The sequence below is a fragment of the Phoenix dactylifera genome, unplaced genomic scaffold, assembly GCF_009389715.1.
Source record: "Phoenix dactylifera cultivar Barhee BC4 unplaced genomic scaffold, palm_55x_up_171113_PBpolish2nd_filt_p 000345F, whole genome shotgun sequence".
Lineage (NCBI taxonomy): Eukaryota > Viridiplantae > Streptophyta > Magnoliopsida > Arecales > Arecaceae > Phoenix > Phoenix dactylifera.
Window position 1 is genome coordinate 292,520 of NW_024067804.1, and position 71,321 is coordinate 363,840.

At 41.9% G+C, this 71,321-nt stretch overlaps 4 protein-coding genes across 12 annotated transcripts; 3 read left to right on the forward strand and 1 right to left on the reverse strand.

The window, feature by feature from the left end:
• Positions 1-13,540: 13,540 nt before the first annotated feature.
• On the forward strand, positions 13,541-26,484 carry LOC103698588 (uncharacterized protein At4g15970-like). The gene is made up of 4 exons (XM_039118392.1): positions 13,541-13,799; positions 13,899-13,951; positions 25,138-25,506; positions 25,932-26,484. The coding sequence occupies exons 1-4, from the start codon at positions 13,541-13,543 to the stop codon at positions 26,445-26,447; spliced, it is 1,197 nt and encodes a 398-aa protein (XP_038974320.1). The 3' UTR covers positions 26,448-26,484.
• Positions 26,485-40,822: 14,338 nt separating this feature from the next.
• On the reverse strand, positions 40,823-43,922 carry LOC103708143 (stress response protein NST1-like). 5 transcript variants are annotated; one of them, XR_005508030.1, is made up of 6 exons: positions 43,653-43,922; positions 42,317-42,735; positions 42,134-42,226; positions 41,796-41,904; positions 41,285-41,706; positions 40,823-41,140 (listed from the first exon to the last, which is right to left on the reverse strand). XR_005508030.1 is itself a non-coding variant. In XM_039118411.1 (6 exons), coding segments are annotated over exons 3-6 (537 nt in total). In that variant the 5' UTR covers positions 42,146-42,226; positions 42,317-42,735; positions 43,653-43,922; the 3' UTR covers positions 40,823-41,139. The 5 variants fall into 5 exon arrangements, 3 of the variants coding, with proteins under 3 accessions (XP_038974339.1, XP_038974337.1, XP_038974338.1); XR_005508031.1 differs by having other exon boundaries at positions 41,800-41,904; positions 42,119-42,226; XM_039118411.1 differs by having other exon boundaries at positions 41,800-41,904; positions 42,137-42,226.
• Positions 43,923-52,543: 8,621 nt separating this feature from the next.
• LOC120105700 (thionin-like protein 2) lies at positions 52,544-53,118 on the forward strand. The gene is made up of 2 exons (XM_039118391.1): positions 52,544-52,828; positions 52,928-53,118. The coding sequence occupies exons 1-2, from the start codon at positions 52,573-52,575 to the stop codon at positions 52,996-52,998; spliced, it is 327 nt and encodes a 108-aa protein (XP_038974319.1). The 5' UTR covers positions 52,544-52,572; the 3' UTR covers positions 52,999-53,118.
• Positions 53,119-59,129: 6,011 nt separating this feature from the next.
• Positions 59,130-70,054, forward strand: LOC103695692 (UPF0235 protein At5g63440-like). 5 transcript variants are annotated; one of them, XR_602283.4, is made up of 8 exons: positions 59,130-59,367; positions 61,294-61,408; positions 62,188-62,341; positions 63,632-63,725; positions 68,781-68,869; positions 69,008-69,076; positions 69,477-69,606; positions 69,687-70,054. XR_602283.4 is itself a non-coding variant. In XM_008777081.4 (8 exons), the coding sequence occupies exons 1-7, from the start codon at positions 59,253-59,255 to the stop codon at positions 69,534-69,536; spliced, it is 696 nt and encodes a 231-aa protein (XP_008775303.1). In that variant the 5' UTR covers positions 59,130-59,252; the 3' UTR covers positions 69,537-69,584; positions 69,687-70,054. The 5 variants fall into 5 exon arrangements, 4 of the variants coding, with proteins under 4 accessions (XP_008775303.1, XP_026656418.1, XP_026656420.1 ...); XM_008777081.4 differs by having other exon boundaries at positions 69,477-69,584; XM_026800617.2 differs by having other exon boundaries at positions 69,477-70,054.
• The last annotated feature ends 1,267 nt before the right edge of the window (positions 70,055-71,321 follow it).

Consider the following 71,321-nt stretch of genomic DNA (forward strand, 5'->3'; position numbering starts at 1 on the left):
GTACACTTGGGGTCAACTCCATTGGGGTCGAGTCAAGCATTTCTGGGGTCGGCTCCATCTGGGGTCGGCTCAAAGAAAGTTGGGGTCGGCTCTCTCAGTAAATTCCAGAGACTTATTTTCTTGAGGCTTGAAGCTGGGGTCGACTCAAGGTTCTTTGGGGTCGGCTCCGTTCTTGGGGTCGGCTCCGTTCTTGGGGTCGACTCAAGCATACTTGGGGTCGACTCCACTACTGTTCATCCGTGCCATTTTCGCAGAGGTGTGCCTGATAGTTTCATGATGTGCCGGGGTTGACTCCACCTATGTTGGGGTCGACTCATTCCACACTTTGCTGCATCTTAAGGTTAGACTCATCCATACAATCAATGGAATATATTTCAAGCAATTTTGAATGTATGCCATGGTAGTGCTACATACTCTTAACAATGAGAATTACTATTTTGCCCTTAAGAGTACATTTCACTTGAAACTTTGCTGAATTAGAATTTAGAATTCTCTATTCCTTTTCTATTACAAATTTTATCTCATTATTAATCATTGAAAGGCATCTTGATCTCATTCTTCTAATGTATCGAGAGTGTCGAACTCAATAATGATGTATCATGTTAACTTGTAGTACCTAATTAGATATTTCCTCAATGGTTGTGTTAATCATCAAAATAACACTATCATCCGCACTTCTTTTGATTCCACAAGTTTTTGGCTTTTGACCCTTCCTAATGAGGTTGTCAACCATCGTTGACAATGCTTGTTCCAAACTTAATACACATGATGCAATTGTCCTGGAAGAATTATGTGTATCTCCTAACAATATATAGGTCGCAAGTAATCAGACTTACTAATTGGCATGTGTAACAAGGGCAAAAGTTAATGATAAGAAATATAAATTAATTACATCACCTCAAACTTGTTTCACATTCCAACTTTAGCATGTGCAGGGACTTCCCTCCATGACAACCAAGGACCATTGAAAAATTAGCACATGATAGCAACAGCTTTAAACTAAATACTTTAAATGCAACAAACACATAAATATTAGTGATGGAAGAAAGTGATATTTTCATACATTCCTCTTGTGCACCTAACAATCACTTTTCCATTTGCATCAACAAGGGCTTTAAGGGTTGGCTCTCGGCCATTGCTCTGTCTTGGATCAGCCCCAAGTTCATCATTCATCCGATCCTCATTCATTGTATCCTCATGATTTTGCACTGCACCATTCATCTCATCATTTATTTCTTCATCTGTATCCACCTCTTCATCCATGTCCTCATCAAGGATGTAGTTGTCATCATCATGACATTCCTCCACATGCTCAAGCAACCTAGGAGGTTGAGGAGGAACTTGAGTAGCAGCTCGAGATTGAGTAGCAGCAGCCAGTACTAAAGCTGCTTTTCCATTACCTATTGGTTTTCCTTTTCTCTTGGCCATAGCTACACAACAATAAAAAATTATAGTTATTTTTCAATATGAATGTCAACAAATTCAATCAAAGTAAAGAGCAATCAGTGGACCTGTTGCTTTCCCTTTGCTCTTTTCCATGTCTGCACAATTATAATTTATAAGTCTAAAATTAGTTATATTAGCATTCATAAATATGCATGTTGTATTTTAATCTTCCTCGGCCTCATGCTCCTCTTCCTCGGTTTGTTCATCTTCAAAATCTTCTTCTTCATCCTCAAAGTCCTCTTCCATTTAAATAGCCGTCAACTCAATTTCTGTTGCATCAATTTCTTCTGCATCTCTATTAACACCAACCAAAATGTCTGGATCATCAAGCTCATCTGTCATCGAGATTGGGGTAGAAATCCTGTGGTTCTCTTCTTGATAAATGTTATGGGGGAATTTAGCCACCATGCCCCACGTGACCGGCACGCGCGCCCAGGAAGACTACGGCAGTCCCTTGATCCAGCAATCCGACCCCGAGTCGGATATCTTCGGCTCCGCAGCCCGACCCCGAGTCGGCTGCCCCTTGATCCAGCAATCCGACCCCGAGTCGGATATCTTCGGCTCCGCAGCCCGACCCCGAGTCGGCTGCCCCTTGATCCAGCAATCCGACCCCGAGTCGGATATCTTCGGCTCCGCAGCCCGACCCCGAGTCGGCTGCCCCTTGATCCAGCAATCCGACCCCGAGTCGGATATCTTCGGCTCCGCAGCCCGACCCCGAGTCGGCTGCCCCCTGATCCAGTCATCCGACCCCGAGTCGGCAATCTCCCGACAACGACAGGCTATTCCCCTGAGGCACACCGCGGCCCCCTGCTCCACTACTCCCTGCAACGGTCGCATCCGGCGCTGCTCCACGATCCCCTGCAACAGCCATACAAAGCGGAGCCCCACTACGCCCTGTCATGGCCGTACCCAGCGCTGCCCCACGACGCCCTGTAACGGCCATGCCAGTGGCAACTCCATCGTGCCACACGATGACCAACCCCCCAGAAAGACCCCCCAGCCTGGTATATATGCGGCTGGGGGGGAGAAGGGGGAGGGTGGGCAAAGGTTTTCCAGAGTATTCTCTTATCCGCTACTACTATCTCTCCTTCTCCTTCAATCTCCTCTGACTTGATCGTCGGAGGGCCCCCACTACCCCAGTGGTGGTGCGAGGCTTGCTTGCAGGTTTTCCGGTGGAAGGTGGAGCGCAATCAACCCAACTCCAAGGGAACCCCGTTCACACCGCTGTGCCAATCGTTCTCGGTTTGGACGGGCGCGGGCGGTCGGCGCGCGGGCGGGCGTGGGCGCGCTGGCTGGCGCGCGGGCGGGCGCGGGCGGTCGGCCTGCTGGGCGCACGGGCACTGTAGCACTGTAGCATGCGAGGTTCTTGGCCAAGAACCTCGCTGCACTGTAGCAATGGCAGGATTGGGCTGTGGCTTGGCTTCGGCGGGGCGGTGCGCGCGGCGGGTTCGGCCAAGGTTGGGCATGCTTGGCCATGGCTTGGGCATGCATGGGCACATGTTTGGCTTGGCCGAGGTTGGGCGTGCTTGGCCGTATGAAGGTGCTTGGCCAAGGCTTTCCAAGCAAAGTAGTTGGCCTTGGCTTGACCCCCCGTTGGCCTCCTTGTGGTCCGATGGCCCTCTTTGGTTGGCATGGCTACTTTGGCCCTCAGTTGGTGTGCGACTGTTGCTCCTCTTGCGGCGTGGCTTGCGGGGGTCCTCAACAACCTTCCCACCGGAGCTGCGCGGGGTACGAGAGGCGGGCCCGGGCGCATTCCCAGACCCCCCAGTCCTCGAGGAACCCGCGCTCCAGTCGGTCCCCCTCTCGCCGCTCCTTGTCTCCCACCCACCGGTCGCGCTCCCTGGATCGGCGGGTGGACGATCTCTACCGACAACTCCAGGTCCTGAAGGGCCATTCCAAAGATCCCTTCGCCGACTTGGAGATCTCCTCCCAGCCGGCGCTTGCCTCGAGGATCCTGCGGACCCCGAATCCGCCGGGTTTCAAAATGCCGGCGATCGAGCCCTATGACGGGGCGGCGGACCCTCGGGATCACGTCGAGAGTTTCAGGACCCTCATGCTCCTCCACGGAGCATCAGATCCCCTTCTCTGCAAAGCTTTCCCGGCAACCCTCCGTGGCCCGGCGAGGGCGTGGTTCGCCGGGCTGGAGGCTGACTCGATCCGGTCCTTCGACCAGTTCACTCGCCTCTTCATCACTCACTTCGCCGTCAGTAGCCGGCGGCGACTGGTCTCCGACTCCCTCTTTGATGTCCAGCAAAACGAGGGAGAGGGCCTGCGGGATTATCTTACCCGCTTCAACAAGGCTACGCTGGAGGTCCGGAACCTGAGTCAGGAGGTGGCCCTTTCAGCCCTGAAGCGTGGCTTCCGGAAGGGCAGACTCACCTTCTCCCTGGATAAACGCCTGCCACGGAGCTTCCCGGAGCTGTTGTCCCGGGCGAACCAGCATGCGGACGCCGAGGAGGCGGCCGCCCACCGGAGCAAGGAGGCCGCCGAGATCCCTCCAAAGCTTGGGAAGAAAAGGCGAAAAGAGGCACGCCAGAGGAGGAGCCCGACGCCCCAGCGTCGGTGCAGAAGCCCGTCGCCGGCGAGGAACCACGGCGCCCCGCGCCCTCGTTCTCCGCCTCGACGTTTCAACCGGTACACCCCTCTCCTGACTCCCCGGGCCCAGATCCTTATGGAGATCAAGGGGCGGGAGGATCTCCCGGCTCCGAGACAGATACGGAAGATCCCTGGGAAGAGGCCCTCTCGGATGTACTGTGAGTACCACCGAGACCACGGCCACGACACGGAGGACTGCTTCCAGCTTCGGGACGAGATCGAGGCTCTCATCCGTCGGGGGCGTCTCGGTCGATATGTGAGCGACCGACGTCCCCCCGCGGACCCGCGTCCGGCCGACCCGGCTCCTCCGGAGCCTCGGGAGCAGAATCGACCCGTTGCGGGCGTGATCCATACTATCACTGGGGGCTGCTCTCGGCCTGTGAGGAACGCAGGGGGCTCGGCGGAAGCATCAGGGATGGCCGTCGTAAAGAGGCAGAGGGTCGGCAATGTAATCACCTTTTCTGATGAGGATGTGAAGGGGGTTCAGACTCCCCACGATGACGCCATGGTGATCTCCCTCACTATGGCAAACTATGATGTATTGATAGTGGAAGCTCAGCTGATATTTTGTTTTACGAGGCCCCCCGGTCGTTCCGATGCGGGTGGCTCCATTAAAGGCGGGCGCACCGAATCCGGAGCCGTTCCGGCTCTCGAGGCGTATCCTCCCACGATCTCCTAAGAGTCGTTCTCCTTAATTGCATTCTTCATGCAGGACACTCAGGGCAGCATGTATCCCGCGGCCCACATATCTCCGCTCGCGCCCAGGCCGCATCCGCCTCGAAGAGCGCGCGTATCGCGGCCGCTTAACTGACACTCCTTGCAAGCAGCAACTGGCGATCCGATTTCCCAGGTAACGCTTCAATTAGCATTTAATACCCTTCTGGTGTTCCCCAGGCGACGCTTGGAGAAGAGGAGAAACACGATCGTAGCTGGCCACGGAGAAATCTCGTCGAGCGGCAAGCGACAGGCGCGTGACCAACGAGCGGAATTTTCCGAGGCTCGGCCCTCGGATACCAGGCTAACCCGATGATCATCCCGGGAGCAGACTAGCCTGAAGCCCCGACCGGTCGCCTCGGCTTGCGCCAGCCTTGGCCGACCAACGAGCGGAATTTTCCGAGGCTCGGCCCTCGGATGCCAGGCTAACCCGATGATCATCCCGGGAGCAGACTAGCCTGAAGCCCCGACCGGTCGCCTCGGCTTGCGCCAGCCTTGGCCGACCAACGAGCGGAATTTTCCGAGGCTCGGCCCTCGGATGCCAGGCTAACCCGATGATCATCCTGGGAGCAGACTAGCCTGAAGCCCCGACCGGTCGCCTCGGCTTGCGCCAGTCTTGGCCGACCAACGAGCGGAATTTTCCGAGGCTCGGCCCTCGGATGCCAGGCTAACCCGATGATCATCCTGGGAGCAGACTAGCCTGAAGCCCCGACCGGTCGCCTCGGCTTGCGCCAGCCTTGGCCGACCAACGAGCGGAATTTTCCGAGGCTCGGCCCTCGGATGCCAGGCTAACCCGATGATCATTCCGGGAGCAGACTAGCCTGAAGCCCCGACCGGTCGCCTCGGCTTGCGCCAGCCTTGGCCGACCAACGAGCGGAATTTCCCGAGGCTCGGCCCTCGGATGCCAGGCTAACCCGATGATCATCCCGGGAGCAGACTAGCCTGAAGCCCCGACCGGTCGCCTCGGCTTGCGCCAGCCTTGGCCGACCAACGAGCGGAATTTCCCGAGGCTCGGCCCTCGGATGCCAGGCTAACCCGATGATCATCCCGGGAGCAGACTAGCCTGAAGCCCCGACCGGTCGCCTCGGCTTGCGCCAGCCTTGGCCGACCAACGAGCGGAATTTTCCGAGGCTCGGCCCTCGGATGCCAGGCTAACCCGATGATCATCCGAGGAGCAGACTAGCCTGAAGCCCCGACCGGTCGCCTCGGCTTGCGCCAGCCTTGGCCGACCAACGAGCGGAATTTCTCGAGGCTCGGCCCTCGGATGCCAGGCTAACCCGATGATCATCCTGGGAGCAGACTAGCCTGAAGCCCCGACCGGTCGCCTCGGCTTGCGCCAGCCTTGGCCGACCAACGAGCGGAATTTTCCGAGGCTCGGCCCTCGGATGCCAGGCTAACCCGATGATCATTCCGGGAGCAGACTAGCCTGAAGCCCCGACCGGTCGCCTCGGCTTGCGCCAGCCTTGGCCGACCAACGAGCGGAATTTCCCGAGGCTCGGCCCTCGGATGCCAGGCTAACCCGATGATCATCCCGGGAGCAGACTAGCCTGAAGCCCCGACCGGTCGCCTCGGCTTGCGCCAGCCTTGGCCGACCAACGAGCGGAATTTCCCGAGGCTCGGCCCTCGGATGCCAGGCTAACCCGATGATCATCCCGGGAGCAGACTAGCCTGAAGCCCCGACCGGTCGCCTCGGCTTGCGCCAGCCTTGGCCGACCAACGAGTGGAATTTCCCGAGGCTCGGCCCTCGGATGCCGCTAACCCGATGATCATCCCGGGAGCAGACTAGCCTGAAGCCCCGACCGGTCGCCTCGGCTTGCGCCAGCCTTGGCCGACCAACGAGCGGAATTTCCCGAGGCTCGGCCCTCGGATGCCAGGCTAACCCGATGATCATCCCGGGAGCCGACTAGCCTGAAGCCCCGACCGGTCGCCTCGGCTTGCGCCGGCCTTGGCCGACTGACGAGCGGAATTTCCTGAGGCCTAACCCTCGGATGCCTGGCCTAGCGCCGGAAGAATTTCCTGAGGCCTAACCCTCGGATGCCTGGCCTAGCGCCGGAAGAATTTTCTGAGGCCTAACCCTCGGATGCCTGGCCTAGCGCCGGAAGAATTTTCTGAGGCCTAACCCTCGGATGCCTGGCCTAGCGCCGGAAGAATTTTCTGAGGCCTAACCCTCGGATGCCTGGCCTAGCGCCGGAAGAATTTCCTGAGGCCTAACCCTCGGATGCCTGACCTAGCGCCGGAAGAATTTTCTGAGGCCTAACCCTCGGATGCCTGGCCTAGTGCCGGAAGAATTTCCTGAGGCCTAACCCTCGGATGCCTGGCCTAGCGCCGGAAGAACTTCAAGAGTTAGGAGTCGGCGAGACGCTACCAAAAGTTAAAAAGAGGAAGGACGAAAGTGAAATGAAGAAACACTCTATTTGCATTAACTTTCATTGTTTCAGGGCCGAGACCCATACAACTCGGCAAAACGCCAACATACAAAGAAAAGGACAAAGAAAGGTACAGAGGGTCAGCTTGGAGGAACCCCTGGGTCGGGAACGCCGGGCACGTCCGCAAGGGGTAGGGAGGCAGTTGGAGAATCAGCAGGCAATGGCGCCGGAGGGGAGTCGAGGAGGGAGACCCCACTCAGGTCAATCCCGGGGTATTTGGCCGACACCCTTGCCAAGCCTTCATCGAAGCCTAAGACAAAGGAGTCGGACCCCGCGTCCGACATGTCACGGACGAACTCATCGGACCGACGATAGGCCTGTACCGCCTCCGACATGTCACGGATGAACTCGGCGGACTGACGATAGGCCTGTACCGCCAGACGCCCGATTTCCGCGCTCTTCTCGGCCAGCGCCGCCTCTGCTCGCTCCGTAATCTGAGCTTTTGCCTCCATGACCTTCGCCACAATCCGGTCGTCCGCCTCGGAGGAGACCCTCAGCAGATCAGCCCGAGCCTCCTTGTGCTTCGCCTCGGCAGCAATGTGAGCAGCCTCGGCCTCCTCCAAGCGCGAACGAAGCTCCTGGTCGCTCGCGCGGGACTCCTCCAAGACCGACTCCAATTCGCCCAGCTTGGCTTCAAGAGACCGGGTTCGGTTGCGGGCGTTGTCGGCTGACTGCCGGGCCTTCTCCCACCTCTCCCGGAAGTCGGCAGCCTTCCGGGACTGCTTTTCGGCCCGCTCCTCCGCCTTCCTGATCTCGCTTTCGAGACCCGAGGCAACCTTGAGTTGCTCCTGAGCCTCCAACAGTTGCCTCTCGAGGGCGGCGAAGCTGAGTGCCCGCTCTTCGGCCACCTGGAGCCTCGTCTCGAGGTCCCTGGTCGTCCTCCCCGCCGCAGCCTGGCCTCCCTCCTCTACTGCTTTCAGTCAGCTCTCGGCCCTCGCCAGGAGCCTCGCCTGTTCCTCGTGGCTCTCCTCCAGACGAATCATGTACTGGGCGAGCTAAAAGATGGAAAAATGAGAGCGTCAAAGGAGGAGCGAGCGAACAGTCCGACGGCAACGACAGCAGCGCAAGGGAGAAACTCGAAGATGCCTGCGAAGAGAAAAGCGGACGGGGGAGGGCCCCCGGTTAAATAGGCGGAAAGGCGGGTGACGCCTCGGTGACGCCAGAGGATGCCTGGCTGCCGAAGGATCGCTCGCACCCCAAAGGCGAATCGACGCCATTAAGGAAGGATGTCCGCCGAAATCCGCAGACTGCCAGATCAGCGACAACCGCTATACGCCATAAAGGAGGCGGGGAGCTCGAAGCGCGCGCGCCTTTCCGAGGGATGGCGGCAATCTCGAAGCATCACTCCCTTCACCCGTTCCCCTCCTGGTTCCAGGCTCGGAAGTGGGGGGCTACTGTTACAGGGGAATTTAGCCACCATGCCCCACGTGACCGGCACGCGCGCCCAGGAAGACTACGACAGTCCCTTGATCCAGCAATCCGACCCCGAGTCGGATATCTTCGGCTCCGCAGCCCGACCCCGAGTCGGCTGCCCCTTGATCCAGCAATCCGACCCCGAGTCGGATATCTTCGGCTCCGCAGCCCGACCCCGAGTCGGCTGCCCCTTGATCCAGCAATCCGACCCCGAGTCGGATATCTTCGGCTCCGCAGCCCGACCCCGAGTCGGCTGCCCCCTGATCCAGTCATCCGACCCCGAGTCGGCAATCTCCCGACAACGACAGGCTATTCCCCTGAGGCACACCGCGGCCCCCTGCTCCACTACTCCCTGCAACGGTCGCATCCGGCGCTGCTCCACGATCCCCTGCAACAGCTGTACAAAGCGGAGCCCCACTACGCCCTGTCATGGCCGTACCCAGCGCTGCCCCACGACGCCCTGTAACGGCCATGCCAGTGGCAACTCCATCGTGCCACACGATGACCAACCCCCCAGAAAGACCCCCCAGCCTGGTATATATGCGGCTGGGGGGGAGAAGGGGGAGGGTGGGCAAAGTTTTTCCAGAGTATTCTCTTATCCGCTACTACTATCTCTCCTTCTCCTTCAATCTCCTCTGACTTGATCGTCGGAGGGCCCCCACTACCCCAGTGGTGGTGCGAGGCTTGCTTGCAGGTTTCCCGGTGGAAGGTGGAGCGCAATCAACCCAACTCCAAGGGAACCCCGTTCAAACCGCTGTGCCAATCGTTCTCGGTTTGGACCACCAGCAACAATAAAAATCAAGAAAATTTACTTCTATCCCACTGGGAGGGAACCAACCACATTTAATGAAAACCACTTTTTCTCCAACATGTCCTCTGTTTCGCTCTTATTTTTCTCCTCTGTTCTCCTCTATACTCTTCTTTTTCTTCCTATTTTCCTTCTGATATGTGCTATCTTCTAATGTTCTGACATGATACTAGAGTTGGGTTTGATCATGTCTATCTCTCCCATCCTAATCTTTTGATTCCCAACTTATTTGACTGAGTCCTATTGAACTTTGTGCTGTAACCTCTTTCTTGATTGAAGCAGCGATTCTATTGAAAGGGAGCTGTGTGGAAGATGGATGTTGATAGTAATATGCCAGTTTTTCCTTACGAACAAAAACATAAATGCCTGTTAGGGTAGTAGCATGATTGAGAAAACCCTTCTTTCAATTTAGATCAATAAAACAATTGTTTCTTGACCATGACGTGCAACTTCTTTTTTTTGGTTGAGTTGCTAATTTTGTCCTGTAAGTCTTGCCTTGTTCATCCACTTGTTCTGAAATAGTTTAGCTTTATTGGTGACATATACCCTTGCTGCAATCTATTATTTTGGTCAAAATTTTATACTATGGTGGAACGAGGAACTAATACAAAGATTGGAATCTCTATCTGAAATATTCTAGGAGCAGATGACTTCTGTAAAGTTACGTGAACCAAAAAATACCTCCAATGGGCAAAAGCAGTCATTTTTTTTGAGAGCAAATAGGAAGAATGAATATTTTATTAAAAAAAATTTCATCAATGAAAAAAAGCTGTACCACCCATAGGAACTGGGCCTAGTCCACTTAACTGGCCTAGATATAAGAGTTGGAGTAGGAGACGAAAAAAAAGGTAGAGCCCTGTTCGACTTGGAGTAGGAGACGAATGCCTTCTCCATCCTATATTTTTACAGAAGCTAGGAAACCTAGCCTTCATCGGCTATTTAAAGACCCGCACACCTCATTCGTCTCACCACCAATAGATTTTGCTAATCACCACCACTAGACTATCGCTGCTTCTTTCTTCTTCTCCTCTTGACTTCTAATGGTTATGGCTCACGGCACTCACTAAAGATTTCAGTTAAGCGCTCGCCGGAGCCTTAAATTCTGAGAGAAATTCTTAAAATTAATTGGATCTATAATTTGATTTCGCTTGTAAGATAAGTAATATAACTCCTTTTCTAGATTTATCGACAAAGTATAAGATTATTGTATTAATAAATTTTGAATCATCCTATTCATAATGCATAAATTTAATGAATGATATTTATTATTGAATATGTTTTATATTGAAATATTATGATGATGATGATGCATGGTCAGAAATATTAAACTTGATTGATTGATTTCCATATCGCATAATTTTTTGTATTTTTATTGAATTGAGATATGAACTGTGTGATTGTTTTGAACTCTCGGCTTTCTGTGTTAAAGACCCTATCAATGGGGGATAATATGTTGGCACTTGATTAGTCCCGAAGGTTATGTCGCAAGAAGATGTGTGATATACCACAAGTAGATACACGATTTTGAAGGACTTTGCCGCAAGATGATGCACGACAAACCACAAGAAGATATATGGTATCATAACCCTATTATAGAAAAAATATTGTCATAGCTCATGATTGACAAGATGAACTTTATGTTTTGAAATAATTTTGATTTATGAACAAAATTTAATTTTTAAAAAAATTGAATTTGGCATATGTAATGTTTTGATAATTTTGCATATCTAAATTTAGTTTTGAATTTATGAATTCTATATATTTATTTCAGTAAATAATTATTTAAATTATTATATGATTAGTTCGGTTAAAATATTCATTGTTTATTAGTCTGTCAGGCTTATTATTTTTCCATATTCTACTACTTTTAGAGATTCTGAGAACTAAAATTGCACGGGGTTATAATCGGGAGAGTAACTAAAGGTAAAATTTGATATCTTAAATTTAGATATGAATTTGACTAGAATTTGATATAAGATTTTTTGAATATTGTTGGTTCTATGAGATCTTAAATTTGATTTTCATTATTTAAATTAAAGTTTGAAATTAGTTATTAAATTTATTCTACTATTTGCTTTATGATATCATGTTGAGATGGCTTGCATGCTTGTAAAGAGAGTACACTATGAGTATGCGGCGGTTGTCGTGCCCCCGACTCGCAATTTTGGGTTGGGGGCATGACAAAAACAATGGTTGTGTTGTCGCTGCAACCCGGTCTAGTGGGTGGAGGGTTGCTAGTGGATCTGAATGATGGATGAAGAGGTGCTAATCTATGCTTAACAACCTGCACAAAGGGAAAAAAGAAGAGCTCGAAGGTCGTCGGAGATGATCCAGCCAGAAGCCCTCCGAGCCCTCTTTTATAGATAAGGAGTCTTTGTCTCATAGGGGTTGGACTCTTGATACCACTAATTTTTCGGCTTTCCAAATCCAGATTAAACCAGGAATTCGAATCCAAATGAAACAAGTTTGCCTTGATAGCACTTGTTAGCCCATGATTGGTAGATTATTGGTAGGTCAGATTTGGTGGTGGCAAAATGAAAATAGTCAAGTTTAGTCAGGTTATAAAATTGCCGCGGAATTATATAGAGCGAGATATATGTAGTAGCCTCATGTATTATGATGCAGCTGTGTAGTTTCTGGAGTTTGCAAGAAGGATGATTCATTAGAAAGGATATGGGACATATATATGAGATTTATAAACAGATTTTCAAAATGCAATAAAGAAACAAGTCATTGAGTATTACAGTCAACTGAGAGGATTTTGGGATGACTAAAGGTTCATCAGCCCTTGACTAGTGATTAGAGAAGGCAAAACGGGAGGAATTTAGAGTCACCAAATTCTTGTCGTGATTTGATCCCTGATCATGAGAATTTGAAAGGTCAGTTTATGACTAGTAGTGAACTGCCATCTTTGAGCGATGTTTATTCTTGACTTTTGCATGCATATCCGTTGTTGAAAATTTTACATTTCATATTTTAAAAAGATTCAACTTTTTAAATGAAATTTTAGTTCTTTTCTTTTTTAATTGATTCAAAAAGTTTTAAAATCTGATTCTAATAATCTCATATTGGATGTGCAGATGCAAGTACTCTTGCGTTGATATATGTCTAAGGCTAGTGCGTTGGTGACCAGATGTGTGTGCTCGGCTCGGCTCAGCTGGCCATGCACAGGTGTATGTATGCATGAATATATGTATCTATTTATGGTTTTGTTTTCTTTTGATGTGCATTGCCTGTGAAGATCCATCAGTCTCGATGTTTTAAAAAAATCTATAGCTATTTCTAACTCTTTAAAAACAATAATATGAAACTATAAATTCTAGCAATTTTTGATTAATAATTGCCAAGTTTTAGTGTTTTTTCTTCTCTTGGATTAATATTGTACTTAAAAAAGCTTTTTCTTTAAAATTTTTAAAGTCTTTGAAAAATACATATATATATATATATATCCATTCTATTAAAGAATAACCATATATTTATATTGATAAAAATATATCCTTCGATGTCTTTTGCATTCTAGTTCAAAAATAGGGGGTATCAAATTGAAAATCACGCAAAACTACTGTCTCATTATGCATAGACCTTGAGAAAATGTGTACTACTATAAAAGACCTTTATAGTAAATACCAATATTCCAACGATCAATTCAAGAATTGCCTAATGGGGCAAACGAGCATATTTAATTCTTATTAAGTTAAAATTTCAAAATTTCCAGTTTTTTCTTAATTGGAATAATGCATGGTCTCCCTTAGTTATAGAGATCGAATCAATCTTCTTGAGTTTTGAATGGCAACCTCTACATTAACAAATACAATATCTTTGCAAAATAATCAAATTATACGAAATCAAATCAGCAAATTGCTGTAATGGATACTCTCATCTACTATGGCATGCCAATATTTGTTTAGAATAGTATATTGCAGTGATTTGATCGATGATCGAGGCCATAAGTAGTACCCTAGCTATAAATTATCCGGATCCTCAGCATATTTACGTAAAAAAAATAATAAATATTCGGAAGATTGTTCCCCCACCCTCCACCAAGAAAACCCCTATAAATAGGGCTTTCAGCCATCTTTCTTTTTCCAGAGTTAAGGCTTCATCCTTCTGATTTCTCATATACTACTAGTTAGTATTCATGGAGTGCAAGGGTGTGAAGGCGATCTTGGCAATAGCAGCCATTCTGTTCTTGCTTGTTGGGCAAAGCTCGTTATCAAAGCGTTCAAAATGCTATGATGAATGTTACCCCAAATGCAGGTCGCAGGATAATCCAGTTTGGTTGTGTAAATACAAGTGCACTCTTGATTGTCTCATTCCTATCTCTGCTGCGAAGGTTGACTCCGGGTGTAGCCTTGCGTGTGCCAAGTCCTCCTGTGGCCAACATGATATTCGTCCAGGTGAGATCAACATTATATTATATGACCCACTTGTTCATTAATCATAGATTACATCAGCTATATCTCTGATAATATATTTTCTTTGATGCTTGATGATAGAGGGAATTGATATGGCGGCCTGCTTGTCTCAATGCTCAAAGAGCTGCACCAAAGTGAGGAAGTCTCTATGATGGACGTCTTCATACGTCATGGGAGATCTAGGAGTGATGAAAAGAATAGGCTCTTGGCTTTAACTTGTAATAACACGAAAATGATGTCCTCCAAGTTTGAATGATGTATGGCAGAATTTAATGCAGTTCTCTTTGTTACATTCAAGGCTTTGAGGTCTTCTCCATTTGTTTTAAAGAAGAAAGAAGAGAGAGGGAGAGAGTCAAAAACAAAAAAAATAATTAATTAGAAGATGATGCGGCAAGGTCGAGTCATGGATTGCATGCTAAGGAAGAGAGTAGTGGAGTATGATGGAGTAATTAGTTGGGATTGGAATAGACCAGTTACTTGAATTAAAGTATTTTGAATCTAAAATTAGAGTAACTAATCACATGATAACTAATGTAAAATCAAGTTTAATTTCATAACGTATGCATTTTAGATATTACGCGCAGATGCTGGCGGGCCTTTACGAGGCGACAACACTAACAGACTATTAAAGCCTTTATCGTGAAGGGCCATTGAGGTTTTTATATATAAACCTCTCCGGCAATAAGTATGCATGTATACATATGCCTTCATTCATGTGTGTGTGTGTATATATATATATATATATATATATATGCATACATAGATATATATATTATGTATGTCCACTCATAAGTATATACGTATGCATCTATGTATGTACATATATATAGATGTATGTATGTCTCTATGAATGTACTTGTATACATGTACGTGCGTACATACTTACATATGTCTATATTGTTGAAAAAAAAAACTTAAATGCGCACGCGGCCAAAATCTCGGGCCGCGTGCGCGTTTGAGAAAAAGGTAACGCCCAGCGGGCGTTACGCATTTGAAAACGGACGCGTTTGAAAACGCGTCCGCAAATGACCAAACGGCCCCTGTAAAAACCCCTATTTAAACCCCTTGATTTCATCTCTTTGTAAGCACGAAAAATTTCAGAAAAATAGTGGAAAAATTCTGGAAAAATTCTTCTCCCTCTTAGCCACTTCCAAATTTTATTTTTACATTTTTATTCAGTTTATTTAGTTCTTTTCATTCCGTTCTTTGCTGGATCTGCAAGTTCGATCGGGTTCGCTTTGACTTCTTCCGAGACGTGCCGAAGAAGAAGTTGTAGGGTCGTCGTATCTCCGAGAAGGATTGCCTGGTGACCCGTACGTGGGGGCAAATACTTCTTTGGGACAGCGTCTACGCGCTTCGACCTGCTTTCAATCAGGCTACTTTCTTCTACCTTTATTTTTAATTTAATATTAGTAGATTGGTAGGATTTGAAATTCTATGATATAAACTTATTAAATGCATAGATTTACTTTGTGCTAGAATAGATTTATTTTGTATTAAAATAGAATTATTTGGATACCGAATGATATGCATGTATATTATTTCTTTTAAGATTTTTTTATTAATTGAATTTATAGATTTATTTATTTAGTTAGGAGATATATTGCTAACAATCCAAAGAAGTATTTATTTTTGTTAGTAATATATAATTAATTAAATTCTTTATTACAATTGTGGCATATTAGATTTTAATTGCAATAATTGTTTTTGCTAGCACATCATCAATAATAAATTATTCTAAAGAGTTAATAATTTGGTTAACCTCCAAGAGGTTTATTATACCTCCATTTGGACTTCTCAAGGAGTAATTTCTAGATCCTATTCAAACGGGAAATTCGGAAATTGGTTGATACATAATAGTTAATCTATTGAATTGACTTATTAGATCTCAATAAATTATTCTAATAAAGGAATAAATATTTTAATTCGCTGAATTGACATTTTAGATCTTAATTACAATAATTGATTTGCCATAAAATTAGTAATCAATTATTTCAATAAGGCAATAATTCAAATCTAACATATAATTCATTAAATTGATATTTTAGATCTCAATTAAAATAATTGATTTGCTACTACTAAATTAGTAATCAATCATTGCTAATTCGAAAAATTCAAACGAAAAATTTTGAAATTAGTTAATCCACAATATCTAATTTAAATTTGCATTTAGGTTATTTTAAATATTGAATTTGTGTGATTTCTAGTGATTATATCCACTAACTAATAGTGTCTAAGAAAAGCTTGTCAAAAAGGCATACGTGCCTAAGAAAGGCTAGTACTTAAGTGAGCCTAGTGCTCCACCACCGATCTGGAGCTGATCTGGCTATTAGTTTTTTGGATATATCAATTAGACATCCAAAGTTCAATATAAATATTACTGCAATCTTTTGACATAGATTTTTTTGATTTCAATCAGGTTTCTGTCACTATTCTGTAACCCTGATCCTATGGCCTCAAACACTAGTGACCATCTTAGTGCCAAACCTGAAAAATTTGATGGCCATAACTTTAGGAGGTGGCAGAACCAAATGCGGTTCTGGCTCACCACATTAGGGTTAATCTCAGCCATAGGTGAAAGTACGATCGAAGTTGATAACGGGTCCAACCCAACTACCTCTTCCAACACTGAACATTCTGCCTCCACTAGCACACCCTCTAGGACACCTGATGAGATAGATTATCATTGTATCCATAGAATTCTAGGTGCTCTTTCTGAGAGGCTGTATGATATCTATTACACAGCCAAGAGTGCCAAAGAACTCTGGGACACCCTAGATAGCAAATATGGTCTTGATGATGCTGGGGTAAAGAGGTTCAAGGCCTCCGATTTCAATAAGTTTAGGATGGTGGACTCAAAGCCTATGAATGACCAAATTCATGAATTTGAAACCCTGATCCACCAGCTTAGGGCTAATGGAACCAATTTGGATGAATCATTCCAGGTAGCCTGTTTGATAGATAAACTACCTACTTCCTGGTCTGATTTTGCTAAGACCCTGAGCCATACCCAAGGAATTCTCACCCTAACCCAAGTCTTAAACTCCATTAGGATTGAAGAGCAGCATAGGCTCAGAAATAATACCTCTACTGGATCTAAAAATAATGCATATAATGTAGAAGCTCCTCCTAAGAAAAATCAGAACCGACCCTTCCGTAAGAATTTCAAGAAGAAACCCTACAACCCTAGAAATCCTAACCACCACTACAATGGGAAGCCTATTCAATCCCAGGAGCAGAAGAAGAAGAAAGAGGAAGGTGGTGCTCGTTTCTGTTATGTGTGTGGTCGGACCAACCATTTGTCTCCACAGTGCTTCTATAAGAAGACTGCACCTCTTCAATCTAAGAAGAAGGGTCCACACACATCCAGTGCTCAAGTCAACATGGTGACTTCCGGCGCTGGCTCCTCTGAGACAGCTTTTAGGTCTGTTTTCTTCACTCCTGAAGTTAACATGACTTTACAAGCACTAGATTGGTGGATTGATACCGGAGCTGGTATTCATATTTGTTCGGATCGTTCCTGGTTTTCTTCTTACCAGATCTCAAGTGGAGGAGCTGTGATCATGGCAAACAGCTCGGAGGCACGTGTGTTAGGAGTAGGACGTGTGGACTTAAAGCTTACCTCTGGAAAAGTCCTGTCACTGCACGGCGTCCAACATGTTCCAGTTGTTAGGAGAAACCTCATTAGTGGTTCTTTGCTTGTCCAGCAAGGCTTTCGTCTTGTCTTTGAGTCCAATAAGGTTGTAATTTCTCATGGTGTTATGTTTATTGGAAAAGGATTCCTTAGTGAAGGATTGTTCAAATTGAATGTAATAGCTCCTTCAATAAATGAAAATCCTTTGATTATGAATATAGAGCCTCCTTCTATTTGGCATGGTAGATTAAGTCATGTAAATTATAATTCAATTAAGCAACTTATGAACCTAAATCTAATATCAAAAAGTGATCTCAAGAACCATGAGAAATGTCAAACTTGTGTAGAAGCCAAACTCCCTAGGAAGCCTTTTAAATCTGTTAATAGGGATTCTGATCTATTAGAGTTGATTCATAGTGATGTTTGTGACTCTGGTAGAACTTCTAGGGGAGGTAACAGATACTTTGTAACATTTATAGATGATCTATCGAAGTTCTGTTACATCTACCTAATTAAAACCAAGGATGAGGTGCTCAGCAAATTTAAAATTTTTAAGATTGAAGCTGAGAACCAACAGGAAAAGAAAATTAAAATTCTTAGATCAGATCGGGGAGGTGAATATACATCAAATGACATAACTCAATTCTGTGAAGATCATGGAATCATTCATGAAGTGACTGCACCCTATTCTCCCCAATCAAATGGAGTAGCAGAAAGGAAGAATAGGACTTTAATGGATATGGTGAACTCCATGCTTATAAGCTCAGGAGTACCAGAAAATTTGTGGGGGGAAGCTCTTGTTTCAGCCTGTTATATACTTAATAGAATTCCCTCTAAAAATAATGATCTAACCCCATATGAAGTTTGGAAACGTAGAAAACCTAATCTTAGCTATTTAAAAGTGTGGGGGTGCTTGGCAAAAGTAAAAATACCTGATTTTAAGAGAAAGAAAATAGGCCCTAAAACAGTGGATGCCATATTCATAGGTTATGCAGCCAATAGTAATGCCAATAGATTTCTGGTAATAAGTTCAGAAATAAATGATATTAGTAACAACACTATCATAGAAGCCAGAGATGCAACATATTTTGAAGACACCTTTCCACTTAAGACTAGAGTAGATAGCGGTATAGCTAGTAGCTCTAGTCGAATAAGGACAAGAACAATAGAAGTAGAAGCAGAACCTAGGAGGAGTAAAAGATCCAGGATAGAGAAAACATTTGGAGATGATTTTTATACCTTCCTAATAGAAGACTCTCCAACTACCTTTGAGGACGCAATGAAATCTTTGGATTCACCTTTTTGGAGAGAAGCTGTGGACAATGAGATGCAATCAATTATCCAAAACCATACTTGGGAATTGACTGATCTTCCTCCTGGTTGTAAAACAATAGGATGCAAATGGATCTTTAAGAAGAAACTTAGGCCTGATGGCTCTGTAGATAAATTTAAGGCTAGATTAGTTGCCAAGGGCTTTACTCAGAGACCTGGGGTAGATTTCTTTGATGTTTATGCACCTGTAGCTAGGATAACTACTATTAGGATCCTTATAGCATTAGCCTCCATTCATAGATTAGTGATTCATCAGATGGATGTTAAGACAGCTTTTCTAAATGGAGACTTAAATGAAGAAATTTATATGGACCAACCAGAGGGATTTAAAACCCCAGGCCAAGAAAATAAAGTTTGCAGACTAGTCAGATCTCTTTATGGTCTTAAACAAGCACCTAAGCAATGGCATTTGAAATTTGATGAAACCATAATGACATTTGGATTTGAAATCAATAGCACAGACGAATGTGTATATCATAAGAGAGTTGGACACAAATTTGTGATCTTGTGACTTTATGTAGATGATATACTGATCTTTGGGACAGATCTTCAGATAATTGATGAAGTAAAACAATTTTTAAGTCATAAGTTTGATATGAAAGACTTGGGACAAGCTGACTTAATTTTAAATACCAAAATAATTAGAAGTGCAAATGGAATTGAGTTATCCCAAAGTCATTATGTTGACAAGATACTCAATAAATTTAATTATTCGGATTGTCAGCCTGTCTCTACTCCCTTTGATCCCTCTACACATCTTAAGAAGAACTTAGGAACTCCTATCCTTTAAAGCCTATATGCTCAAATCATAGGCTCACTAGGATTCCTAACAAACTACACTAGGCCAGACATAGCATATGCTGTAAATAGACTTAGTAGATATACTGTTAATCCAAATAGAGATCATTGGACAGCATTAGAGAGAATTCTTAGGTATCTTAAGGGTACCAAGTTCTATAGTTTGCACTTTAGTGGGTTTCCTGCTGTTCTAGAAGGCTATAGTGATGCCAACTGGATCAGCGATACCTTAGATGTTAAATCCACCACAGGATACGTCTTTCTCCTAGGAGGTGCTGCTGTGTCTTGGAAATCCACCAAACAAACCTTAATATCTAGGAGTACCATGGAGTCTGAACTGATAGCTTTAGACACTACTAGCACTGAGGCTGAGTGGCTCAGAGATCTACTTATAGACCTTCCTGTAGATGAGTCACCTTTACCACCTGTCTCCTTACATTGTGACTGTAAATCTGCAATAGATAAGTGCAACCAAGAAAATGCCAATGTAAAAATGAACAGGCACTTAAAAGTACGTCATAAATCATTGAGATATAAATTGAAAAATAATGTTATTGCCTTGAATTTTGTAAAATCAGAAAATAATTTGGCTGATCAGCTTACAAAAGGTTTATCTAGAACAGTGGTTCTAGAGTCGTCGAGGGGGATGGGGCTTAGCCCATAAAGATAGATCACCACGGTGGGAACCCAACCTTAAAAGGTTCAATGGGTAGAAACAAACCGGAGTGTGACTAAGAGGAGCACTATTTCATGTTTTCCTCATCCCTATGGCGCTAGTGCTCATAAAAGCAAGCGGTAGGATGAGTTCGTTTGTATAACTCTTAATGAGTCCGAGACCCAAGAGGCAGGAGCTTCCTTGCTAGCTTCCTTATTAGGACTCACCTATATGTGCAATCGTGAGGCCGCGATTATGGGAAATGGGCGATTCCCTAAAAAGCACATGATAGATACCTGCGCATGGCCATAATAGCGCAACTCGCTTAGAACCCAGATCGGGCTATATTATGTGTGTTGTTGATTTAATCTGAGCCATGGACCGAGGTTCAAGGTTAAGACCACCTTGGCTCCACAGATGTAATCAATTGTCACTAAGTGAAGGTTCAAACTGAAAGGTACCTACACCTATTACATAATATAAGATATCCAGCATTTTATTTTGATTTTAAAATTATTTAAGTTTTTTTTTGTGGGGGATTGTTGAAAAAAAAAACTTAAATGCGCACGCGGCCAAAATCTCGGGCCGCGTGCGCGTTTGAGAAAAAGGTAACGCCCAGCGGGCGTTACGCATTTGAAAACGGACGCGTTTGAAAACGCGTCCGCAAATGACCAAACGGCCCCTGTAAAAACCCCTATTTAAACCCCTTGATTTCATCTCTTTGTAAGCACGAAAAATTTCAGAAAAATAGTGGAAAAATTCTGGAAAAATTCTTCTCCCTCTTAGCCACTTCCAAATTTTATTTTTACATTTTTATTCAGTTTATTTAGTTCTTTTCATTCCGTTCTTTGCTGGATCTGCAAGTTCGATCGGGTTCGCTTTGACTTCTTCCGAGACGTGCCGAAGAAGAAGTTGTAGGGTCGTCGTATCTCCGAGAAGGATTGCCTGGTGACCCGTACGTGGGGGCAAATACTTCTTTGGGACAGCGTCTACGCGCTTCGACCTGCTTTCAATCAGGCTACTTTCTTCTACCTTTATTTTTAATTTAATATTAGTAGATTGGTAGGATTTGAAATTCTATGATATAAACTTATTAAATGCATAGATTTACTTTGTGCTAGAATAGATTTATTTTGTATTAAAATAGAATTATTTGGATGCCGAATGATATGCATGTATATTATTTCCTTTAAGATTTTTTTATTAATTGAATTTATAGATTTATTTATTTAGTTAGGAGATATATTGCTAACATATATGTATATGTATGTTTATGTACGTCCATACCTACATTGTATGTATGTATGTATATATATATATATTTATTTATCTATCTATAGCATTGTTTTCTTTTTTTTACTGAAGTAGCCTTGCTTTCTTTTGGTGTGCTTGTGAAGATCCATCTGGAGTTTTAAAAATATCTATAGTTATTTCTAACTCTTTAAAAATAATAATATGAAACAATAAATTCTAGCAATTTTTGATTAATAATTGCCATGTTTTAGTGGTTTTTTTTTCTCCTGGATTAATATTGGACTTAAAATATTAATGTTGTGCTTAAAATGCCTTTTTTCTTTAAACTTGTTAATGTCTTTGAAAAATTACATATTTGCATTCTATAATAGAATAACCATATATTTATATTGACACAGATATATCCTTTGATGCCTTTTGTATTCTAGTTCAAAAATAAGGGGTATCAAATTGAAAATTACGTACAACTACTAATTCTAATTATGCATAGACCTTGAGGATACGTGTACTACTATAAAAGACCTTTATATGGCATGCAATATGCCAATATCATAGTACGAGTTAATAAATCTAACAGCAAATAACAATGGACATTGTATGACCATATACATACATTGCATGAATAAATAAAAGATGTGAACTACTACAAAGTGTTACAATACATATATCAAAAACACACATATGATTATCAAGGATCCTAGTACAAGCATGAAACATCATAGTACAACTTAAAGAAATGAACAATATATAATTAGTAACCTTGTATAAGCATGCACATACCTTGTACAATCACAAAAATAATATGTACTATTACAAATAGTAATTTTATATGTCAAAATGGGTAAGGTTCACATTACACTTGGTGTAACTATATAAATTAAATTACATATAGTGTAAATCTTTAACTCTATAAAATTACATCTTTTCTGAATTGAATGATGACGGATCCACATTGATGATTCAAGTCCACTTACGTAAGTAGTATGCACCAATTATGATTTGAAATTATTTACATAATATATTTAATATTAGTAAATTCAAGAATTTCATCCATATAATTAAAAGATTTCCTTATGCAATTAAGTTTGAAAATTATAATCATCCACATAATTTAATAGATCAAAGACTCAATAGGGATCTCCGAAATCACAAATGTATCAATTTATTGCCGCATTAATATTTTTAGAGTAACTTTTAAAATTTATGGAAATCTCAATATTGAAAATAATGACCATTATAATCTAGAAAGGGCTATTGAACATCAAGCCACTAACCTTCCTACTTCTTCCTCCGTAGAGATAGTGAGGGAATAAGAGAGAGAATAAGAGAGTGGGAGAGGAAGAGAATTAAGAGAGAGTAAGAGGGGAAGACAGAGAAATATAAGAGAGAATGCGAGAGAGGGGGAGAGAGAGATTGGACAGAAAGTTGTGAGGGAATATGGTGGGCCGGGCCTTTGGGCTTAACTCACTACGTTTGCCATATAAAATATGTGCATCCATATAAGGTAAGTCCATTCCTTCTCCCTTTTTTTTTGTGGTACAAAAGATAAATCCAATCCTTTTAAGGTCCAAATCTATTAAACATGGAAAGCAATCAAAGACCTTAAAATAACCTGCCGATTTTATTAAGGAATCTAAACATATGACAACGATATTGCTTTTTTAGGAACCAAGTGTAAGATCTCATCTCATAATGTAGTCTTCGTCCTTTTCTCTCTCTCCTGCATCTGAAAAAAGGCCTCCCGTCGCATCGAAGATGGTCAAAGTGAATGGTCTCCAACATCTCTTATGTTTTCTTCTCGGGGCAGCCGCTGCCGTCGTGTGCATGCTTTCTTACCTCTCCATGCACGAAGATGGAAGAACAGAAGGAGCTGCACAAGCTTGGAATATTGAAAGAAAGGTGACTTATACTAAAGAGGTATTGCACAAGTTCTAAAAATAATTTTAAATCTTTTCACATCCTTTTTGCTTTGTAAAGATCTCTTTCTACATTGGATTGGGACAAAGTTGGAGTCCAAGAATCTGACCATGATATTGCTCCTATTCCTACATAGTAGCGTCCAGTAAGCCTCAATTTCATATTATTTATTTTAATATTTTCTTCTTTTGAAACTGATGTTATTGGTTTTTTCATACTTTTTCTCTATTTCTTGTTGTTCTTATTACTTAATTGTTAATTTGTTTTGATTGTGAGATATCAAATATATTAGTGCTTCATGGCACTGATATTGATAATACGCTATATCTTCTTAGACAAAAGGAACTCCAATCCCTGTTTTCTCCGATAAGAAATTCTCTTGATTTAAAACCAGGGAGATGAATAGTCTTTTTTGTATTGAATACTGATTTTCGGAGGCTTCCATCTTGGCTAGTTTTTGGCTTTTTGTTTTTTTATTTCTGATTTTAATATTTTTAAATATTTTCAGAAGTGAAATTAATTTTATAATTATGTTAATTTGAAATTAAAAGAATATGCGAAGCTATAAAACTTTTCCTGGCCCGTGGCAAAATCCTGGTTCCGCCCTTTGCGCAGCTCTCCTTGCTCCATTACTTCCAAGATTGCTTTATTTTGTTTAGCCTTTCTAATATTTTTGAACCCTATTTTGGTGTTCAAAAAATTCTGTTAGAATACCAAAATAATTTATCTATTATGCAATTACACCATTAATTCAAATTTGCATTTGCGATTTAATTTATTGAATATAAGAATTGCATAATTTCCAAACTTGATATTACTTTTTTATCCACAGTAATCAGATAGTAGTTGGCTTAAATGTCCTCTTCATCAAACTGATCTAAGTGAACCAGAATTATTTTAGTTAAAAAAGAAAGTTAAAAAATTTGATAAAAGAAATGAAATGGTTGAATAATTATACTAAGTCATATCAAGGCTTCGTTTGCAGGATTTTAATTTGATTAAATTAATTTAATTTGTGGTGGATACCTCCGTGAGTTGTCCAAATAATAAAAACTCAAAGTCAAGTGATAACTTTCCAACAATTTAGAAAGCCAGTTTTAATAACTCACTTAAAACATTCAAACATTATGTGATTTATATTAGGAAAACAAAAACATGCACCAGAAAACTCAATTTTCTAGTAGCTCATGACTATGGTAACAAGTTAGAACTAACATAAAACCAAGATTGTGAAAATTATATTAGTTGCAATATAAAAGGCTCTGACTATAACAAAAATGTGTAAAACTATAAGAATTTTATTGTAAGATATCCAATGCTGAGTGAAGAGGAAAAGCACCAAAGCACCTTAAAACACTTTGCTCAATACATACACTGTATGCCAACTAGAGCATCAAGACCTCCTAGCTATTTTGCAGTTTGTTTCATCAGTACTATTCTCCATTAAGGTATACATACAAAGCAATTCACAAGTAACTTGGTTTTAATGGACCACAAAAGTCTAAACTACTATTGCTAAAAAGAAAAGCTCCCAGAATAATTCTTGTGATTACTTCTTGGAACTGATTAAATTATCAATTGGACCTTTCTTGTTGGAGTTTTATTTATTGTACCTAGTACCGCATCAGCAATTCATAGTTACTATGACGACTGAAAGTTTATATTTTTCCATCATACTTCAAATTTCAACTCTTCAAATTTCATCTTGTTTGAATTATTTTTTGCTCCAGCTGACTGGAGAGCATCAAGATTTGCTTAGGGTGCTGAGAAATGCTACAATGAATGATAAGACGGTCATACTCACTGCACTTAATGAAGCATGGGCCAAACCAAATTCTGTCCTTGATCTTTTTCTCGAGAGTTTCCACATTGGTGAACAAACAGAGCAGCTTCTGAATCATTTGGTCATCATAGCCATGGATCCAAAGGCATTTGAACGATGCAAGTCTGTGCACGCTCATTGTTATTTTCTCACCACAGAAGCTGTGGATTTTACTGCTGAGAAGAGGCACTCGAGCCAAGACTACCTCAGAATGAAGTGGAGGCGGCTTGAATTCCTCCGAGTTATTCTGGAGCTGGGATACAATTTTCTTTTCACGGTATGAATAATTTAGCTCAATTCTTCCACTTCGTTGCACCAGATTCTTAATTTCATATCATCAACAATTACTTTCCTAGATGGTAGTCATCATCACTCTAAGGCAGGCTATTCTCAATATGAAATATTAACACTAATAACTGCAGAAATCAGTTGAAATTGTTGTTGATATTCCCTTCTATACTTCTCATTATAATGCTTAAATTTGATATGGTATTATACAATTATCGATGACATTAGCATGCAGTATTCAATGCTGCAGTTGACTGGGTTTCATTCTTAGATAATAGTATGCATTCTAGACGCTTGTTTCATAGAGTGTGCATATGTTGTAAAGCAAATTTTTAAAGAATGATAACAAAAATTTTGAAGCAAATCTCTTGTGCCTGCATGGCTACTTCTAACATAAGTAACTCTGGCTTGCAGGATATGGACGTTATGTGGTTCAGAAATCCTTTCTCACACTTCTCTAGCAATGCAGATATTACGTTTTCTACTGACGGTTTCAATGGGAATCCTTCGGATGTAAACAATTGGCCTAATAATGGATTCGTCTATGTGAGATCCTGTGACCAAACAATTGAATTTTACAAGTACTGGTGCTTTGCTAGGAGTCTGTATCCTGGTCTTAGTGAACAAACAGTACTAAACAAAATCAAATATGACAATGTCGCCCGCATCAATCAACGGATTCGATTTCTCGACACGGCTTATTTTGGTGGTTTTTGTCAACCTAGCAAAGACTTCAACAAGGTTTGCACGATGCATGCAAACTGTTGCATCGACATCGATACCAAGCTCCACGACCTCAGAATTCTTCTTGCAGATTGGAAAAACTACACATCTCGAACCGCAGAGGAGAGAAAACTGGGAGGATTCTCTTGGAGAATTCCAGATAAATGTAATATGGAGAGCCTTCAAAGATCTACACCAGAATACTAGTCTTTCATTGGATTGTAATTTTTTGTTCCATGTGTAATGCAACTAGTTAGCATAATTCTTCTTTGATCAGGATGCATGCATGCCTTATTGACTTTAAAAGCTCAGTCAATTTAGCAAAAGCAGAAGCTTGTAGGAGAAAGGTGTTCTAATTATTGCAAGCTCACCCTTTTTATACCATTTGATTGCTTGTTGAGATAACTATTTACCAAAGCTACCAACTGGCCAACTTGGTAAGGTATCTTGTATGAATACAAGAGACATAGTCTTGATGCTTGTTCATGTCTTCACTCCAGTATTTGGCTGGGCTTCCACCCATCCTTGTTCTCATGAGAGAAGGGGGAAAATGGAAAAGAGCAAATTATCTAAGGAAAACATTCTTGATCTTGTCCAGGTTGATGTGGCCATGATAATGGGATTGATTAGGGAAGGGGAGTCTGAAGCAACTTCTTTTCCTGGGTTTGATAGATATGTGTACTTATAGGCTGTGGAAAATGGAAATCTTGGTGTCTCTGTGAAGACCTTGCAGATTTCTTATTCAAATTTATGTTTAGCGTGTAGAATATCAGATTGATGAATTTCCAACTTTTAATTACTATAATGCTGTTTTTAACTAAAAACTAAATCAAAGGGTGCAATTTATTTTATTTGTGCAAATCGAGATACAAGCATGCTCAATAGAGTAGCATTGCATGTGGCAGTTGATTACTGTGCAGAAGGCTTGACAACAGCTTGACTTGCATCATTTGTCTGATATGAAACTCGAAGTTCATCAAACACCAGTTCACTCAAATAGAATCTATTTATTTTATCTCTATTTTGCCAATCTTGATTTCAATCCTAAATTCCATGATTCACCATTCTGGTCGATACCATACCATGCTGAGTATAGCGTACCATACCGATATCGAACCGGTACGTAGACTTGAAGTATATCAATACTCGATATACCTCACCATCTCATATCATACTGCATTACCGACACTATAATAGAATGATTTCGGTATAAGATTCGGTATCAAGACTGCGAACCTTGTTAAATCTAAATTGCATATAACAATTTATTGGTTTGTAACCTTTGTAATAGTCTGTCTTCCTTTCATAAAGGTTTAAGGAGCTTTTCTAGGTTTGCGAGCAACTTGTAAATCAAATTAATATAGCACCTATCTTCTCGGAAGATGCTTTTTCTACCCTAATGATGGACTAATTTGCATTATCTCCATCTACTTCTCTGTGGACAAATGTGATGCAGGTGGGAGGCCAAATGCAAGTTTTAGAGCGATATAGTCAAGCATTAAGTGAGATAAGTAGAAATTAAGCTAATTCTATAAGAAATAAAATAATTAACCTTTTGAAAACAAAAAATAGAAAGATAACTAAGTAAAAGCTGATTAAGCATAAATAAAAGCTTAGCTTGCCATCGAAGGCTCTCGCCACCGCTCAGAATATACCGGACGTCCTTGAAGGAGACACTGATACACCAGAATCTACCAAGTTCATTGCCGCCAATCACCGAAATCTACAAGGGTGCCTTGAAACTCACCCCAATCCCATAGAATCCACCAGCAAAGAAAATTAAAAGCTGCAGCAAGTTGAAATGTATTTAGAAAAATCATTGATTATGTGTTCAAAGCTGAGGCACATAGGAGGGTCTCTAAAGGCTCCGGGGACTTACAATGATACAGATAAATGGGTAGCCTCAGAGCTTGATAAAACTTGAAAATGAAGTCTTAGATCAACTAAAGAGAATTGATTAAACTTGAAAGCTTAAATTGCAAAAAGAATTGTGATCAAATTTTTGATTGCAACATTAAATGCAGCTTTCTTCAAAAAAAAAAAAAAAACACTAAATGCAACTACATTTGGCAAACAAAGTTATAAGAGAACTGCAGGCAACCAAATAGCTACATAGTCTATGTGCATCTTCAATTTCATATTTGGTTCTGCAACCTAATCAAACTCCAATAATATTCCTATTCACTTATAAGTGAATTGCAGCAACAATCTCTAATTGAACTCCAAAACCAGTACAAGATTTTATAGAATGATGCAAATGTGGCAAGAGTACATATACTTGGAGGATGCAGGCCAAGCATATATTCCCATCTGTCAGTGAAAGACCACCTTGCTCCTGCAAAAAGGAAAAGAAAAGAGAAGGATGAAAGCTAATTGAAGTTGCAAATGGTGAAGCAAACTTTCTTCCTGTAAACCTTACCTTATCAAAGCTGCTAAAAGAAAACAATGGCTCTCTTGCAAACCGATATCGGCTTCCTTTTTTTTTCCCCGGCAAACTTCACATATAGTCCATTCTTTGACTACCATTTAATGTTTAGCTTATACACAATTAGTGTTAAAAGTAGCACTCAAGAACATGCAATTCCCGTTTAACTATAAAATTTTAGATTTACCGTATATTAGTTATAAACATAATTAGATATTTCCTATTTATCTTCAATTTTCTTGTACATTTTTCAAATGCCATAATTAAATATTTTGCATCTTTTTTTTCAGTTTGTATTAGTAATTTTGCAGTGAAAGAACAATAGAGAGAAAGGACCTAGCATGATTTCACTAAAAAGCAAATGTTTCACTAGATTGTTTCTTATTTGCAGTTAGTATTTTTGATTTTTCTTATTTATTTTCTGTCATAATTTTTTGGCATGACCTTTTTGTTACATTTCGTTAACCAGAATTTTGAATTTATTTTCATAATTTTTTGGAAGCCCAGAGTATTCAACTTTTATTTATTTGTCACCATGAGTGCAATTAGGTGATGTTTTTTTTTATTTATCGACAATGGGGTTCTTAAAAATTTTCCTTATTCGTGTATAGAAAGGACAAAGTGGAAGGGCATTTTTAGGATAACAGCCTAGATTTAGAACTCTTATTTTATATAGTAAAGAAAAAGCCAAAAAGTTTTCTCTTTTTTACATAAAATTTTGTGGGGCATTGGGCCTCCATTTTCCTAAAAAACACAAGGAAAGCTATCAAGGATCTCATTTGTAGCTTGTAGTTATTGGTAAGAAATTCAATGGTGTCCTGACTGTATTGCTTGAAAGCTTTTAATACCAACCGAAAGGACCCACATTTGGTGGTAATTGGTATTTTCTAAGTTTTATCGATATTTTTTCTAAATATTCATATGTTTATCTTATGAAACATAAAAGTGAGGCTTTTGAATTGAAGAGTGACACATCTAACCAAGATTTATGGCCTGAGTTGGGTTTTAGCAGGCCTTGTCCCGGTCCTGCCCATCCATAGCCAAGCTCAAGACTTGCAGCCTCTCCAGGCAGATCAGGCCCAAAAATTTGTAGATAAGTTAAAAGGCCTCAAAGCTGGGTATATCACAAACTCTCCCTCTAGAGAGCCCAACAAAATAGTATCCAATGAGACGAATAGTATTTTTCAGTTCCACTAATTCCTGTCATTACATAATTCCAATTCTCCATAAAATATTCCAACAATCAATTCAAGAATTGCCTAATAAGGCAAACGAGCATATTTAATCCTTATTAAGTTAAAATTTCAAAATTTCCAGTTTTTTCTTAATTGGAATAATGCATGGTCTCCCTTAGTTATAGAGATCGAATCAATCTTCTTGAGTTTTGAATGGCAACCTCTACGTTAACAAATACAATATCTTTGCAAAATAATCAAATTATACGAAATCAAATCAGCAAATTGCTGTAATGGATACTCTCATCTGCTATGGCATGCCAACATTTGTTTAGAATAGTATATTGCAGTGATTTGATCGATGATTGAGGCTATAAGTAGTACCATAGCTATAAATTATCCGGAACCTCAGCATATTTACGTAAAAAAAATCATAAATATTCGGAAGATTGTTCCCCCACCCTCCACCAAGAAAACCCCTATAAATAGGGCTTTCAGCCATCTTTCCTTTTCCAGAGTTAAGGCTTCATCCTTCTGATTTCTCATATAGATTAGTTAGTAGTCATGGAGTGCAAGGGTGTGAAGGCGATCTTGGCAATAGCTGCTATTACGGGGGGTTCTCCGAATTTAGTCCCATATCGACCGTGTAGCGGGAAGGTCTGTGCCATATAATGGGGGGCTCAATCACCCTTCCCTCAGGAGACGCCTTTTGCGGGGCAAAATCGTGAGGGATGGCAGCAGCCGCTGGGCCGGTTCACCCGATTCCCAAAGCGGACAATACCTTCTGGGGGACACTTTCTCTTCCGCTGCTCGGATCGGTGGGGACTGTGCTGGTGACGGGGTGCAAATCACGCATTAGATGGCGCTAGAAGGAGGGCCTCGGCCCTCCGCCTATCCAGTAAGGAGCCGACCCGGGCACAGGACCTCCCCGCTGGGGGGGCTGTGTTACGGGGGGTTCCCCGAATTTAGTCCTACATCGACCGTGTAGCGGGAAGGTCTGTGCCATATAATGGGGGGCTCAATCACCCTTCCCTCAGGAGACGCCTTTTGCGGGGCAAAACCGTGAGGGATGGCGGCAGCCGCTGGGCCGGTTCACCCGATTTCCAAAGCGGACAATACCTTCTGGGGGACACTTTCTCTTCCGCTGCTCGGATCGGTGGGGACTGTGCTGGTGACGGGGTGCAAATCCCGCATCAGCTGCCATTCTGGTCTTGCTTGTTGGGCAAAGCTCGGCATCAAAGCGTTCAAAATGCTACGATGAATGTTACCCCAAATGCAGGTCGCAGGATAATCCAGTTTGGTTGTGTAAATACAAGTGCACTCTTGATTGTCTCATTCCTATCTCTGCTGCGAAGGTTGACTCCGGGTGTAGCCTTGCGTGTGCCAAGTCCTCCTGTGGCCAACATGATATTCCAGGTGAGATCAACATTATATTATATGAGCCACTTGTTCATTAATCATAGATTACATCAGCTATATCTCTGATAATATATTTTCTTTGATGCTTGATGATAGAGGGAATTGATATGGCGGCCTGCTTGTCTCAATGCTCAAAGAGCTGCACCAAAGTGAGGAAGTCTCTGTGATGGACGTCTTCATACGTCATGGGAGATCTAGGAGTGATGAAAAGAACATGCTCTTGGCTTTAACTTGTAATAACACGAGAATTTCCTCCAAGTTTGAATGATGTATGGCAGAATTTAATTCAGTTCTCTTTGTTACATTCAAGTGTTTCTTATCTTTTTTATGCTTTTTTTGTGTCTTTGCGATCTCTCTCCACTTAGCAAAAGACAGAGACCCGAGTTTTTTTTTGTTTCAGGTCAGAGACATGGGTGTTGAGTTTTGTCGCAGAGGACTTTAGATGTAGTGTCAGTGACTTCGCATTATTTTATTGAAAAAAAAAACATAAAAGGCTTTGAGGGGTTTTCCATTCTTTTTAAAGAAGAAGAAGAGAGAGAGAGTCAAAAACAAATAAAATAATTAATTAGAAGAGGATGCGGCAATGTCGAGTCATGGATTGCATGCTAAGGAAGAGAGTCGTGGAGAATGATGGAGTAATTAGTTCGGCGGTGTATTGGAATAATTAATTATTTGAAGAATCTGGCTTGGAACAGTCCACTTTACTTGAAAGTACTTTGAATCTAAAATTAGAGTAACTAATCACATGATGTTGTAAAATAAAAAGTAAAAAGATTGGAGACAAGAAAATAAATCAGACACAGAAATTGTAGGAAATTAGTTCTTCAAGAACTAATAGTATTTCTCATTTATTTCTTATGCCTTTCTTTCTCTTTTCATTTTTGTACATTTCATCCTCCTCAAGGTACCCTTTTATAGGCCTAGGGTTATAATGAGAAGATATAATGGTGATAATGAGGAGATATAATAGTCATAATCACAAGACAATTAAAGGACAAGAGAAGGTGAAAAGGTGGATAAATGTAGACATCCCCAAGGGATAAAGGGGCACATCTAGGAGTTACAAAAGATGGAAAACCCAAGAGGTGGGAAAACTCAAGAGGTGAAGGTTAAGTGGTCATCCACCCAAATACGGTGGATTCATAACACTCCCTCTTGGATGACCACACATAAAGAACATGCTTCGTTAAAACCTTGCCAAGGAAAAACCCAGTGGGAAAAAAACCAATAACGAAGGATAAAGAGTCCTCCGGCGGTTATCACCGGTCCAGTCCGACAACCCGGAGGGGGAGGGGGTGGCCTCGTTTTCCGTCCTCGCAGGCGGCTCCCGCGGGCCCTCGATTTCGGCCTCCTCGCAGGCGGACCCCGGCGTTCGCCTCGGGTTTTACTACGCCGGCGTTTTCCTCCGGCGGTCATCACCGGTCCAGTCCGACAACCCGGAGGGGGAGGGGGTGGCCTCGTCCCGCGGGCCCTCGATTTCGGCCTCCTCGCAGGCGGACCCCGGCGTTCGCCTTGGGTTTACTACGCCGGCGTTTTCCTCCGGCGGTCATCACCGGTCCAGTCCGACAACCCGGAGGGGGAGGGGGTGGCCTCGTCATCCGTCCTCGCAGGCGGCTCCCGCGGGCCCTCGACTTCGGCCTCCTCGCGCGCGGACCCTGGCGTTCGCCTCGGCTTTGCAGGCGGACTCCTCCTCTTGCAGGCGGACTCCTCCTCTTGCAGGCGTTCGCCTCGGTTTTCTTTTCCAGCTAACTCCTCCTCTCTCTTGCAGGCGGACTTCGTAGCACGCCCCTCATGGATCGGAAGGGGAAGGGGAAGGCGCCGGCGGGGACGGAAGCGAGCGGCTCGGCGAGAGGCTCAGGTAAGCCCCAAACTTCTGGTGGTGTATCCGAAGGCGGTCGGGGGGAGCACCCTGGTGCCTGGTCGAGGCCGGGGCCGTGGGTGACTCAGTGGCCCACGGCCGCGGAGATTGAGCGGCTGAGCCGCCGCTTCCCGGAGATCGTGACGCTCCGGGAGGAACCCATTGCGGCGGCTCGCTTGGACTGGGAAGGCAGGGCTGTCGTGGTACGCAGCCTGGGACGCCGAGTTCCGGCCGAGTGGGTAGCCAAGGATGTGGCTACCCGGGCCAAGCTCCAGGATGTGGTGGCCGTCCCTCTTGCGGACGGCTACCTGGCTCTACGGTTCCGATCATCGGCGGACCGAGAGCGAGCTCTAAATTTGGGACCCTGGGTAGTGGGGGGGCAACTCCTTGCTATGACACCCTGGGTCCCTGATTTCGAGCCAGGGGAGGAGGCGGTGTTGCCGGTGGAGGTGTGGCTTCGTCTTCCCCGCCTGCCACCGGAATACTGGACACCGGCGACCATCCTAGACATAGCAAGCAGGGCCGGCCGTCCGATCGCCGTGGATGCTGTCACCGAGCAGCGGCGGGCGATGGCGTTCGCCCGGGTGAAGGTTGCAGTCGATGCATCCACGCCCCTAAAACCTGGAATCCGGATCCAGGGGAAGACGAAGGTGCGGTGGCAGCCCTTCGTCTTCGAGAATATACCTCTCCTCTGCTCCCGGTGCGGGCGGATGGGCCACCTGGAGGCGGCCTGCCGATTCCCGACGGCTTCTGGGGGGGTGGAGGATCCGCCACCTGTGGCGGTGGACCCTGGTGGCGGGTCGGCTTCGACGCCCCCCGGTGTAGGGGAGGAGAACCCAGGGCTAGTGTTCGGCCCCTGGATGGTGGCGACGCGGCGGAGGCCTCCGCCGCGAGAGCCACGACCACCACGGCCGAAGGGGACTCAACCCGTGCCTGGATCTGCCCCGCCCCGGTCGCCTTCTCCGGTAAGCAGACCAGAGATGTCTGTGTCTGACCCGCGGCCTGAGCTGCCCGCCGCCCGACTGCCATTGCCAGTTGCCCTACCGGTGTCCCCTGTGGACACCGAAGGCTGGCAAAAGCCGACAAAAGTCGCCAGGCGACGATCGCCGGTGGGTGGGGGGGTGGGCTCGCACCGGGATATCCCGACGATTCCACTCTGGGTCGACTCGGTCGATGACCTCGACGAGGTCGACCGAGTGGCCGACTCGGCCCTGGTCGTCGCTGGGCCTAGTGAGCCGAGTCGGGCCTGCGCAAAGCGGGCCAGGGCCCCGGCGGGCCCTGGTTCGCCAAGGGGCCCAGGCACGCTGGCCCATTCGACTAGGCTGGGCCGCCGAGCCCGGGCTTTTAGAGCCCGGCGCGGGGCCCACGGCGTGTCCCGCGCCGATGGCGCGCCCCGCGCCGATGGCGCGCCCCGCGCCGATGGCGCGCCCCGCGCCGATGGTGGCGTTCCACGCGTCGATGGCATGCTTCGAGCTGTTGGCGGATCGCGCGCGGGTAGAAGGCGGGGGCCTTTGGCTTCGCGGCGGGCGGGGAGAGCGCGGGCCCAGCTAGGCGCACGGGCTGTGCCTGCCTCCAGCACTCTCTCGCGGGCTCTCCGTGGGCTACGCGGGGTCTGTCGGCCTGGTACACGGCCCCTGCTACAGGGACGGGGCCCGCGGGCTCTATCAGGGGGGGACCCTACTGGATCATCAGCGGGTGGCCCACGAGCCCAGTCAGCTGTGAGTTTGAGGATTGGGGCTTCGCAGGACCCTCTGGACTCGCAGATCCAGGATGATCTGACCTTGGATCTCGAGGAGCCAGCTGGCCCTTTTCAGTATCGGTCTCCGGGTAGGGGACCTGTCTCAGCGCAGGGGACCCACCTGCTTGGGGGTCAGACCTCTTCTGGGCGGGACCCCTGGGACTCACTTGAGGGCCCTGGGAGAGGGCCTGATGGTGTCTACCGTTTTGGCACCCTGTCTTAAGCTCTGGGCGAGCAGCACGTGGCTAGCCCAGGGATGCCACTGGAGTTAGGTCTGGTAGAGCCTCTGACGCCACGAGTGAGGCGACAGGGGTGCCGCTCGGAGAGGCGCCACATGACGGTCTCCCGGATGCAGATGCCTGTGGTGACTGCCCTACGGGTTTACCTACGGCAGAGGGGGTCCACCCAGCTGTCGTGCGACTCATCAGGGCGGCAGTCATGTGCGAGGTATCTGGTGAGGCTGAGCAGCTGGGGGATTTAGGCCGTCAGCTTGAGATAGCTCCCGAGGCCCAGGGGGAGGAGGTACCTGAGGCCGATCGAGCAGTTGTTGATCCATGAGGATTCTAGCCTGGAATTGCAGGGGGGCGGCCAAGCCGGCCTTCATGTCCTCCTTTAAACGGCTAGTACAGCTCCACTGCCCTGAGATTTGTTATCTCTGCGAGACACGTTTGTCTGGTGATGGGCTTGGTCGACTGAGGCGACGCCTGGGGAGGGACTGGGAGACCTACGCAGTCGAGTCCCAGGGGCTGTCTGGTGGCCTCTTGATCCTGTGGAGACGGGGGGTGGCGAGGATTGATGTCTTCCACAACTGTTCTCAACAGGTAGTGATGGTTGTATCGGAACCTGAGGCGGACCCTTGGGTGTTGTGTGGTGTGTATGCGAGCACGGATTACAGGGTCAGGAGAACCCTCTGGCGAGAGATTACCAACCTGCTAGCCCAGGGTATCCCAACGGTGGCGGTTGGTGATTTTAATTGTATCCAAAGTGCGGATGAAAAAAGGGGTGGTGCGCCTTTCACTGATAGGATTGACAGGAGGGAGTTTCGCGACTTTATGCAGCTAAATGGCTTGGTGGACTTAGGTTTTTCGGGACCGCGGTTCACCTGGTGCAACAATCAATCTGGCGGTGCTAGGGTCTGGGAGCGGCTAGATAGGGCTTTTGCTTCCTCGGACTGGATCCTTCGCTTCCCAACCTGCCGAGTTAGCCACTTACCCCGGATTGCATCAGATCACTGCCCCTTGCTGATTTCGACCTCATCGGTATCGGGTCACCATAGTCCTTTTCGCTTCGAGAAGATTTGGCTTTCGCACCCCCAGTCCTGGGACATAGTTCGTGATGCGTGGCGTGTTCCGGTGCGGGGGGATGCGATGCGGCGAGTCTCACGCAAACTCGAGCTGACCAAACGGCGGCTTCGCCGTTGGAATCGCGAGGTAGTGGGCGATATCTTCCGGAGATTGGAGGGGGTGGAGGAGGAGATTACGGCACTACAGAGGAGTGAAGACCTACGGGGTGCTCTCCCGGAGAACGACATGACTCATCTCCGGGGGCTTCTTGCGACGCACCACTCACTGCTACGGCAGCATGAGACTTTCTGGCGACAGAAGTCTCGAGTCCAATGGGTTAATGAGGGTGACCGCAACACCAGGTTTTTTCATCGGACGACTGTTATTCGGCGTCAGCGGAGTATGATCCACTCACTGCGTGATGGGTCTGGCCGCCGAGTGGAGGGTGAGCCTGCCGTTGGACAGGTTCTACTTGACTTTTTCCGCGCCAGATGGACTGAGGATGTAGGCCCTGGTGCTGATGACCACTTTCCACGGGTTGATGTAGGTATTGCACATGATGAGAATACGACCCTGGTTCGGCCGGTGTCGGCGGAGGAGGTGCAGGAGGCAGTCTGGGCGCTGGCAGCGGACAAAGCTCCAGGCCCGGATGGTTTTCCTCCTTTCTTCTTTCGTAGATATTGGGGTATCATTCGGGGAGCTGTGATCGAGGCTGTTCAGTGTTTCTTCACTCAGGCAGCCATGCCCGAGGATTGGAAAGCCACCTTCATTACGCTCATTCCGAAGCGCCGAGAGGCAGTAGAGCCGGGTCACTTTAGGCCCATCAGTTTGTGCACAACCTTGTACAAGGTTGTGGCGAGGATTATGGTGGGCAGGATAAAGCCCCTACTGCCGGGCATCATTAGCCAAGAGCAGGGGGCTTTCATTGCGGGAAGGAACATTTCCCACAATGTTTTGTTGGCTCAGGAGATGATGTGGGATCTCCAGCGAGCATCGAAGCGGGGTAGTTTGATGGCAGTTAAACTGGATATGGAGAGGGCTTATGACAGGATCAGATGGAGCTTTCTCCGGAGGGCATTGGAGGCTTATGGCTTCCATAGGCGATGGATTGGATGGGTCTTAGGGTGTGTCCAGGGGCCAAAGTTCTCAATCTTGGTCAACGGCACACCTTCGGTGTTTTTTGAGTCTACTATGGGGCTGCGGCAGGGATGTCCCTTATCCCCTTACTTATTTATCATTTGCTCTGATATACTGTCCCGTGCCCTCCAAAGGGCGTGTGCAAGCCGGGAGCTGGAGACCTACGTTCCAGCACCGGGGGCGGGACCTGTCTCTCACCTACTTTTTGCTGACGATTGTCTTCTCTTGTCCAGGGCGCGGGTTTCCGAGGCACGTGTACTTCGCAGAGTGTTGGCAGATTACTGTGCGGCATCCGGTCAGAGAATAAATTTCACGAAGTCAGCCATCCAGTTCAGCCCTAGCACAGAGAGCAGAGTCAGACAGGAGATCAGGAGTATTTTGCAGATGCCCGAGCAGGAGGGGACTCTGGTTTACCTGGGAGTTTCCATCACAGGCCGGAGGCTACGAGTGGCGGAGTGCTCGGGGTTGGTGCAGCGGGTCGAGAGTAGGCTGGAGGGATGGAGGGCATCATCTCTATCCATGATGGGGAGGCTGACACTTGTCAGATCAGTGCTCGGGTCCATGCCGGTATATCTCATGGCCAACACTGTGGTCCCTAAGACGACTCTGTCGAAGATTGAACGTCTTCTTCGGAGCTTCCTCTGGGGGTCCCATGGTGGGGGTCATGGGGTACATTTGGTGGCCTGGGAGCGGGTATGCCGGCCCACCAGTGAGGGTGGTTTAGGAGTTCAGTCCCTCCTGGAGCGGCGGGAGACACTCATTGCACGGCATGCAGCTCGTTTTTTGTTGGAGCCACATGGGCTTTGGAGTCGGGTGATGGCAGCTAGATATGGCCGGGGGAGCCCTGAGGTGGCACGGCGTGGTCGCCGCATTTCTTTCATGTGGCGTGAGATTGGGAGGTACCTGCCGACCGTGTTAGCTCATACCAGGTGGCTGATGGGCGACGACCGGACCATTGTGGTGACTGATGACCCGTGGGTAGATACCATTCCCTTGAGATATTGGCCGACGACGGTGGATTTCGAGGCAGCAGTGGGGCTCCGGGTGTGCGACCTCTTAGTACCAGGGAGGGCAGAGTGGGACGTGGACAGACTCCATCAGTTGTTCGGAGCACACCTAGCAGAGAGGATCCTTTCTCTCCCAGTACCAGGATGCGAGGGCCCAGATGTCAGGGTTTGGAGCACTTCATGCAGGGCTAGTGTTGGGCTGGGTGATCTGGCCCGGGTGATTCAGTGCGAGCATGAGAGTGGATGGGATGGTGCCTGGATTTGGAGGTCTAGGCTCCATCCGAGAGCAGCACTTTTTCTATGGAAGGTGATGTGGGACCGCCTTCCGACGAGAGCTGTGCTGAGCCGACGCGGTTTGGGGATCCCTGCGGAGTGTGGGGCCTGCGGTGCGGATGAGTCAGTTGACCATGCACTATTTGCATGCTTTTGGGCGAGGCAGACATGGCAGTGGTCGGGGATCCCAGAGGAGGTCTGGCGGGAGAGGAGATTGTTTCTACAGATGATTCGTCAGTGGCTGGCTAGCCCCCGGACATGTCTGGAGGCTACCCGAGCGATTTGCACCGCCCACCAGATTTGGTTGGCACGGAACGCTCGCACCTTTGGCGAGCGTAGGATGTCGCCGAGGTTTGTTGCGGAGTCCGCTCGAGTATTGGCGATGGAGTCCAGACCTACCAGCCATTCAGATACGACCTTGATAGCTCGGGACACCTGGGGTTCTTTCTCTGCTCCGGCAGTTCTTCGGACGGTGTTCTTCACCTGGGAGCCCCCACCCCCGAGTTTCCTCAAGGTCAATTTTGATGGTTCAGTACTAGACAGTGGTACACGAGGCGGTGCCGGCTTTGTCATACGTGACCCTCATTCTAGGGTACTGGCAGCGGGCGGTTGCCGGCTATTTGACATATCAGTGCCAGCGGCGGAGTTGCGAGCTGCCTGGGCCGGCCTTTGCCATGCGCGGCGGGTATTGCGGGCTAGCTCGATCATCTTGGAGGGCGACTCATCCACTGTCATTGGGTGGATTCGGCGGGAGAGCATTGACCATCCTTTGATCCGGGATATTAGGTTGATGGTGAGGGATGTTGTGGCCTTTGAGGCTAAGCATGTATACAGGGAGGCCAACGGGGCGGCTGACTGGGTAGCTACATATGTAGCACACCATTCGGGTTACGCCCTGTGGTCAGGAGAGCGGGAGCTGCCATCGGCGCTATGCGAGATTTTGTATTTTGATGTTCTTGGGTGTATTCGGACACGCGTTGTTTGAAGAACCCGTTTTAAGCAAAAAAAAAAAAAAAAAAAAAGGATAAAGAGTACAATATTCTTGCGTACCACCAAATGCTTTAGGATTGCCTCATTAAAACCTTGCAAAGGTAAACCCAGTGGGACAAAACCTTAGCGAAGGAAAAAGAGTACAACTGGCCCAAAACTTTAAGTCCTTGACTCCCCCTGAAAAGTGCATGATCAAAGGTCTTTAAGTTGTCGCATTCCAATAGTATGCACAATCTTTTTAAATGCTGCAGTTGACAATGCCTTGGTGAATAAATCTGCCAGATTTTCACTTGACCGTATCTGTTTGACGTCAATATCACCTTTCTCCTGGAGTTCATGAGTATAAAAAAACTTAGGTGAAATATGCTTCGTTCTGTCACCTTTAATATAGCCTCCTCTAATCTGGGTGATACAAGCAGCATTATCTTCATACAAAATTGTTGGGCTATCATTGATTGTGGATAAACCACATTTTTCTTGAATATGCTGAATTACTGATCTTAGCCAAACACATTCCCGACTTGCCTCATGGATAGCAATAATCTCCAAGTGATTCAAAGAAGTAGCAGATAATGTTTGCTTCATAGATTTTCATGATATAGCAGTACCTCCACAAGTAAATAAATATTCTGTTTGAGATCGACCCCTGTGTGGATCAGATAGATAGCCAGCATCTGCATATCCAATCAACTGTGAGTTTGATCCGTTAGGATAAAACAATCCTATATCAGTTGTTCTACGGAGGTAACGAAGTATATGCTTGACACTACAAGAAAATACATATTCAGCGACTAAGATTCTAGTCGCTGAATAACCATATTTGGTCGTCGAAACCTTTTCACGACTAGCATACTCTTCGTCGTCGAACCCTAGTCACTGAAAGATTTTAGCGACCAATATTGTGTGGTCACCTAAGGTACACCAACAACGACCAACGTTTGGTTGCCGAAGAAAATTTTCAGCGACCAAATCTATTGTCGCTAATTTCAACACCGACCAAATAGTTGGTCGTGGAATGTTTGTCGTCCGCTACCAAAAAAGATCACTGAATGTCTATCTTCCCCCACTAATAGTTTGGTCGTAGAATGTATTGAAATGCATTGGCAACAAATATTTTTTGGTGGCAGAAAGTATTAACCTGTATTTAATTAATAATTCAAATTATAAGCTTAATATTTATTTTTGGGCTCGTTCCAAATCCTGTACAACCAACACAGCCTATCCAATATCTATTTTGCACAATATATTTGCTCATCCAAATAGAAGTATACACAATGTTGGAGAATCCATAATCATTCATTATAAATATCATTATCTATAAGTCTAAAGTCAAGCATACCTATTAACCATACATCACAATGTTTCATCCATACCATATGTTAAGGTGATAATCATCACCAAACACATCAAAATATAAATTAAAAATCTCAAAATATCTGATCTTGCTATTCATCCAAACAACCATCATGTAGACAAAAATATTCTTATATCAAAAACTGGATTCTGCTTGTAGACAACTCCACCATGATCATCTGAACAAAAGCTATCCATGTACCAAAAACTAGATTTCACATGCTCATAACTCCACCATGTATCTGAGAAAGCAAAAAAGAATACATAATTAATAACTACATGTGAAAAATAATAAACTAAAATTCAAGTATAAGTTCACAATGACATTTCGCTTAATTTGGTCAAAATCTCTAAATAACCTACGTAATATAAATGAGAATACATACCAACAAGTATTTGTACTACCAGTTGAATACATGGCCCCATCATGATGGATAGATGACTTGTGCATTTGAGTCTTTTTCTTTAAGAACTCTGTCACCAAACTTGTAAGATATGCAATTTGCTTCTGTTCTTCCTCTCGCTCTTTTCTTTCCTCCTTACGCTCTCTCCTCTCCTGCTCCAATTGTCTCCGCAGCTCCTCACGCTCCATCTTCATCTCCTCCATCTCAGCTTTAAGTTTCTGCAACTCCCCAACATGGTCTTGTGACACACGACTAGGTGTGGAAGAAGATGAAGAGCGCTTCGGCCCAACCCCAAATCCAAGAATGTATCTCTTCTTTTTTCCAAGTGCCTGCCTAGACATCTCCTCTAATGTTAATTGCACACCGGATTGGAAAGATTCTTCGCGCAAACTCAACATCTTTGACTGTCAATGCAAAGGTAACAACATAATTAAATGTATATAACCTTGCAAAAGCAAAAAATGATTTAAATGATTATTGAGATTTTAGATACCTACATGTTTCACGACGCAAATAGGATCAATCCACTCTTTGCTCTTCTTGGTATGAGTTTTCTTATAGAATTCTGGAAATTCAAGGTTTTCACAACCATTAAACTCCGGCTGCAAAGTGTAATTTAGATTAGCATATAGCCACTACATAATAAGAAAACTAGAATAACTGTCAGATCTACTTGCATAAAAGGATTCCAAAAATATACTTGCAACAAACTAGAATAAATAATCTACTTGCAGCAAATTGTTTATTTTACAATAGCTAAAACTATCCCATAGACTGTTTCATAGGCAGTTCACTAAAAATATAGCTAGTACATACTCAAAAACATATTACTGGTATAGTCATTGTTGCAACAAATGACCGAGATCCTGAACAATGATTGTACTCAAGCTTTTTCCTATTCTTTTTGCCAGCTTTTGATCTCACCTTCAAAAAAATACAAATTAAAAATCTAAAGAAAACATTATGATCAAATATTTTACTTATAAACTTTGAAGCACTAAATATGTAAGTTACCTTGTGTTCTTTGCTTTTCCACACATCGTCAATTAAGTGGCGTCAATCCTCTTGAGTCACATGTTCGTATGGATGACTATAAGGGTCCACATGTAAGACGTTCTTAAGATGCTTGTAATGCAATTTCATATTGTGCCTCTAATTTCTGTGAATATTGTAGCATTTTCTGTGGACAGCTTGCTGAGCTACTAGACTGCCGCTCATCTTGTAATAGGAAAACAAAGGTTTCTTCCTTGGAGCAGCCACACAACAGTTGGCCCCCATAATCTTGATGTTCAAACTAGAAACCACAAAAAGAACGACTAGAACCCTCCAGAGTGAAAGGAACCTCAAATAAGTTCAAGTAATCCTGATATTTAGAGCCAACATTATTTGCACCAGTTCTTGGAGAAGAAAATACATTAAATCTCCAGCTGTTCCTGTATGCATTAGATGGAAATCAGTCAATCATAACAACATGAAGGTCAATACATGGAGCTAGAACTCCAAAAAAGTTATATTCATGCAGACTCAAATAATAAACAATCATAGAGTGGTACCACAGGTAGAGAAGCGCAGAAATTCAATCAATTCAAACGGCAAATGAAAGAAAACAAAAAGGACCAATTCATCTAAAGAAACTTGATGAGAAAGATCATCTTAACAAAGCCTACATATGTAGAAACAGAATCTCTGTCCAAAATAACCAAAATCATGTAGGCCTCCACAATGTAAAAAGAGGTTGTGAAAGAAATTCTCATCAAACTCCTAGAAGAACATCAGTACCAGGAAAAAAAAGAATTTCAAGAAGAACATGGAAAATTCTGGTCCAATTTACTATTTTATTATTTATGCCATAACAGACTATCTCATATCTTTAACAAATTTGGTGAGCTATTGATTCTGGACCAGAGTGCCACAAAAGAAGGCAATCGCCAAATTTCACGTATAGTATCAAAAGAATGAACAGAATAAGAGCTGGCACAAAATATTATATCAAAATATCAAAAGAGATCTTAAGTAGAAAGGGAATCTAGATATTAAAATGGTACAAAATATTACAATTACATCAAATGAGAACTGCTATAGCAAAATCCAGATAGCGCAAGCAACTTGTAGAGCCAGCAATCATTAATCAATGTTTTTTTTTTTGATGATGATAGCCAGCAATCAAAGTCGATAAAAGAATAATGCAAAATATTAAAAGGACGTTTATTTATGTTATAAAAAATATAACAATATTTTCAGAACAAGATCAACTCTTTTTGCTAATCCTTTTCTTCTACCTAAAAATTGAAGTTTCTTGAATGAATTTCAATAGAAGATATATAGATAGAAAGCTTCGAAAAAAACTAACCACGAAGAGCATTTAGAGAAGAGAAGCAATAGAATGGATCCAAGCCCAACACCATGGTGCCTCAAAATCCAATCCATCGCCACAACCTCAACCTCCGGGCTCTTATAAAGGAGTTTCATCAGCCGGTGCGGAACTGAAAGGACACCCACGAGAATGTCGCCATGGCTCCCAGCGAGAGAGAGAAGGCTGGAAGGTAGAGCGGCGGGTGGACGGCCTTTCGGTTAGGGATTTGTTGGATTTGGGTTGGGGAGGAGGAGCAAGGGTTAGGGATCGCTGGGGGGGGGGGGGGGGGGGGGGGGGCGGGTTGAGGGGCGGTTGCAGGGGTTAGGGATGGGGGGTGGTGGGCGGCTGCAGGGTTTGGGGGAGGGGGGCGGCTGCAGGGTTTGGGGGGGATGGTGTTTTGTGATTTGGGTGGGGCGGGACACTTTGTTCCATTTTGGAATTCCCACATTTTACTTTTTTTTATTATTTATAATTACTCAAAAATAATATTTTTAATATTTTTAGAATTAGAAATTAAATTTGGTGACGGAAATTTCTATCAATAATCCGTCACTGCCAAAATTAATCTTTTAAAAATTTATAAACACTTGGATTACAATTTTTGTGACGGCTGAATTTGTCACTGTCTGGTTGCAATTTTGGTTACCAGTTTTGTGGCAGATACCCCGTTACTACGGTGGTCACTAAGTTTTAGAGTCCATCCTACCCGCGCATTCTGTGATCGGTCTATCACTAATCCGTCACTAAGTTCATACTACGGTGACCAAATTCCTGTCTGTCACTACTCCGTCAGAAATAGTGACTGATAACAGGCCGTCACTAGTTTTCCGTCATTATACGCTTGTTTTCTGGTAGTGTGTTAAACAGCACCGTTTGAAAATAAGCATTTTTTTTTGAACTTAGAAATTAGCATCTTACAGGGGCTAGTACAACATCTTTCGGTTTTATGGGAATCTTCCACTACCAAAAGTTTGGTCACTAAAAAACTCAAACTTTCTGCTCAATTTTTTCATTGGAAAAAGGCGCCATTCGTAAAAGTTTTCGTGGACTAAATTTTTTTTAGTCGCTGGAGGTGAACCTTTAAGGACCAAAATTTAGTCACTAAAAGTTTTACCTCTGCCACCAAGGTGATAGCTTAGTGGTACTGGGCGGAGATTCTAACCTCATGGTCCCAAGTTCGAGTCGCTGCGGCGACGATTAAAATGTGGCTTCGGCCATTGCTTGGACATGAGGTATAGGACCGCTCTTGGACCGCCAGTAGCCGGGGTAGTGCCAGGTGTGACGTACTCACACGTGGGACTCGAGCCAGAGCCTAGAGGGGTAGTTGAGCCGGGCCCACGGGTGGGGAAGGCATGAGTAAAATCGGTCGGGGTGCCCAACACACGGCCATTTCTGCCTGCATCAAACATTCTCCTAGCGGGGCGGGGGCCCAGTGAGGGCTACTACACGGGGGTGGGTTTGTCCCTTCCTCCCCCCTACCCCTTTCGTTTAACAAAAAAAAAAGTTTTACCTCCAGCCCGCGCAAAATATTGGACTTGTGCCAACTTGGTATTGCTTTTCCGCGACCAAATATGCATTTAGTTGGTGTAGGACAATTATTTAGTAACTAACAAGAACGTTGGTCGCAGATAGCCTTATTTTCAGCGACCAAACTTTAGTCGCCACACGTTTTACCTCTACCCCGCCAACTTGGTTTTGATTTTCCGCAACCAAATATGCATTTAGTCGGTGTAGGACAATCATTTAGTAACTAACAAGAATGTTGGTCGCAAATAGCCTTATTTGCAGCGACCACTATTCATTTAGTCGCCGAAAGTGGTCGTTGAAAGTGTATTTTTTTTGTAGTATGATCCCATTCCAATGTCTTCGGGTTGGAGTAGAACTGAATCTTACTAATAAGTTAACTGCAAAGGCTATATCAGGTCGAGTGCAATTTGTAAGATACATTAGTGCACCAATAGCACTCAAATATGGTACTTCGGGATTAAGAATTTCTTCATCCTCTTCAGGAGGATGAAATGGGTCTTTCTTCACATCAAGTAATCGAACAACCATTGGGGTACTCAAAGGATGAGCTTTATCCATATAAAAGTGCTTCAGAACTTTTTCTGTATATGTTGACTGATGAACAAAGATTCCATTTGGAAAATGCTCGAGTTGCAGACCGAGACAAAATTTTGTTTTTCCAAGATCTTTCATTTCAAACTCATTTTTCAAATAAGTAGCGGTTCTTGTGAGCTCTTCAGGAGTTTCAACAAGATTAAGATCATCAACATAAACCGTAACAATGGCAAATCTGGATTCTGACTTCTTAATGAAAACACATGGACATATAGGATTATTCTCAAATCCCTCCTTTAATAAATATTCATTAAGGCGATTATACCACATGCGCCCGGATTGCTTCAACCCATATAAAGATCTTTGAAGCTTGATAGAATACATGCTTCGGGATGTACTTGAATTACATGCTTCAGGCATTTTATATCCTTCGGGGATTTTCATGTATATATCATGATCCAATGATCCATATAAATATGTAGTGACTACATCCATCAACCGTATATCTAATTTTCTGTAACTACCAAGCTAATCAAAAATCTAAATGTAATTGCATCCATAACGGGGGAATAAGTTTCTTCATAATCAACCCAGGTTTCTGCAGGAAACCTTGTGCAACAAGTCGTGATTTATATCGCACAATTTCATTATTTTCATTACGCTTCCGTACGAATACCCACTTATATCCAACGGGCATTACACCTTCAGGTGTTTGGACTATAGGTCCAAAAACTTTTCATTTTGCTAATGAGCTTAATTCAGCCTCAATAGCTTCTTTCCATTTTGGTCAATCATTTCTACGTCGGCATTCTTCGACGGTCTTTGGCTCACTTTCCTCATTATCTTTGGTAATGTCAACATTACTTCTGGTAATGTCAAGAGCCACTTTAAATGAAAATATATTGTCGGCAATGGTTTTTTTTCTATCACATATTTCTTCTGTACTTATATAATGTATTGAGATCTCATTATTTTCATGTATATGTTCCTCTTCAGGGGATAACTCTTCAGGAGGTTCCTCTTCAGGAGGTTGTGTTTCTGGAGATTGTAGAATGGGAGTTATGGTCTCTTCAGGAGCACCAAATTTTATGGTCTGTTTTGTGGGTATGGCCTCTTCAGGAGCGCCAGTTTCTTTTCTTTGTACTTTTTTCTTTCGGGGATTCTTATCTTTCGATCCAATAGGTCTTCCACGCTTCAAGCGTGCCTCAGACTTATTCGCTGCTTTATTTGCAAGTTGTCTTTCAGGGACCTCAATCATTGCTGGAGCATTAACAGCAGGAATATGAGATTTTACTACACTTCTGGTGTCAGTAAATACATCCGGTAATTGATTTGCAACACTTTGCAAGTGTATAATCCTCTGAACTTCTAATTTACATTGATTTGTACGAGGATCAAATTGAGATAACGGCAAATTATTCCAAATGATTTTATGTTGTGCTTCAGGCATCAACTTTTCTTCCCTTAATGATGGAAAGATTGTTTCATTAAAATGACAATCATCAAAACATGCCTTAAACAAATCTCCTGTAAGGGGCTCAAGATATCTAATAATAGATGGAGAATGAAAAACAACATATATACCAAGTCTACGTTGAGGACCCATATTAGTGCGTTGTGGGGGTGCAATTGGAACATATACAGCACAACCAAAAGTGCGAATATGAGCAATATTTGGTGGTTGACCAAATGCAAGTTGCGAGGGAGAATATTTATGATAAGCAAATGGTCTAACCCGAACTAATGATGCTGCATGCAATATAGTATGTCCCCAAGCAGAAACAGGTAATTTTGATTTCATAAGCAAAGGTCTAGCAATCAACTGAAATCTTTTGATAAATGATTCAGCTAAACCATTTTGAGTATGTATATGAGCAACAGGATGTTCAATATCAATTCCAATTGAAATGCAATAGCTATTAAAAGCTTGAAATGTAAATTCACCTGCATTATCCAATCGGATTGTCTTAATTGGATAATCAGGAATTGTGCTCTCAATCTGATTATTTGAGCAAGAAGTTTAGCAAATACAATATTTCTAGTAGAAAGAAGACAAACATGTAACCATCTAGTTGATGCATCAATCAAAATTATGAAATATCTAAATGGTCCATATGAAGGATGTATAGGCCCACAAATATCTCCATGAATTCTTTGTAAAAATGAAGGAGATTCAAGAACAAGTTTTGAGGGGGATGGCCTAACAATCAATTTACCTTGAGAACAAGCAGAGCATGGATAATCACTTGGTGAAAGAATCTTCTGGTTTTTTAATGGATGCCCAAATGAATTCTCAATAATTCTCCTTATCATTATAGAACCTGGATGTCCAAGGCGATCATGCCAAATCATAAATATCTTTGGATCAGTGCACCTTTGGTGCATCACAACATTTGATTGAATCATTCTCATCGGTATATAATACAACCCAGATGAGAAAGCAAGCAACTTTTCCAAAACGAGCTTCTGGCTCGAATTTATTTGAGTAGTAAGAAGAAGTTCTTTGTTGCCTTCATCGGTGGTTTCAATATGATAACTATTACGACGTATATCATTAAAACTCAATAAATTTCTTCTAGACTTTAAAGAAAATAGAGCATTGTCAATACAAAATGTTGTGCCTTTTGACAACATAATATATGCTCTTCCAGAACCTTCAATTAAATTCGATGAACCCGATATGGTATTGACATTGGCATTGCTTAATTTCAAGCATTGAAAATACTTTTCATTTGTAAGAATTGTGTGAGTTGTAGCACTGTCTACCAGACAAACATCATCACCATTCAATTCATCAGTAAGATCTATATCTCTACAAACATGCAAAACATATATAAAATTTTATTACATAAAACATAACATAAAGTCTTACAACATGATAAAGAAAAATGTACTAATTAAAGGAAACACTTCCATCACCAATCAAATGATCAATTCTGCCACTATGATCTTCAAAGAAATCAGAAACATCAAGATGAGTAATATCAACCCCATTAGAGTTTTCGAAATGTGTTGATGGTTTAACAAAATTTGTTTCAATTTTTTTTTCTTTTTCTTTCAAAGAGGCTTGGTAGAGGTCTGCCAAATGCTTAGGTGTACGACAGGTACGCGACCAATGTCCGTTCACCACATCTATAATACACATCTTCAAAATTTTTTTTACTCTGAGAGCATTCTCTTTTATTTGAGTTATTCCACTTTCGGTAGTTCTACTTCTGGTCAAGGCCGGCCCGAGCCCTAGGCAACCGAGGCGGTCGCCTAAGTCCCCGGTCCAATGGAAGGCCCCCGTGAGGCTGACTAAAAGGAAGCAAAGGCCCCATATAAAACAGGATCTGGAGCTGGCTACGAGTCTTCCCCCTTGATGGAAGGGAGGTGGAGAGTTTCCTGGCTTGCAGAGGGGCAATTTGGGAAGTTGGGGACAGTAGTTTTGTTTTGGGTGGGGAGAGGGAGAGGGAGAGAGAGGGATTTGGTTGGCTTGATAGACGCCTGAAGCCACTCTTATCTTTCATCCCTTCTCTTTTTTGGTTTTGGTCTTGTTTTCCTTCCCTCACATTACTCCTGATCCAGCTGGGCCATCCGGAAGAAAGATAGGGGGATCGGAGATGGACTTCTTGGAGGGTGGAGATTTTTTTAGTTTTCTCCTCTCGGTTTCTTCTCCCCTCTTGGGTGGTAGAGAGGACCGCCTGCTCAATCAAAACCGGGGCTTTCTAGAAAAGGAGGGAGGGGGTTGAATGGCTGCTGTGCTGTGATGTTGCAGTTGCCGCTTGGGTACTTACTTGAATGGGAGATGGTGGGATGGGATGAATTTCCCATAATGACCCTACTTTCTCTTATAGAGAGGTTCCTTTATGGACAAATTCTTTTCTTTATCTTGACCATGAAGTGCCATGGGATGACCTTTTCACGGTAAATAGTATTGCCAAGCATTATCTCAGTTATTTAATCAGTTTCATGCCCTTCATTTAGAGTAATTACTTTTATGTGCTTCCCTTCAAGAATTATATTAAATTAAAAAAGCTTGTTGTCTATCTTTATTAGATTCATGTATCTTTGTTGAAATAATGTACTTGATAGCTATCTATTTTTATATATTTTTTTAAGTATTTTATATTTATTAAAAAATTATTATTAAAAAAAAGAGGCTCCGTTCATTGGATTCGCCTTAGGCCCCAGAATGTATTGAGCCGCCCCTGCTTCTGGTGGTACGGTGTATCCCGCTTGTACGGTGTATCCCACTTGTTATTTCTCCTTTTGGTAATTTCACTTCTGGTGCCACCGTGATAGTTCTTTCTACCACGTCCTCTCCCACGTCCACGATTCTTTTGGAATGATTTATCATTTGCTTCAGAGAATGATGTACCATTCGCTTCAGAAAATGGTATGAAATTAGTGGAACGAGATTGGTGATTTTTCAACAAAAGCTCATTATTTTGCTCAGCCACTAGAAGACAAGATATAAGTTCAGAATACTTTGTAAACTTTCTCTCTCGATATTGCTGCTGCAGGAGCACATTCGAGGCATAAAAAGTAGTAAATGTCTTTTCTAACATATCCTCATCGGTGACTTTCTCACACATAATTTCAAAAGTGAGCTGATTTTAAAGAGTGCAGAATTATATTCACTAACACTCTTAAAATCTTGCAACCTCAGGTGCATCCAATCATATCGAGCTTTTGGGAGGATTACGCACTTTTGGTGCTCATATCTCTCCTTTAAATTATTCCACAAAATAAGGGGATCTTTTACCGTTAGATACTCAGTTTTCAATTCTTCATGAAGATGGTGCCGAAGAAAAATCATTGCTTTAGCACGGTCTGCAGGGACGCTTGATTTTCTTCCTTTATAGTATTTTCAAGGTTTATCGCATCAAGATGGATCTCAGTATCAAGAATCCAAGATAAGTAATTCTTGCCAGAAATATCAAGAGCAACGAATTCAAGTTTGGTAAGATTCGACATTCTTTACAAACAAGAATTATAGGATTTGTATCATGTAATATTCATATAAACAATAATATTGTTCTATACTTTCTTCAAGAATAAAAGCATGATACAAATTGTAAGTAAACAATATGACCATTCTATGTCAATCATGAAAAGCACAAATTAGATATTGAGAATATTAATTTGAGAAAGAAACTTACAGATTGGAGAATGGCACATAAAATATTTTTTTGTGAAAAGAACACCGCGTACTTCCACAATTGGTAGAGCCTTCGTGCTGATAACGTGTTGTAAAATAAAAGGTAAAGAGATTGGAGACAAGAAAATAAATAAAACATAGAAATTGTAGGAAATTAGTTCTTCAAGAACTAATAGTATTTCTCATTTTTTTCTTTTGCCTTTCTTTCTTTTTTCATTTGTGTATATTTCATCCTCCTCAAGGTACCCTTTTATAGGCCTAGGGTTATAATGAGGAGATATAATGGTGATAATGAGAGATATAATAGTCATAATCACAAGACAATTAAAGGACAAGAGACGGTAAAAAGGTGGATGAATGTAGACATCCCCAAGGGATAAGGGGCACATCTAGGAGTTACAAAAGATGGAAAACCCAAGAGGTGGGAAAACTCAAGAGGTGAAGGTTAAGTGGTCATCCACCCAAATACGGTGGATTCATAACACATGACACTTTATCTTATAAGATAATGTCATAAGCCTCATCAATCTCTTGAACAAAAAAAAAAAAAATATCCGTTGGAACCTGGCTTGTTAATGAATTGCTTGGAGGAAATTGCCGGCGAGGATGGAGCGTCCCGGCCGTAAGAGTTCTCAATGCCTGTTGCTATCTGTAGGGAACTTTTTCTCTCAATGTTTTGATGACAACAACAATAATTTATGCTGATTTAGGGTACATTCTATTGTTCTATGTTTAAAAAGAATAGGAATAAAGGCAGCTTTCTACTCTCCCACTGTGAGAGCAATTGCATAACAAAATGTAGACTTAGAGCTGATTAAACCATGAGGCGGGCTGGGCTCTGGCCGGATTCTATTGCAGAAGTTAGGCCCTCTGGCTATACTCGGGAACGGCCTGGCATGACCAATGGGCTTAAATTTATGCCCAAGCTTGACCATTGGGCTTAAATTTTTTGCTTGGAAGTGGAACCAACAATGACCCAGGCTATTTTAAACTCAACATGCAGACGGAGATCAAGTCTGTCTTTGTTTTAGTGACCCAATGGCTTACTAGGCTTAGTACATGGCTTATGGAGCAATAACTTTTGTGAATATAATATCTCGGGCTAGGTCGGGCTGTTTTTCAAATTTTTCAAATTCGACCCAATTTTTTGATGGGGTTTGTTGTTTTGCCTAGGGCTGTCCCATGGGCTTATTTTTAAAGCCCAAGCCCGCTAACTTTTGATCTGAGCTGGATAGGCTGGTGGGCCACCTAGCCTTGAGCAGCTCTAGTCTAGGTAATGAGATTTTATAATCCTCTTTTTTATCTTTACTCCCATTTTGAATGGACGTCACCATTTATATTTCTTAAATATAATATGGACACTTTTTAATATGGTGGGCCACCACTCTCAACGTGACCATTCACACATTTATGAACCTCCCAAGAGACATTCATTGAATTAAGTTTACTTACTTCCTCAACATAACATACCGGTATTATGTGAAATAGTACATTGTGGTAATTTCATTGATGATTCATGCCATAAATAGTATCCGAGCTATAAATTGTCTGGATCCCTTAAGGAAACTTAGCATATTTACGTAAAATCATAAATACTCAGAAGATGCATCCCCCACCTTCCACCAAGAAAACCCCTATAAATAGGGCTTTCAGACATCGATCTTTTTCCAGAGTTAAGGCTTCATCCTTCTGATTTCTCACATACTAGTAGTCATGGAGTGCAAGGGTGTGAAGGCGATCTTCGCAATAGCTGCCATTCTGGCCTTGCTTGTTGGGCAAAACTCGGCATCAACGCATTCAAATTGCTATGATCCTTGTTACGCCCATTGCAGGTGGGAGACTTATCCCCCTTGGTTTTGTAAATACCAGTGTACTCTTGAATGTCTCGTTCCTCCTCCTGCTGCAAAGGTTGACTCCGGGTGTAGCCTTGCATGTGCCAAGTCCTCCTGTGGCCAACATGATAATCCAGGTGAGATCAACATTATATTATATGAGCCACTTGTTCATTAATCATAGATTATATCAGCTATATCTCTGATAATATATATTCTTTGATGCTTGATGACAGAGGGAATTGATATGGGGGCCTGCTTGTTTCAATGCTCAAAGAGCTGCACCAAAGTGACGAAGTCTCTCTGATGGACGTCTTCTTACGTCATGGGAGATCTAGGAGTGATGAAAAGAATAAGCTCTTGGCTTTAACTTGCAATAACATGAAAATAATGTCCTCCAAGTTTGAATGATGTATGGCAGAATTTAATGCAGTTCTCTTTGTCACATTCAAGTGTTTCTTATCTTTTTTATGCTTTTTTGTGTCTTTGCGATCTCTCTCCACTTAGCAGAAGACAGGGACCCAAGTTTTATCTTTTTTTTTGGTTTCAGGTCGGAGACATGAGTTTTGAGTTTTGTCGCAGAGGACTTTAGATGCAGTGTCTGTGACTTCGCATTATTTTATTGAAAAAGAGAAAAAAGAAACATAAAAGGCTTTGAGGGCTTCTCCATTTGTTTTAAAGAAGAAAGAAGAGAGAGAGAGAGAGAGAGTCACAGACAAATAAAATAATTAATTAGAAGATGATGCGGCAATGTCGAGTCATGGATTGCATGGGAAGGAATCTAAAATTTGAGTAACTAATCACACGATACTTTATCTCATAAGATAATGTCATAAGCCTCATCAAGCTCTTGAATAAATAAATAAATAAATAACTACTGACCCTATATTTTTTTGTTAGAGCCTGGATCCTTGATGCTTGGAGGAAATTGCCGGCAAGGGCGGTGCGTCCCGGCCACAAAGAGTTCTCAATGCCCGTTGCTAGCTGTAGGGAACTTTTTGTCTCAATGTTTTGATGACGACAATGATAATTTATGGTGGATTAGGGTACATTCTATTGTTTTATGTTTAAAAAGAATAGGAACAAAAGCAGCTTTCTACTCTCCCATTGTGAGACAGCGATTGCCTAACAAAATGTAGACTTGCAGCTGATTAAGCCACGAGGCAGGTCGGGCTGCGGCCGGATTCTATTGCAGAAGTTAGGCTCATTGGTTGTGCTCGGGATCGGTCTGGCATGACCAATGAGCTTAAATTTTTGCCCAAGCCTGCCATTGGGCTTAAAATTTTTAGAAATATATACATAATAATGGTTAGCTTACAATTCAAACTTTATGCGTGACCTATCAAAAATATCTTACTTTGCAATAAACACAATCAAGATTAGCGGAACCGATACCGGGAGAAAATCAGTCGATAACTGATTTGGTATGGTACAGATCTGCACCTATGTCATTCCAAGATGTTCAAACATAGGAAGAGCAGGAGAGAAAGAGGGAGTGTCTAATAGCCCAGCTCTTTAGGCTAATGGCCCAGCTTGAGAGGCCAGGGCCCATTAGCAGGGATATTGCACGCAGGAGAAGAAGAAGAAGACTTCGATTAGGAGCCTTTTGTCTTTCTCGATTTTGGCAGAAAGCTAGACTCTTGGGGGCAATCCAAGTTCATATAAAACTCTAGGATTTCTTTTGTTTAAGATCCTTCTCCTCCATTGAAAGCCATCACCTATTTCTCCAAAAATCTCCACCAATTTTGAGTTCCTTCTTTCGAGTCTATTCCTTAGATCTTTGTTGGATAAGCCATTAGGCCACCTTGCCGGACCGAGGTAATTGCCCTATGCCTCCTCTCTTTCTTTATCTAGTTTTGTAGTTGTTGCCATCTTCATTTGGGCCGGCAAAATGCTGAGTTTTCAATCTGAAATAGGGTGCACGATTTCAATTATTTTCTTTTCTTATTCACCGTCATCGACGACCGGAATAGGCCGAGCTTTGCCGCCTTCCAAGATCTCCAAGGTCATGTAGCCATCGATTAGGAGAATCAGTCATGATCTAGGTCGAGTTCATGTGGATCTTTCCTTGCTCTTCTTGATTTTTCTTCCTCTTTTCAATGCCGGCTGATGACCATCACCAGAGATGCTGTGGTGGAGGGTCCACCCTTGGCCACTGTCGCCAGGATCAGCCGCCTTAGCCATTGCCACCATTGATTCAAAGAGAAAGGGAGAGATGAACTCTCCCCTATTTTGGAGAAAGGAGTTTTTCTCTCTTCTTTCTCTTTCTCCTTTCTCTCTCTTACCCATCCTTTCTCTCTTTTATTTCTCTCTCTACTGGACTTTCTCTACTATCTCTCTAGAGATGTTGGATCCAGTATGGTACCCCTCTCTGTGATTTTGGATCAACTTTTTGAAGGGTCTGATCCATGGTCGGCGGTGGCATGGCACACCAACCCCACCTTGGCTCTTCTCAAACACTGTTAGAATTGGTCACCTCTGATCTCTGTTAAACCACCCATACCCTATTTTGAGTATAATCATATGAATTTCACTTTGATCAAACCGACTGAAGTGTCGGGCACTTCTCCTTAGTCAGCCCTATAAAGGTATTAGGACTTATGATTTTTGTTCTTAAATTAATCATGATTAAATTTTAATAAAATAATAATGCAATATCAGATATAGGTTGTGAAGGAGGATTTCAGAATTAGTTGGATTATCTGCTCGTTATTCATGCAAGGTAAGTATTAATCTACCTTTTTTAGATTCTTCATTTGTATATATTATTTTTATATCAAATAAATTGATAATAGATTATATGTAATTTATTAATTTTATGAGATAGTGATTTGAATTAAAAATAGATATGTAAATTGGAGTAATATTTTTTAGAATACTGTGAAATTATGTATTGTTCTTACATCTTATATGCATATTTTGATTAGATTATAATATATCTGTTATTTTGTAAAAAGAATTAAATTTGAACTCTCAGCCTGACTATGATATATTGTGGACCCTGCCAATCGGAGGTTATGCATTGGCGCTTTAATTATTATTAAACTCATTGATTTTATTTTGGCCTTGCCACAGGATATAAATGTGCTATTTTGACCCATTTTATAGGATATAAGTGCGGTATTCTGGTCCACTCCATATGGTATAAGTGTAGTTCTATTTCTCGCTTGGCTACACGGTGTAATTAAGGCTATTGAGTTGAATGTGATTTATTTCGAATCAGATTTATGATTTCTAATATGAATATTTAGAAGATATGCATTTTAATGAATTTGTGTTTTGAAAAAAATTGATTATATTTTTATACTGATTTATTGTAATTTATTTTTATATTTTATATTATTATATTAATTATCTAGTTTAGATATTCATTACTTACTGGGTTGTCTAGCTTATTAATAAGATTACAGATCTAAAGAACTAGCATGCTTGGGGTTCAATATGGGAGAGTGACTAGCAGAAATTTTGCATAATTTATCTTAAATTAGAGTTTACTTAAATTGATGTACTATCTCAAAATATTGTGAGTCATTTAAATTTTGAGTTAGTTATTAAAATAAAGTTGCATATTGTCATTTAAGGTTGTTTTGTTGAATGTTCATGATATCATAATGAGATGCCATGCATGCTTGTGGAAAGAGTTTTCCAAGAATATGCGGTAGGTGTCGCGACCCTCAGCTTATGAACTCGGATCGGGTGCAAGGCAATTAATATGGTATTAGAACATAAGTGGATAAATCATAAGTTATAGATTCTGACATAACATGAATGTAGATGGATAGACACTAGAAATATTGAAACATTTGTTTGTAATGATAATGACATAAGTTATTCTAATAACTGATAATTAATTGATATGCTTATTAAAGGTTTGCTGCTATCCGATGGACAGCCGATGCAGCAGTAGTTGCTCCAACAACAGTTGGCCCCACAACAACAAATGCAACTGCATCATGCACAACAACAAATAGGACGAGGGAAGCAGCAGGAGCAGCGTAGTAACATAGTAGAGTTTAAGAAGCTGGCCCCTCCAGCTTTCAAGGGGATTATAGAACCTTTGAAAGCTAAAAATTGGCTTACAGAGATGGAGAAAGCATTTGCCATTCCAAGATGCTATGATGATGAAAAGATTCTTTTTGAATCATATATATTCCAAGGTGAGGTATTCAACTGGTGGTGGATGCTGGAACATAAATATGAACAAGATAGGGAGCCACTTAAGAAAGATTCTGAGGAGCATTCTATGATAAGTATTTTTCTCTTAGTGTAAGGATGCAGAAAAAACAAAAATTTATTCATCTACAAAAAAGAAAAATGACCGTTGCAAAATATGAAGCTAAATTTATGGGCTAGCTAAATTTATTCCAACGTTAGTCGAGGATGAGCTAGATCAAGTACATAAATTTGAGATGGAACTGAAGACTTAAATTAAAAAAATATGTGGTACCTTATGAGTTGACTACTTATGTAGCTATGACAAACAAAGCGTTAATAATTGAAAGAAAAGTCAATGAAGCTCATGCGAAGAGAGAAAGAAATCAAAAGAAAAGAAATCGGTCCAATGAATCTCAAGGACAAAGTAATAGAAACACCGGGAGTTCAAACAAGAGATTGACAAGTGATAATTCTAGGCCAACGGATGACATTAAGTGTTTTAGATGTAATAAAGCTAATGCGGAAGAAGATTGCTATTGGATTACCGATGCCTGCTTTAGATGCAACAAGATAGATCATAAAATTACTTTATATCCATAAAGAAATAAGGATTAGTTTGTCAAGATAGTTGAACAAAATAAGGATGGAAATCAGAAGCCCTGGACCTAAGGAATGGTCTATGCTCTTACACAACAAGATGCACAAGCTACTTATGTGATAATGACAGGCACCAATCTAATTCTAGTATTTATTCCTATATTTTGTTTGATAGGAGTATTACTTATACCCATTGCTTTTGTTAGATGACTCCACGGAGTATAAGTGTGGTATTCTGGCCCACTCCACAAAGCATAAGTGTGATATTCTAGCCCACTCTATAGGATAAAAGTGTGGTTCTATTTCTGGTCTAGCCATAGAATATAAGTGTGGCTATAGTTTAAGGCTGTTGAGTTGCATATAATTAGTTTCCAATCGAATTTATGATTACGTATATGAATATGATATAGATTTTAATGAATTTATATTTTGAAATGGAATTGATTATGTCTTTATGTTGATTCATTGTATATTGATATTTTATATGATTAAATGAATTGTCTAGTTAAGGTATTTATCACTAACTGAGCAGCCTAGCTCATTATGCAATTTCTTACAATTTTTATAGATTCGAAGAACTATCATGACCGAGGTTCAATATAGGAGAGCGATTAGCAGAACTTTGGCACAAATTATCTTATATTCGAGTTTATTTAAATTAATGTACTACCTTAGAATATTGTTAGAATTGTGAGACATTAAAATTTTGAGTCAGTTATTGAAATAAAGTTGCACATTATCATTTATGGTAGTTTTGGTGTATATTCAAAATATTGTGATGAGATGCCATGCATGCTTGCGAGGAGAGTTTTCTATGAATATGCGGCGGTTGCCGCGACCCTCAACTCGTGAACTCCGGTTGGGGACATGACAAACTATAAGAAGGAGAGAGAGGAAAGAGAGAGAGAAGGAGAAAGTTAGCAAACCATATGAAGATTCAAATCGAAATTTACAAAAAAAATAGACCTTGCTTCAGTAGTGTGGGGAGAGAGTGGGAGGGATAGAGGGAGAGGAAAGGGGGAAGAGTTGAAATCATCAGAAACGAAGAGATGAGACCGTAGGAGCTCCAGTAGTATTTATGCATCAAACTGATTAGATGAACCATAATGGAAATTGATCACTCTAGTTCGACATGGGTCAACAGATTCTAAGAGCAATACATGGGGAATTGGCACAATGGTTCTAAATGGGTAGCATCTAAATCTCACCCACACCCACAAACAGAGACCTAAGATTTCTTTTTCCTTATTTATTTTTTGGCTAAAAAGTAAATACCATTATACATTTTATCTAGATTTGCAAATGCTGTAATGTCATCCCTGCATTTTCTAATTTGACGCAATGTCATCCATTAACCTCCCAATGTGGGACAGAGCTTACTGCCAGTGCCCAATGGCAATGTTTTTGGAGTTAGTTGACTGATACGGATTTATTGGTCTATTTTAAAATGGGATGGAATCTAACATGGACCCAAAAGAGTCTAGGCACTAAAATACCTAGTTAACGGTGCCGCTAGAAGGATCGTTATATTAGAAATATTTGTAAAAAATAATATTTTGTGAAGATATAAAAAAATATAAATTTTAAAGGGGTATCCACCTAAATTTAGATTTTAAGGTGGGTATTTATTTAAAAAAATCAAAAAAACAAAGCCACTAACATTTTTTGCCGTCGCATTATTTTTGCGTTCCATTTTGCCCATTGTCCATCGGCTGCTCGACCTCTCCTCAGTACTCACTCACGACATCGACGCCGTTTCAAAGCAAGGAATGACTTCTAGAGAGAGAGAGATATAGGGAGGGAGAGAGGATGCCGAAGCGGACGACGCACACGTACTCGAGCGAAGACGCGGCGCCCGACGGCCCCGAATCCGACCTCTTCGTCTACTACTGCAAGCACTGCGGCTCCCACGTCCTCATCACCGGTCCGTAACAAAATCTCCTCTCTCTCCATCCTTTCTGGGGTTGTAAATCTCGTAGCCCCTACATTCGTCCATCTCTTCTCTTATTCTTTCTTATTCGATTGATTTATGGAATTGCTTGATTTAGGATTTAGAAGTCACGTGGGTCTGATCAGATGAAAGTCCCTTCTTCGATTTTTTGCAAAAATTAAGACTGGTTTTGTTTAGCAGAGTGCTAATTCTCACTGGATCTATGCAGTATGAGTATAATCCAGGGATTAGTGTTTCAAAAGCATTGCGCCCATAATGAGATAAACAATGATACAAATCCTGCTTCAATCAATAGGAGTTATTAATTAGAATTATTAGGATGAATCTGAACCGGAGTTCAGAAGACTTCATATAAGTGGTGGGTAATTTAAAGGGAAACATATAAAGAACTGGGGTGGGAGGCCAGTTCACCCTAGTTCTTTGTTGACTTAGTTTATCATATTTATGTGCGATAGAGCATGAAGGAAGCAGAAATGATGAAATTAGTTGCTAGCTTGATCTCATCTGTAAATAGAATGAGTTTGATACGATGTTTCCTTTTTTTCATCTAGTTTGAATTTTGAGAGGAGGAGGAGGAAGGGAGTAGATGTCTTGATTGATTTTCAGTTTCGGAGACAAGTAGGTAGAGGAGTCGAACTATTGCCTTCTATCATGGCTTGCTGCAATCAAATTACAGAAAGACTATGAAGATCCTTGAGTTTCTGGTGGAACATCCACTTTGTGTTTACAATTATTCGACGTCATGGTTTACAGGAATACTGTGTAGTAGGAAGAATTGTGTGTACTGCTTTTACTTTCATGCATGATATGAGTCTTTTTCTGTGTTTCCCTCCTAGGAAGACTTTTCAGGACTCAGGAGAGATCTAGATAAATAGCAAGTTAGGTTTGGCAAATTTGTTCTTGACAATTAGAGGAGGAGACTCTTGAGCACCTAGTTCATAATTTTTCTGCATGAAATACCTCTCCATTGTAGCAGGTGACTTTTTGACTTTTCACTGTTTTACTTATGATCCTTCGATGGGGGAGAAAAAAGCTTTTAGAGGTCGGTCTTTGACTACGAGTAGTGTCATGGGAGGTTTAGAAATCAATACCTTCTAGAGAGGCATCTGGTCTTTTATGGTGCTTGGAGAAACATTTTTCATACTTCAAATTAATGGACTGCATAGGCTGCAATTCGTTTAGCTGACAATTTCTTTCTTTTTTTCAGGAAAAAATCTTACATTCTCTCTATTTCTCCTTTGTTTTGTTTTACCACCATTTACCTTGTCACCTTATCAAAGCTGAAAGAAGATTCCTTTTTTCGTATCTGCTCCTTAACTTGCTTTTTCTGATTAAGGACTTTTAAATTAAATCCTTTTAGCATTATTTGGAATAAATATCCTTGTTTGATGAACCTGCTATATGAAAATTCTTGTGAAAGGGCAAAATTAGTTCTCTTCTTTTTTGGAAGTATGGTCTTAATAGGAACTAACATCTTATTGCAACATAATTCCATTATAGTGTGCCTTGTCTAAACTATAAAAACTAACATTTCCTTCTTTTCATGATAAGAAATGCATGCTTTCTCTAGGTCTGACCATTGAAGGTATCTTTTTTCTTCAGTTTTAAAGCATTGAATTAGATACTGATTTTTTTCAAAGTACATTTATTTAGCTATCACTAAATTCATTATTGGGTTTCCGATGTAGCTGTTGCTTGTTATCTTATCTCTTACTTCTTTATTTTCCTAATAGGTTTCTATGCTCTTGTTGATTGTGTGAAATTCTAATACTCAAGCTGATCCATTTGCTGCTTTCAAAACCTACTAGAAAATGGTTCCCTGTTTTTTTTTTTTCTATTGTTTCATTGAATTGTGTTATTAGTAAGCAGATGATGTGTTCTGAAGTGTTTGTTCTGAAGATACCCAATTGCAGAAGATGCCAAAGAGGAAGACTGACAGAGCACATGTGCTGGACAAGAAAAAATATCTTGCAAGATTGAATGTTAAAGAGGCAGGAAAAGTTCTATTAAAACGGTATCCTAGCTACACATTATTCTTATTCAACTATGATGTCTGATAATTGTCTTATTCTGTACTTACACATATAACATATCTTATTTAATAGATGTTGGAAAGACGAACTTAGCCCATTATGTATGTGAAATGTCTCAGTTATATAATGGGCTAAAGAATTGGCAGCACTGATCCTTATTGACATGGGCGCATGACAATCAATAGCTTACAAAACTCGGTTGTTAGTAAATTGTAGAATCTGAAGAACACTTAGACTTTTACCTGTAGCAAAGGGGGCAAACATTGTATTTCTCCCTTTCTACCGTGAACAACAATCCTATACCTAATGTCTTCATGACTGTTGAAAGTCATGTATGCCATTTTCTCTAGCAATAAATGTATGCTTTCAACTTTGTACCACACTAATGGTGTGTCGTTTCTTCCCCAAATTGTGATTCTTCCAATTTGAGGCATCATGTGCATGCTTGATGGCGCACTTCATTGAATTGTAGCACTGTTTTCTTTTGGCATTCCTCCAGAATCGTCATATCATTCATTTCAAATCAATTCATTCTTAATGTTATTACTATGTCAGATCATTTTTCCGTTGTAATGCTTGTATTTAGGACCACATTGCCTTGATATGTTATTAGTTTTTGGTTAGGATTGCGTTGTTGAAATTAACTACCTATTGGAAAGCCTGAACTTTCTTTAAGTTGCTTCTGACAATTGGAGTGTAAAGATTTGATAAATTATAGTAGTTCTGGAGCTCACATGTGCAAGATATAATTTTCATGCAGCGGTGAGGGAAAACTGGAAAAACAGTTCCGCATGACTTGCACAGGTTGTGAACTTTTTGTTTGTTATCGTTCAGAAGAGGATTTAGAAGGTGCTCCTTTCATTTATGTTGTTGATGGTGCACTAAGCTCGGTTGCAGCAGAAACAAACCCACAGGTACATATATTAGGTTACCCATGCATATATTTCTATTTATCCATTTTGATTCCTGTAAGTGAGCTGCTTTGCTACTGGAGCTTCCCTTTATGGGCTGCATCTCACTTCTCCTCCTTGGCTTATTACTTTTGGGTTTAATGGCTAGTGCTTAGTTGGAAATGTAACTTGACAGATAGCTAGTAGATCTGGAATTGTTGAGTCAACAAATGAAAAACGGCATGCCTGCTGGTTAACCATACTCAAGTCTAGTTGCTTAATTCAATTCTACTTAGTTTCCTGTGAAAATGCTTAATGTGGATTCGAACTGCTGATGTAAATGAAAATGTGGTGCACCAATCCTTTTTGCTTAAAGAAAAAGGAGAAAATCTTGAACGCCTATAAGAGGTGGATATACCTTTTAACCTCTTAACTATTACTGTTTCTTTTGAGCATGCTTGCCATTCAAAGCAGATATGGGGATTGGAGCTTGTATCTTAATCATCCTTGGATTTTGGTATGCCCAAATTTGCTAGAGGTTTTACTTCATTTTACCTTCAGTAATCCAAAAGCAACTTGTCTTGCATGCATCTGAAGTGATTTCACAAGTTTCATCTTAAAATAGTAATATCTTATTTTATCTTTATAATAAAATGACCTTATTTATCTTTAATTGGACAATCATTTGTTCGGGTGTTTTTTAAATGTTAACTACTAAAGTAGAATGCATTGTGGTATTATGCTTGAAATAATTTTTAAATTTTTAATCAAATCAAAACTTTGCTAGAAATCATTGTCTTACGGTCTTACCTATCTTTTTTTTTATTGGGACTCTCCTAATGTGATTTTTTTTCCTTAACAATGTTTGGTATTTTTTATATATATAATTATTCTTGGAGCTTTTGCTAAGTTTTTTTTTCACACCTTTGCATAAGAAAATGTTTGAACTGAAAAGTATTGCTGTATGTACCAAAAACAGGTATCGCTGTAATACCCTTGCTGAAATTTTTTCTCCGAAATTAATACCTTAACCCTTGTCTTGGATTCTCATGATCAAATTTAATTCATCATGTTTATTGGTGACCTGACTTACTCTTTGGCCTAAGCCACCTAACTGCAGTACTGGTGACAGATTTGCCTTTTCTTCCCAGATAACACACAAAATTATGTTTTTTTTTGGTATGAACACAATATCAAGAACTTATAATATCAGACATAATTCATTAGTATTAAATAATTTTCATATTCCCTTTTGTTTGTATATTTTGACTTTTTTCTGGGATAAGTACGTTGGACTTAGTCATAACATGGCAGGATGCTCCTGTGCCCCCTTGCATATCACAAGTAGGTGGCCTTGTCCAAGTGGCAATTGAAGTCGAAGACCGTGCACAACGTTCAGCAATTACAAGTAAATCTTCCATTCACATAATTTTTTATATTGTTTTCTTGTTAAATCTGTTAAATGAAATTGATGATCATTGGTCAAGGATAAATGTAGCTGATTTTGACCAGAATCCTGCTGATTTTTGTGGGTCTTGCTGCATCACATGGTATAATGGATGCTGAGTTGATCTTATTCTATTTTTACTTTTTATATTTTGTTTTATTTCTATAGTTCTAAAGTACATCATCGTATACTCAAGAGTTGAAGTTGCTTCCCTACTCAATCCTCAGTCGATCAAATATTTTCTGTAGCATATGTAATTTTTCTTACTTTTGAAGGAACTTATGGTTCCATCATGTTATGAAAGTTAATTATATCAATCTCTTATTTGTTTAGGTTGGCATTCATAGCTTGCCACATTAGTCTGGAACCTGTATCTTTTTTCTGAAATTAGAACCACGCTTGGTAACTACCATGTTTTCTATTTCATGATGTTGACCTTCCCCCTTTTTCTGTAATTATTATTGCTAAGGATGATACGATTGGAATCATACTATTCCTTCTCATGTTCTTGAAAGTGTTCTGGTAAGGTCATATTATGGTCAGGGTAAACGACCTAACTAATGAGACTTGGTGGTTATGTTTATGGTTTATATTTCCAAAAAGTTTGATAGATACTGGGTTTTGCAATAATGGTTTGTATTATCTGTGGATTGTTGCAAGATACTATTTAAGAGTAGCCAAGCTGCATTAGATCCCTTTGTATGAATAGAATACTTATTCTTAGAAGAATCCATGTTGGGATGTTTCATATCAGTAATAAGTGTTATCGTGAACATGATATAGTTCATCTAGAATGGACTCTATAGATCCATCAGGTACCTACTATAGATAATATTGTAATATTGCCACTATTACACTGGCTCTTGTTCCTTCTCTCTGCTTGTTACCTTGCCTGTCTACTATGTTGTCAAAGGGGCTCTAGGAACTTAGGCGAGGTGTGGAAGCCCCTGAGTCCCTCAACAATCCCCAAGCAACGTAAGTTTACTAGGGCGGCATCTAGGCAAGTGGCTGGACAAAGCGACAGGCATTTGTCCAGTAGTATTTTTCCTATCCCTTTTTGGTCCATTCTCTTAGAGCTTTATTAGATTTAATTTGAAGGTTATTTTGGTCTATTATAGTTCTTGTAAATCAGGGCTACTCTAGGATGCTCAATGATTTACTTTTTGGGGTTACATTTTCTTTAGAAACATCAAACGTGTTTTGGGAAGTGGTATTTTGCTATCATGTTTGAATTTTAAAGCTACTAAAGGTTGCCTAGTGGTTTGTTTTTGCTGATTTTTATTTAAAACATGATATAGGAAGCAATATTTTGATGTGATGTTTTGAAAGATGTAAACACAATGTCTAATGTGCAAGACTATTATTGTTTTTGATGTTAAAACTTGAATGATTAATCTTATAGTGCTTGTATTGTTTTCAAATAGATGTAGTATTTATTTCTAATGCATTTATCGAACTTTTTAAATCAGTGACTTGTTTTCTTCAGGCAAGCACCTTTTGGGTGCCTAGTGCCTCAGGCAATATAAGGGCCCTATCACCTTAAGGGTGCCTTCTGCTTTTGACAACCTTGCCTATCTAGTAGGTGTAGAGGAGTAGGTAGATTGACCAAGGACAATAGTTTGCATATTTATCATGCTATTGTTAGTGGTTTTCTTGGTTCCCTTTTACACGATGATCTCCATTATCCCCATTACCTTGTTTCTTGGTAGAAGACTAGCATTGGCCATGCCCTAGAGCTTAATGTCAGGACTCAGGAGACAACTTGCTGGCCCAAGTTTGGCCCAGCCCAATGTGCGCTGAAGTTCTGCAGCCAAAACCTGGCCAGGCTAGATCAGATTATCCCCAAGGACTTGGATTGTGTCATGTTGATGCCTGGTATAGAAGAAGAGGTTTAGCAATGCTATGTGACAAGGAAGGTTAAGTACTATGCCCCAGCATGCAGCGGTCATGTTGCAGGTTTGTGTTTTCCATGGTACCAAGGGAGAAGAGAACCAAGGGGAACGAGAGAGGGGGGGAGGGGGGAGAGAGGATGGGGTAGTACTGAGAAGAAAAAGAGTTAGGAATCTTCATTGACGGTGTGGCAACTAGTGAAAAAAGAGATGGAAATGCAGAGTTGTGGACTGGGAGAATGACTTATCTCAAAGGGCTAAGGAAAGGAAATGGATCGGAGGATATAGATAGAGATCTAAGGAAGAGAAACATATTTTCTTTTATTAATATATAAAATAATCATCAGGCAAGGCCAGGTAAAGTTTGGTCTTGGCTCAGCTTGATGGGCTAGAAGTACATGCTTTGGCCCACCCAAATTAGGCCAGGCAGGGCCTGGCCTGATCTGCTCAAGTCTATTTGGTATTATAATTCCAGACATTGTGTATTTATGATGCATGAGTATATTCGAAGATTTGCTTCACATTCCTCATATTCTCCCATTTATTCTTGAAGGGTAAAATTATAGATATAGATTAGTGAAATTGATATCCACGTTTATCATGATTATATATTATAATGGCAACACCCATTTGATGTAAACGTATGCCAATATTAGTTGGATATGGACTCAAGGAAGAAGGTGAAAAGAGAAGTGATGGTCCAGATGATCAACTAAACATGGTGGAAGGACAAGTTACATACAAAGAAATTGTCATAATGTCTATATTATTAGTATTATATTAGTAATTTCTAGAGATGTATATGTATTGGAAATGGTGCTGTGATAGAGGCATACTACTATTATCCCTTTCTTGGTGTTGTGGCCCTGGAGGGCGCTTTTTTTTTTTGGTGAAAAGGGCAATTCATATAGCTCTAGCTTGAGTACATCCAGCCAAATCGAAAGAAAGTAAAGAGTACAAAGAAGTGGGAATGTCAGCTACAGATGTTCACAGAAACTTTCCGGAGTGCCGAGCGACATAGAGCGACCCAGTCAGCTGTTCTGTTTGCCTCCCGATACACATGTGCTGCCTGAAAATCACTCATCTCCTGAACAAATCTCTGGATCTCTAGGATAAGCGGGTGACCATCACCGTACCTATCTGCACCCCGGATCTAATCGATCACCGCAGAAGAGTCCCTCTCGAGATGCACCCGCACGGCGCCAAGGATCCTCCTCACAAAGGATAAGCCCTTCCAAGCAGCCCACAGCTCTGCCCCAACAAAGGTGAGCTCTGGCATGCGACGGCCCCCAGCGGCTATCAACCTGCCCAAGGAGGGTGCTTTCAATAACCAATGCCTACAGGGTGTTCCTGGAAGGAATGCCCTTCTTTTAACTCAGGTGGCTTCACACCATTGCCTGCCATAAAGAGAATTTTGATAGCTAAAGTCTAACTACAAATAAAAGATAGTCGCATCTGTAAATTTTCTCCTATTCAAATATATGAGCAAGATTACACTATGCTAGCACAAGACCTTCTAGATATCTGTATTTATCAGAGCATCCTCTGCAGCCCAGTTCCTTTCTCTCTCAAGTCCATCTAGACGTCTTCCAACCATGACTGGCACAAGCCAGACTGCACTGTGCACCCTGAAATGTGGGAATAACATCTGTCAATTGTGTGGATTCAAAAAATGTTGTATATTCAACCAGCCACACTGACTGATCAAACTTGTCTGATCTAGCTTTACAGATTGTGGCTTACTTCAAAGTTAATGGACCATGAAGTACAAATCACAAGTATATATGACACTCAAAATTATGAGTACAAATAGAATTGAAGACAGCCAGAACTTATTGTATCTAATTATCACTTGGAGATCTGCACATGGAAATCTCGACTTACAATCATGTAATGTGGAGTGTACTCTAGAAGTTCCTAATGGAATTTGTATCCCTCCAGTCATTTTAACATCAATTTTTCCTCCATCATTTGAAATTCACTTCACATTTATACAATAAAAAAGTTTGCCATGTTATTACTGCATCCAATGACTTGAACACACTTCCTAGATTATCTAATGTTTATTTACTTTATTTAGTTTTATCATGTGGGTTTGTTGATCTTTCCTTTGTCAAGCTGAAAACATATTCTAGTCGGCACCCTCCATGGAGACGTGGTAGTCATCTATCATAATCGGATGATAAAATAAGAATAAATATCCCATTACATTTGAAGCAAAAGCATTTAGTGAACCTGTGAAGCAGAACATGAAGCTACTGGGTGCCAAAGATGAAATCTTTTTATCAAAAAATAGATATTTATCCTCGTCTTTAGATCTATTTTAGAGTGGTCAGTTATGCTCAGAACAGAAACAGCAGCTCAACAAATTTGCGTTGTAACCACTAGCACACACCTTGCAGTGGGGATAGTTTAACACGGATATTTATCACATATGAAAAAAAAAAGGAGAATATGGTTAAGTAAATCATTTGTGAAAAGGTACATATTGCACTAGCTGAAGACAAATTAAAAGAAGGATGATTTATATGATTTGGACATATATAATATAGGCCAAAAGATGCACTAGAAAAATAATTTGATATATATAAAAGGAAAAGAGGGTAAAGATAGACTAAAAGCCATATAGGATAAAGTAGTAAAGAAGAACTTGATATCACTACATTTTTTAGCAAGTATAACTTAATCAAAGAAAAATGGAGGAAAAGGACTTATAGCAGAGAAATTCCACAGACCCGGTTATAATGTAATTTTCTTCCCATGCCAGATTTAGTGAAAAACTTTTCTACAATAGACGCCCGAGCGGAACAAAGGCTGGATGGAATCTGTGCCGCGTGCTTTGGAGGTTTGGCTGAAAAGTCGTGGCTTTCACGAAAGTTTCTGTCACGGTTCAAATTTATCACACAAGGTAGAAGGAACATGTTCACATTTTCCGAAAAGCAGAGGAATTGCATGCCCCTTGTCATTTTATTCCCTTAAGGCAAAAACTCAGGAGAGCTTTGTTGCTGGTGCAAGATTACTAAAAGGAAGCTCTACAAAATTTTGTTCATTACTGCATTTTTTTTTCTGTTGTTGTTGTACCATGAATCATATAGGAAGTGTCATATTTCCTGTTAATTTTGATCAGGAGTGAATGCTGATGATGTTCGAGTGAGTGTAGCTGCTCCAGCTGCTCGAGGAGAAGCTAACAACGAATTGTTAGAATTTATGGGCAAGGTTTGCAGTTCTTCCCATTGAGTTATTTGAGTATCATGGGACCTGGAGTAGAAGTCATTGCATGATACTGACTTTATATTGCAATCAACACTGGTTAATGAACTTGAAGACAACTCATGCAATTGTTTTCTGAAACAGGTACTGGGCTTAAGACTGAGTCAAATGACCCTTCAGAGAGGATGGAACAATAAATCAAAACTTCTAGTTGTGAGTTAACTTACCATGAACATTTATTGCTTGAATTACCGGAAAGAGGAAAATAAATTTTAATTAATTATGGTTAAGCAAGGTGCATGAAAAACCGTAAATTCAGTGTGCTGTGTCAGAAGTGGAACAGAATCCAATTGGAGTGAGTGTTGGAAACGAAGAATATATGCTTTCTATAATAAAATCTTAATCAGAAATTCATGGAGAGTCATTTGCCTCCCAGAAATACTACTGGATTGAAATGTTGACGTTGCTAGACCCTGGTATAGCTGTAGTCAAGATTTAGCACTTGAGCTGTTCCATTGAAAACTATTTTTGCGTCTAATGAGTAGATATGAAGATCGAAACATAATATGCCAAAAAAAAATTTGTCTGTTGATGCACGAGATGCTTGTTTCAGGTTGAGGATTTGTCTTGTAGACAGGTGTATGAGAAGCTTTTGGAAGCTGTGCAGCCTTGATGCGGTTCATGTTTTTCTAGCAGAGTCCATTTTGTTTCAGCAGATCTGGTCTGTGACTCGAGTGTGATTGGTAGACTATTGCTTTGAAATTATAACTTGATTGATTATATGTAGATGGCTATATATTATTTGAATTTGTTTGTCCCGTAGCCTGAGTATTAAAGATGGTAGCTGGAGCATGGTCTAAATAGACCATGGAGCTCTTCTGGAAGGACCTGGAGCTGCATTTGCTAGTATTACCGTTACCAAGCATATTGTGCCGCCGATTCATCTTAAATCAATTAAGTCTGAGATGGGCTGCTGACAGTGCTTAATCCCACAGCCAGACACTGACGTGCATGGTAATGTTGTAATCATAGACCATTTGTGAACATATCTTGGGGGTAGGGCTACTTGGTTTCTTATATTTCAGTCAAAAATGTGATTGCTTCTCTCTTTCACATATCAAAATTTGTAACCTAGACTCTCACTTTGGCTTGTATTTAATGTGAAAAATGAAAACTTTACTCCTTAGCTTTCATGTCTCCCTCTTCCTGGGTACTGCCCAATCCTGGGAAAAAGAAGATTAAATGTGATGAATCATGGATTAATGCGCATCAAAAGGCTGGAATTGGGGGTACATACGAGATTATCATGGAAGGGCTATCTCCATGTATGCTGAAAATTGCGAGGCCAGTATGGTTGTTGAAGTGGAAGTTTGGCACTGACATGTCCCAGAACAGTAAGAGGAGGCTTGGTATGGACCTGTGCTAATTAATTATTTTGAGCTGCTTCCGTGATTTGTCAGGAAAAGCAAACACCACCATAGTATTTGATCAATACGTCTGGGAGCAATTGCTTCTATCTTCATGAACTGGGGGCTTTTCCCGATGTGATCTTATCTCTCTACCTGGAAATTGCTTTTATCTTCATGAACTGGGGGGCTTTTCCCAGTGTGATCTTATCTCTATACTTGGAAAATATTCTAGGTTTGAATTTTGGATTGCGCATCCTCGAGTATTGGAGCTTGTGCTATCATATTTCCACTTAGGTCTCCCTTCCTCTGAAAAGACCTTCATCTTCGGTAGCCATCTCTTGTGCGTTTTGTCTCACTTCCTTAGAAGACTTGCTGTTGTAGATGCCAATACGGGCTGTCATACTTATATTTTATAGGTGGAAGAGACCACAAATGTTTGTCATTTACAATGTTGCTAGAGATATTTAAAACATAAATGCTGCGTATGTTTAGTCCTACATCAATTATGCACTAAGTAGATTTTAGGTATTTATACAGGATCAAGTAATCTAAATAATATTTTCTGGCTAGTTTCTTAGATTTTTAATTGTTACAAATGACATCAAAGGATTGGGCTCATGACCTATATGAATTAAAAGACACTGCAATATGGGTCTACTGGGACTGACCACAGACTTTAAAATGATGAAATGAACCTTTTATGAAGAAAAGAAAAAGAAAACCACTACCTATGCCAATCCATTTAGAAAAGGTAGCCCTGTTTATTTTTATATGGATTCTATATCCAACTTTCTAACCAAATTATGGCTTCAGTGTTAATGATATATTGTAGGAATTGAAAAGGTATGAGAGGATAAGTAAAATGAAATCCATTGAGAAAGATATTATGACAGGCCTTGAACATAGGTCGGCTTGGTTTGACAAGTTTGTCTAGCCCATGATGATCCATCTGAGTTCAAGTTAGTCTTGGGATAACTCATCCGATCCACTTATAAAAGAATCCACATAAAAATCATAAATTTCAGATGCTTCTGCTGGGACGATTGGTC

What these genes read in the sequence shown, in the direction of transcription:
- LOC103698588 (XM_039118392.1), top strand. Translation starts at nt 13,541, where the DNA reads ATGGAGTGCAAGGGTGTGAAGGCGATCTTGGCAATAGCAGCCATTCTG. An exon ending in CCAACATGATATTCGTCCAG is followed by an intron (nt 13,800 to 13,898) that starts GTGAGATCAACA and finishes GCTTGATGATAG; the next exon opens with AGGGAATTGATATGGCGGCC. An exon ending in GATACAATTTTCTTTTCACG is followed by an intron (nt 25,507 to 25,931) that starts GTATGAATAATT and finishes TCTGGCTTGCAG; the next exon opens with GATATGGACGTTATGTGGTT.
- LOC103708143 (XM_039118409.1), bottom strand. An exon ending in CTATTTGCGTCGTGAAACAT is followed by an intron (nt 41,707 to 41,799) that starts GTAGGTATCTAA and finishes TTGCATTGACAG; the next exon opens with TCAAAGATGTTGAGTTTGCG.
- LOC120105700 (XM_039118391.1), top strand. Translation starts at nt 52,573, where the DNA reads ATGGAGTGCAAGGGTGTGAAGGCGATCTTCGCAATAGCTGCCATTCTG. An exon ending in TGGCCAACATGATAATCCAG is followed by an intron (nt 52,829 to 52,927) that starts GTGAGATCAACA and finishes GCTTGATGACAG; the next exon opens with AGGGAATTGATATGGGGGCC.
- LOC103695692 (XM_026800617.2), top strand. Translation starts at nt 59,253, where the DNA reads ATGCCGAAGCGGACGACGCACACGTACTCGAGCGAAGACGCGGCGCCC. An exon ending in ACAACGTTCAGCAATTACAA is followed by an intron (nt 63,726 to 68,780) that starts GTAAATCTTCCA and finishes AATTTTGATCAG; the next exon opens with GAGTGAATGCTGATGATGTT. An exon ending in TGTTAGAATTTATGGGCAAG is followed by an intron (nt 68,870 to 69,007) that starts GTTTGCAGTTCT and finishes TTTCTGAAACAG; the next exon opens with GTACTGGGCTTAAGACTGAG.